The following is a 72,089-nucleotide window of genomic DNA, read 5'->3' on the forward strand; positions in this document are numbered from 1 at the left end:
TATCAATATTCTCCATTAATGTGAATGGCTTAAACTGTCCTATAAAGAGGCATACGCTAGCTGACTGGATACAAAAACTCAGGCCAGTTATTTGTTGCATACAAGAATCGCATCTCAACTTAAAAGACAAATATAGACTCAGGGTGAAAGGATGGTCAGGCAAATGGTAATCAGAAAAAAGCGGGTGTTGCAATGATATTTGCAGATACAATAAGCTTCAAACCAAAAAAAGTAAGGAAGGATAAGAATGGTCACTTCACATTTGTTAAGGGTAATACTCAATATGATGAGATCTCAATTATTAATATCTATGCTGCCAACCAGAATGCACCTCAATATATAAGAGAAACTCTAACAGACATAAGCAACTTGATTTCCTCTAGCTCCATAATAGTCGGAGATTTCAACACTCCTTTGGCAGTGTTGGATCGATCCTGCAATAAGAAGCTGAGCAAAGAAATCTCAGATTTAAACCTAACCATCCAATATTTGGATTTAGCAGACATCTACAGAACATTTCATCCCAAAAAAACTGAATACACATACTTCTCATCAACCCATGGAACATACTCCAAAACTGATCACATCCTAGGTCACAAGTCTAACCTCAGTAAATTTAAAGGAATAGAAATTATTACTTGCATTTTCTTGGACCACCATGGAATAAAAGTTGAGCTCAGTAACAACAGGTATCTGCAAACTCATACAAAAACATGGAAGTTAAATAACCTTATGCTGAATGATACCTGGGTCAAAAATGAAATCAAGAAGGAAATTGTCAAATTTATGGAACAAAATGACAATGAAAACACGAATTATCAGAACCTCTGGGATACTGCACAGGCAGTCCTAAGAGGGAAATTTATGGCACTGCAGGCCTTCCTTAAGAGAACGGAAAGAAAGGAAGTTAACAACTTAATGGGATATCTCAAGCAACTGGAACAGGAAGAATATTCCAACCCCAAACCAAGCAGAAGAAAAAAAAATAACCAAAATTAGAGCAGAATTAAATGAAATTGAAAACAAATAATTATACAACAGATCAATAAATCAAAAAGTTGTTTTTTTGAAAAGGTCAGTAAAATAGATAAACCATTGGCCAACCTAATCAGGAAAAAAAGAGCAAAATCTCTAATCTCATCAATCAGAAACAAGAAAGACAAAATAACAACAGACCCCTCAGAAATTCAAAAAGTCCTGGGGCAGCACCTGTGGCTCAGTCGGTAAGGCGCCGGCCCCATATACTGAGGGTGGCGGGTTCAAACCCGGCCCCGGCCAAAACTGCAACCAAAAAATAGCCGGGCATTGTGGTGGGTGCCTGTAGACCCAGCTACTCGGGAGGCTCGGGCAAGAGAATCACTTAAGCCCAGGAGTTAGAGGTTGCTGTGAGCTGTGTGAGGCCACGGCACTCAACTGAGGGCCATAAAGTGAGACTCTGTCTCTACAAAAAAAAAAAGAAATTCAAAAACTCCTACAAGAAACTTTATTCTCAAAAATATGAAAATCTGAAGGAAATTGACCAATACTTGGAAGCACGTCACCTTCCAACACTTAGTCAGAATCAAGTGGAAATTTTGAACAGGCCCATATCAAGTTCTAAAACAGCATCAACCATACAAAACCTCCCAAAAAAGAAAAGACCGGGACCAGATGGTTTCACGTCAGAATTCTACCAAACCTTGAAAGAGGAATTACTACCTATATTAGTCAACCTGATCCAGAATGTAGAAAAAGAAGGAAGGCTACCCAACACATTCTATGAATCAAACATCACCCTGATCCCCAAACCAGAAAAAGACCCAAAAAGAAAATAAAATTATAGACCTATATCACTAATGAATATAGATGCAAAAATATTCAACAAGATCCTAACAGAATCCAGCAACACATCAAAAAATTATACATCATGACCAAGTCGGTTTTATCCCAGGGACCCAAGGCTGGTTCAATATCCATAAATCTATAAGCATAATTCAGCACATTAACAAATTAAAAAACAAAGACTAGATGATTCTATCGATGCAGAAAAAGCTTTTGATAATATACAGCATCCCTTTATGATCAGAACACTTAAAAAAATTGGTATAGAGGAAACATTTCTCAAACTAATAGAGGCAATCTACAGCAAACCCACAGCCAATATCATATTGTTTTTTTTTTATTAAATCATAGCTGTGTACATTGATATGACCATGGGGCATCATTCACTACCTTCACAGACTGTTTACCAAGTTTCACATATACCCTTGTAAGATGCACCGCTGGTGTAATCCCACCAAGCCCCTTCCCTCTACCCACCTCCCCCCTCCCTCCCCTCCCTTTCCCCCTTCCCCCTATTCTTAGGTTGTAAATGGGTTATAGCTTTCATGTGAAAACCCTAAATTAGTCTCATAGTAGGGCTGAGTACATTGGGTACTTTCTCTTCCATTCTTGAGATACTTTACTAAGAAGAATATGTTCCAGCTCCATCCATATAAACATGAAAGAGGTAAAGTCTCCATCTTTCTTTAAGGCTGCATAATATTCCATAGTGTACATATACCACAATTTATAAATCCATTCGTGGATCGATGGGCACCTGGGCTTCTTCCATGACTTAGCAATTATGAATTGGGCTGCAATAAACATTCTGGTACAAATATCTTTGTTATGATGTGATTTTTGGTCTTCTGCCAACATCATATAGAATGGAGTTAAATCGAAATCATTTACACCCATATCAGGAACCAGACAAGGCTGCCCATTGTCTCCATTACTCTTTAACATTGTAATGGAAGTTTTAGTCACTGCAATTAGGGAAGAAAAGGCGATCAAGGGTATCCATATAGGGTCAGAAGAGATCAAACTTTCCCTCTTCACAGATGATATTATTGTATATCTGGAAAACACTTGTGATTCTACTACAAAACTCTTAGAAGTGATCAAGGAATACAGCAGCATCCCAGGTTACAAAATCAACATTCATAAATTGGTAGCCTTTATATATACCAACAATAGTCAAGTTGAAAAAACAGTTAAGGACTCTATTCCATTCACAGTAGTGATAAAGAAGATGAAATATTTGGGAGTTTATCTAACAAAAGACGTGAAAGATCTCTATAATGAAAACGATGAAACTCTAAGTAAAGAAACAGCTGAAACTGTTAACAAATGGAAAAACATACCATGCTCATGGCTGGGAAGAATCAACATTGTTAAAATGTTTATACTACCCAAAGCAATATATAATTTTAATGCAATCCCTACTAAAGCTCCACTGTCATACTTTAAAGATCTTGAAAAAACAATTCTTTGTTTTATATGGAATCAGAAAAAACCTCGAATAGACAGGACATTAATCAGAAATAAAAACAAAGCCAAAGGAATCACACTACCAGATCTCATGCTATGCTACAAATCGGTAGTGATCAAAACAGCATGGTATTGGCACAAAAACAGAGAAGTAAATGTCTGGAACAGAATAGAGAACCAAGGGATGAATCCAGCTATTAACCGTTATTTAATCTTTGACAAGCCAATTAAAAACATTCAGCGGGGAAAAGATTCCGTATTTAACGAATTGTGCTGGGTGAACTGGCTGGCAACGTGCAGAAGACTGAAACTGGACCCACAACTTTCACCATTAACTAAGATAGACTCTCCCTGGATTAAAGATTTAAACTTAAGACATGAAACTATAAAAATACTTGAAGAGAATGCAGGGAAAACCCTTGAAGAAATCAGTCTGGGAGAGTATTTTATGAGGAGAACCCCCCGGACAATTAAAGCAGCTTCAAAAATACACTATTGGGATCTGATCAAACTAAGAAGCTTCTGCACAGCCTAGAACACAGTAGGCAAAACAAGCAAACAGCCCTCAGAATGGGAGAAGATATTTGCAGGTTATGTCTCCAACAAGGTTTAATAACAAGAATTCACAGAGAACTCAAACGTATAAGCAAAAAAGAACAAGTGATCCCATCACAGGCTGGGCAAGGGATCTGAGGAGAAACTTCTCTGAAGAAGACAGACGCGTGGCCACAGACACATGAAAACATGCTCATCATCTTTAAGCATCAGAGAAATGCAAATCAAAACTACATTGAGATATAATCTAACTCCAGTAAGATTAACTTATATCATAAAATCCAAAGACCAGAGATGTTGGCGTGGATGTGGAGAAAAGGGAACACTTGTACACTGCTAGTGGGATTGCAAATTAATACATTCTTTTTGGAAAGATATATGGAGTACACTTAAAGATCTAAAAATAGACCTGCCATCCAATCCTATAATTCCCCTATTAGGCGTATACCCAGAAGACCAAAAATCACATTATAACAAAAATATTTGTGCCAGAATGTTTATTGCAGCCCTATTCATAATTGCTAAGTCATAGAAAAAGCCCAAGTGCCCATCTATCCACGAATGGATTAGTAAATTGTGGTATACGTACACAGCGGAATATTATGCAGCCTCAAAGAAAGATGGAGACTTTACCTCTTTCATGTTTACATGGATGGAGCTGGAACATATTCTTCGTAGTAAAGTATCTCAAGAATTTAAGAAAAAGTATCCAATGTACTCAGCCCTACTATGAAACTAATGTATGGCTTTCACATGAAAGCTGTAACCCAGTTACAACCTAAGAATAAACAGAAGGGGGAAAGGGAGGGGAGGGAGGGTGGAGGTAGGTGTTGGGATTACACCTGCGGTGCATTTTACAAGGGCATATGTGAAACTTAGTAAATGTGGAAAGTAAATGTCTTAGCACAATAATAAAGAAAATGCCAGGAAGGCTATGCTAACCAGTGTGATGAAAATGTGTCAAACAGTCTATGAAACTAGTGTATGGTGCCATGGTGCCATGGTGCCCCATGACCACATTAATGTACACAGCTATGATTTAATAAAAATTTAAAAAAAATAAAAATAAATAAAAAATAAAAAATTAGCCCTGCCAAGACTTTCAAAGCCTTCCAGGCCCAAGCAACCTAACTATGGTTTCTTTGCTCCTACACCCGCCTCTACCATAGTGGAGATCAAACAACCTTCCTGGGGTTATAGAGACTACCCCCACACCAGGGCATTCAAGTGCTGCATCCAAGAATCTACAGCTTACTAGAGGCACAAAACAACAACATCTTGACAGTTGGTTCTTCCTTGCAAGGATCAACCACTGACAAAAAGAACAACTCCACAGGGGTCATCATAGCATCTACCAATTCAAGCAAATATGGCATGCCGATTCTAACTCACAAGTTCTGTCCACCACTTTGGAGATTAAGCTGGGGATCCAGTGCAATTTATACTGCTGGAAAGAGGTCAAGACACCATGACACAGGCAATCTGAGGAGACACACTTTATTAAGAGAGAAACAAAGGTTACAGGCAGCTCAATCTATAATGGGGTTTCTCCTTCCACTGCAGAACTCTGGGCTCATCAGGAAGCTGCTCAGAGTAAGCGCAGACATTGCAGTTAAGACCAGATGCAGCAGAGATCTTGTGCCTGCCAATCCTAGACCATTGTAACTGATAATATCCTGATCGCACTGGCGCATGAAGTTAGTTCTGTTCAGACTCATCAGCTAACAGTAACCTTAGCATCACCCCTGCCAGGGGGTTGGTTGGGGAAGGAATATATGCTTTATTGTGTTGAGCCCTATGACTGGGGACTGAACATTCCACTTCCCCCAAAGGAGAAGCTTAATAGAAAGGGAACCTCAGATGCTACGATTATCACTTAGGATCCTTGGATAACTGGCTTAGGAAGTCCTACCCAAGCCAATTATCATGGAGATAGAACCACAGCTAACAAACACCTATGGCCCACCTATATGGAAGGTGAGCCACTGAGAAAACCCCCTGCCTGTGTGACTGGGTATTATCAGTCCACAAGATTGTAAAACATCCACCCATGTAGCAGCTCTAGTTCCCAAAATTCCCAGAGCAATACCTGAAAATTTCACAGTGCTCCTGTATGAGATTTTGCTCCTATAACTCAAAGGACATCAACGAGTCTGAAACTCATCTTTGAGGCTCCAGAGTGGTGTCTAGACTCCAGGACCCCACTACTGAGTACCAACCCTATGCATAGGGGCAGCAGAAATTCTCTGAGATCCAATACTTTATTCAGGATCCCCAGAATGTAGAAGCTGTTACTCCTGAACTTGATTCAAGAGAGTCTTCATCAGAGGACAGAAGATGTCTTTCATTTCTATTAACCTAGAACTAAAAAAAGAAAAACAAGAGGAGAAGAAAACAAAAGAGCACTATCAACATTAAAAAAAAAAAAGAGTGTGAGAGCAAGATGGCGGCCGAGTAACAGCTTCCTTTCATCTGGGCACCATGAGTCTGGGGAGATAAGACTCCAGGCATCTCTGGCTGGTGGGATCTGCCTATCTTCACCATTGGGAGGATACAGGGAGTCAGCAAGATACTTCTGGACCCCAAGAGGAGGACTAAAACAGTGGAAAACTGGCAAGTGGTCGCATGTGTTCAATCGGTCTAAATCCGCCCTCAAGTATAAGTTCAGTAGCAGTGAGAATGCGAACCAGAAAGGCCTTACCTGTGAACTGTTTTGGTGTCTTTGGACTTGGCACTCAGTTGAACGGCCTTGTGGAGAGCCTGAGTGGGAGTGCAAAGAACTTTGGCCATTGTCTAAGGCCCCAGTCTGAGCCATTGAAACAGACAGAGCTAATAGTGTTTGGCTGTGGGCCACAGGGAGCCATTGTGAGTGATCTGCCCTGGCAAGCTCCACCCTCAGGGTTGCAGAGCTAGAATCAGGTGGGAGCTGGTAACCTAGTGACTGAGTAGCCTAAGGGTGGGGTCTGAACTGCCTTGAAGTCCTGACCCTCAGGGGCAGAGTGAGACCAGTTTTGGCACTCTGGGTAAGTGGATAGCCACTTAAGCAGTGATTCCAGCGACAAGCACTTTCCTGGGAAAGCTTCTGCTCAGCAAGTTTACAAGTTCAAAGTTCCTTTTAAGTGGGCTGAAGAGAGATTTAGGGTGTCTACCTTCTGGGGTTTGAGAAATCAGCAACCTCCAGTGGTATCAGAACTGTGATAAACATCTCATACCCCAGAAGACCACGTGTTGCCCAGACAATATTCAACAACATATACATACTGCTTTGTTTTTGGTTGTGTTTTATTTATTTATTTATTTATTTTGGTTTCGTTGTTTTTTTTTGTATATTTTGATGTTGTTGATGTTGTGTTTGTATTTTTTTTTTAATTTCAACATTTTCCGTACAGATCTTTTTTCTTTCTCAATTTTTCTAGTTTAATTATAATTTCCCATTGCTGCCTTTTTCAATAGCTAGAACTTCATTTTTGCTAGTGTTTCTACTGCTATTATTTGGTTTTTCACCCAATTTTATCCTGTAAAGTTTTCTGTTTGCTTGTTTGGTTTGATTTATAGCATTTTTGTCTTTCCTCTCTACTTGTTGGAGGTGGGGTACTGTGTCTCATGAGGTTAGCAAAGAGCTGCTGACCTCAAGTGAACCACTCAAATGGGCACCCACAGAAGGTGGGTTTTTTTTAAGGTTGTGTCAAAGTACCCAACTGTACACCTATATTGCTTTGTCTCCCTCTCTCTGTGCTTCTATTCTTTTTGTCAATATTCCTTTTACCCACCCCCTCTAATTTCTCTACTTTTTTTTCTTTTCACTTGGTCCTCCTTTCTTTCATCCCTTTCTTGCTCTTCAACCTTCTCACCCATCTGGTCCTATACTAAAAGGACTCAGCGAACCCTGAGTCCACAGGCACGAGAACTTAAAGAGCAAGAGGAAGTGAAAAAAAAATTAGGGCAAGGAAACAGATAAAAAATATCACTCATGAGGAAGAATCAGCAGAAAACTCCAGGCAACATGAAGAACCAGTCCAGAACAACCCCACCAAGGGACCATGAAGTAGCTACTACAGAGGATTCCACCTATAAAGAAATGTTAGGAATGACAGAAAGGGAATATAGAATACACATGATGAAAAAATGAAAGAAATGACAGAAAAAAATGAAGAAAACTGCTAATAAAGTGGAAATTAAGCAAAAGGAAATCCAAAAACAAAGTCACATAAGAGATGAATGATATGAAGTATATAAAAAGGATATGGCAGAGCTGAAGGAACTGAAACAGTCAATTAAGCAACTTAAAGATGCAATGCAAAGTATCAGCAAAAGGTTAGACCATGCAGAAAAAAGAATTTCAGAGGTACAAGACAAAGTTCTTGAGATACCTCAGATAGTAAAAGAGGCAGAAAAGAAGAGAGAGAAAGCAGAACGTTCACTGTCATAAATATGGGACTTTATGAAGCATTCCAATATACGAGTTATAGGAATACCAGAAGGGGAAGAAGAATGCCCCAAAGGAATGGAAGCCATACTAGAGAATATTATAAAAGAAAATTTCCCAAATTTCACCAAAGATTCTGACACTGTTTTCAGAGGGATATTGGACACCAGGTCACCTCAACTCTAACCGAGCTTCTCCAAAACACATTGTGATGAACCTGTCCAAAGTTAAGACAAAAGAAAAGATTCTGCAAGATGCCAGGAGTAAGCGCCAGTTGACCTACAAGGGCAAATCGATCAGAGAGACTGCAGTCTTCTCTAATGAAACTTTCCAAGCAAGAAGACAATGGTCATCTACCTTTAATCTACTTAAACAGAACAATTTCCAGCCCAGAATTCTGTACTCTGCTAAGCTAAGCTTAAAAATTGATGGAGAAATCAAATCATTTACAGATATACAAACATTGAGGAAATTCTCCACAACAAGACCAGCTCAACAGGAAATACTTCAAACTGTTCTGCACACTGACCACCACAATGGATCAGCAGCAAAGTAAGGACTCAGGAAATAAAGGACACAACCTAACCTCCACACTGATGCAAAAGATAAAACTAAGCAATGGACTCTCACAAAATAAGATGAATAGAATACTACCACACTTATCAATTATCTCAGTAAATGTTAATGGCTTGAGTTCCCTGCTGAAGAGACATACATTGGCTGACTGGATTAAAAAACACAAGCCATCCATTTGCTGTCTGCAAGAAACAAACCTGGCTTCAAAAGGCAAATTAAAGCTCTGAGTCAAGGGTTGGAAGACAATTATTCAGGCAAATGGAATTCAGAAGAAAAGAGAAGTTGCAATCTTATTTTCAGATACATGTAGATTTAAAGCAACTAAAGTCAAAAAAGACAAAGTTGGTCACTTTACATTGGTCAAGGGAAAAATACAAGAAGAAGATGTTTCAATTCTAAATATTTATGTACCCAATTTTAATGCTCCCAGATTCTTGAAACAGACCTTACTCAGTCAGAGCAATATAATATCTGATAATACCATCATAACAGGGGACTTCAACACTCCTCTTACAGAGCTGGACAGATCCTCTAAATAGAAATTAAACAAAGATATAAGAGATTTAAATGAGACACTAGAACAACTGTGCTTGATAGACACATATAGAACACTCCATCCCAAAGATAAAGAATATACATTCTTCTCATCACCCCACAGAATATTCTCCAAAATTGATCATATGCTGGGACACAAAACAAATATCAACAGATCAAAAGAATTGAAATTTTACTTTGTATGTTCTCAGACCATAAGGCAATAAAGGTGGAACTCAACTCTAACAAAAATGCTTGACCCCACACAAAGGCATGGAAATTAAACAATCTTCTGTTGAATAACAGATGGGTGAAGGAAGAAATAAAACAGGAAATAATTAACTTCCTTGAGCATAAAACAGACAAGACACAAGCTACCAAAACCTGTGGGATACTGAAAAAGCAGTTTTGAGAGGAAAAGTCATCGCTTTAGATGCCTACATTCGAAAAACAGAAAGAGAGTGCATCAACAAACTTACAAGCCATCTTATGGAATTGGAAAAAGAAGAACAATCAAAGCCTAAAGTCAATAGAAAAAAAGAAATCCAAAATCAAAGCAGAGACCAATGAAATTGAAAACAAAAGAATCATTCAGAAAATTAATGAAACAAAAACTTGGTTTTTTGAAAAAAAAAAATTGAATAGATAAGCCATTGGCCAGACTAACGAGAAATAGAAAAGTAAAAATCTCTAGTTACCTCAATCAGAAATGATAAAGAGGAAATAACAAGTGATCCCTCAGAGATACAAGAGATCATCTCTGAATACTACCAGAAACTATGCCCAGAAATTTGACAATGTGAAGGAAATGGATCAATATTTGGAATGACACCCTCTCCCTAGACTTAGTCAGGAAGAAATCGAGTTCCCGAACAGATCAATTTCAACCACTGAGATCAAAGAAGCAATAAAAAATCTTCCAACAAAAAAATACCCTAGTCCAAATGGCTTCACACCAGAATTCCAGCAAACCTTCAAGGAAGAGCTTATCCCTGTACTGCAGAAATTATTCAAAAACTTGAGGAAGAAGGAATCGTCCCCAACACATTCTATGAAGCAAACCTCACCCTGATACCAAAACCAGGAAAAGACCCAAACAAAAAGGAGCATTGCAGACCAATCTCACTCATGAATATAGATGTAAAAATTCTCTACAAAATTCTAGCCAACAGATTACAGCTTTTCATTAAAAAAGTCATTTATCATGATCAAGTAGACTTCATCCCAGAGATGCAAGGCTGGTTTAACATACACAAGTCCATAAACATTATCCACCATATTAACAGAGACAAATATAAAAATAATATGATCCTCTCAATAGATGCAGAAAAAGCAGTTGATAAAATCCAGCATCCTTTTCTAATTAGAACACTGAAGAGTACAGGCATAGGTGGCACATTTCTAAAACTGATCGAAACTATCTATGACAAACCCACAGCTAATATTTTACTGAATGGAGTAAAACTGAAAGCTTTTCCTCTTAGAACTGGAACCAGACAAGGTTGTCCTCTGTCACCTTTACTATTCAACATAGTGCTGGAAGTTCTAGCCAATACAATTAGGCAAGACAAGGAAATAAAGGGAATCCAAATGGGAACAGAGGAGGTCAAACTCTCCCTCTTTGCTGATGACCTGATCTTATACTTAGAGAACCTCAAAGACTCAACCACAAGACTCCTAGAAGTCATCAAAAAATGCAGTAATACAGTAATGTTTCAGGATATAAAATCAATGTCCACAAGTCAGTAGCCTTTGTATACACCAATAACAGTCAAGAAGAGAAGCTAATTAAGGACAAAACTCCCTTCACCATAGTTTCAAAGAAATTAGGTGAAATACCTAGGAATATACCTAACGAAGGAGGTGAAGGACCTCTATAAAGAAAATTATGAATTCCTCAGAAAGAAAATAGCAGAGGATATTAACAAATGGAAGAACATTCTATGCTCATGGATGGGAAGAATCAACATTTTTAAAATGTCTATACTTCCCAAAGCAATCTACCTATTCAATGCCATTCCTATCAAAATACCAACATCGTACTTTCAAGATTTGGAGAAAATGATTCTGCGTTTTGTATGGAACTGGAAAAAAACCCATACAAGTAAGGGAGTTCTTAGTAATAAAATTAAAGCAGGGGACATCAGCATACCAGATTTTAGTCTGTACTACAAAGCCATAGTGGTCAAGACAGCATGGTACTGGCACAAAAATAGAGACATAGACACTTAGAATCGAATTGAAAACCAAGAAATGCAACTAACATTTTACAACCACCTAATCTTCAATAAACCAAACAAGAACATACCTTGGGGGAAAGACTCCCTATTCAATAAATGGTGTTGGGAGAACTGGATGTCTACATGTAAAAGACTGAAGCTGGACCCACACCTTTCCCCACCCACAAAAATTGATTCAAGATAGATAAAGGACTTAAATTTAAGGCATGAAACAATAAAAATCCTCCAAGAAAGCATAGGAAAAACACTGGAAGATATTGGCCTGGGGAAAGACTTCATGAAGAAGACTGCCATGGCAATTGCAACAACAACAAAAATAAACAAATGGGACTTCATTAAACTGAAAAGCTTCTGTACAGCTAAGGAGACAATAACCAAAGCAAAGAGACAACCTACACAATGGGAAAGGATATTTGCATATTTTCAATCAGACAAAAGCTTGATAACTAGGATCTATAGAGAACTCAATTTAATCCACATGAAAAAAGCCAACAATCCCTGATATCAATGGGCAAGAGACATGAATAGAACCTTCTCTAAAGAAGACAGACGAATGGCTAACAAACACATGAAAAAATGTTCATCATCTCTATATATTAGAGAAATGCAAATCAAAACAACCCTGAGATATCATCTAACCCCAGTGAGAATGGCCCACATCACAAAATCTCAAAATTGTAGAGGCTGGCCTGGATGTGGAGAGAGGGGAACACTTTTACACTGCTGGTGGGACTGCAAACTAGTACAACCTTTCTGGAAGGAAGTATGGAGAATCCTCAAAGCACTCAAGCTAGACCTCCCATTTGATCCTGCAATCCCATTACTGGGCATCTACCCAGAAGGAAAAAATCCTTTTATCATAAGGACACTTGTACTAGACTGTTTATTGCAGCTCAATTTACAATCGCCAAAATGTGGAAACAGCCTAAATGCCCACTAACCCAGGATAGGGTTAACAAGCTGTGGTATATGTATACCATGGAATACTATTCAGCTATTAAAAAAAATGGAGACTTTACATCCTTTGTATTAACCTGGATGGAAGTGGAAGACATTATTCTTAGTAAAGCATCACAAGAATGGAGAAGCATGAATCCTATGTACTCAATTTTGATATGAGGAAAATTAATGACAATTAAGTTTATGGGGGAGGGAGGAAATGCAGAAAGAGGGATAGAGGGAGGGCGGTGGGGTCTTGGTGTGTGTCACACTTTATGGGTGCAAGACATGATTGCAAGAGGGACTTTATCTAACAATTGCAATCAGTGTAACCTGGCTTTTTGTACCCTCAATGAATCCCCAACAATAAAAAAAAAAATACTTTAACACTCCACAGAGAACACAATGGAGTTACATCAGTGAATGCCACTCACAAAGAAATTGCCAAATCTAAATGCCAGGAGGGCTATATCAACTAATGAGATCAAAATGTGTCAAATATTCTATGAAACAAGTGTATGGTGCCCCACAATCATATTGATGTACACAGCTATGATTTAATGAAAAAAATAAAAAGAATTTGGATTGCAAATACAATTGGAATTAAAGAGAAAATTGTAAAACAACATGTAGAAGCCAAAACACTCATGAAATCTCTAAAAAATAAAAAAGTTTTTAGATAGCTAAACTACATAAGAATGGATGTTATAGAATTTAAGCAAATTAAAGAATTATTCAAGGAAAATAAAAATTCAGTTTAATGATTTAACAACAGTTTGAACCAAGGAAAAGAAAACATTTGAGAGCTTGATGATAAGACTCTTTAGATAACACAGTAATTGAAAGAAGCAGAGAACAGTGTAAATAACACTAAGTAACCATTGATAGAGATGTAAGACTATTTGAAGCAAACTGACATTTGGATTATAGTATCCCTGAAAATGAAGAAGAATTAGTTAAATAATGGAAGACTTATTTGAGAAAATTATTAAGGAAAACATACTGGGATTGCCAGAAATTCAGACATAAGATACAAGATAGACATAGAACATCAGAAAGATGCATAGCAAATAGGTTAACTCTAAGAAACATAGTAATCAACCTGACCAAAGTCAAAATGAAGGAGAAAATTCTGAAAGCAGCAAGATGGAAGCATCAAATAACCTACAAAGGAAAGCTCATCAGGTTAACAACAGACTTCTCAGAAGAAACTTTACAATCCTGAAGGGATAGGATCTGTATCTAAAAATCAACATACACTGAAGAACTGACAGATTTTGTATTCATGTAAATGGAAATGAAAAGAGAACAGGTATATTCATATCAGATAAACTCAACTTTAATTCCACAAAGGAAAAGAAATACAAAGAGGGTCATTATGTAATGATAAAGATAACTCTCCAACAAGAAGACATAAAATTATAAACACATATGCGTTCAAAACAGGAGTCCCAAGATATATGAAGTAAAGATCTTAATAGAGTTAAGAAAACAAATAGTACCATCATAATTTCTGGGGACTTCAACATTCCACCATCAGAGCTCAGTAAATCATGAGTAGAACATAAGGAAGGAAGGAAGGATGGAAGGAAAAAAGGAAGGAAGAAAAAAAGGAAGAAAGGAAAAACAAAGCTTAAACTAAACTCAAAATCAAATGGAGCTAACAGGGTCCATTTGACCTGTTCCCATCAAATGGGAACTTTCTTTCCCACAACTACAAAATACACATTTTTCTCAACAGCACGTGAAGTATGTCTAACATTTATCATATCTTAGGCCATAAAACATGTCTTAACAAATTAAAAATAATCAAAATTATACCATGTATCTGCTCAGACCATTGCTAAATAAAAGAAGAAATTATTCACAAAAGAAAAATCTACTCAAAGTCATAGAAACAACACTCTGCTGAATGATTATTGGATCAAGATAAAATGATTATTGGATCAAGATAAAATTAAGATGGAAATTAAAAAATTCCATGAGGTTAAAGACAAAGGGGATGCAAGCTATCATTAAAAGACTGCAAAAGCAGTCCTGGGTAAATTTTACACTATTAATGCCTACATCAGAAAGGCAGAAGGATCGCAAATTAACAGTCTATTGTCCCAGCTCAAGGAAATAGAAAAGACAGAACAAGGCAAAATCAAAACCAGCAGAAGAAAAACAGTAAAGAATTTTAGACCAGAACTAAATTAATTGGATAGTGTGGCTCCTGTAGCTCAGTGAGTAGGGTGCCAGCCCCATATTCCGAGGGTGGCGGGTTCAAACCGGCCCCAGCCAAACAACAGCAACAACAACAACAAAAAAATTACCAGGCATTGTAATGGGCGCCTGTGGTCCCAGCTAATCGGGAGGCTGAGGCAAGAGAATCGCCCAAGCCCAAGAGCTGGAGGTTGCTGTGAGCTGTGGCACTCTACCAAAGGCAACAAAGTGAGACTCTGTCTCTAAAATAAATAAATAAAATTAATTAATTAATTAATTGGATAAAAAGAGGGGGGCAAAAGACAAAGGATTAGGCAAACAAAAAGTTGCTTATTTGAAAAAAGAAACAAAATTGACAGACTTCTTGCTAGATTACTTTAAGAACAGAAGAAAAATAAACCAAATAAGCTCAATCAGAAAAGAAAAAGGTAACATTGCAGAAATATGCACCGCAGAAATAAACATCATCCATGAAAACTAGATAAATCTCTATGCACATAATCTAGAGAACAGAGAGAAAATGGACAAGTTCCTAGAAATACACAACCTCCAACACTTAACCAGAAAAAAATAGAACTGAGCAGACCAAAAATGAAAAGTGAGATTGTATCAGTAATGAAAAACCCAGTCAAAAAGAGAATACCTGAACTAGGTATGTTCATAACTGAATTCTATGAAACCTACAATGAAGACTGGGCACATATACCATAGAAATTATTTCATAATATTGAGAAACTCATTCGATGAAGCCAATGTTACAGTAATATAAAAGCCAGGAAAAGACACAACAACAACAAAAGAAAAGTAGAATCCATCCCTTATGAATACATGTGCAAAAATCCTCAAAAAAAAAAAAAAAAAACTAGCAACCTGAATACAACAGTACACTAAAAAAAAAAAAGAAAAGAAAAAGAAAGAAAGAAAGAAAGAAAGAAAGAAAGAAAGAAAGAAAGAAAGAAAGAAAGAAAGAAAGAAAGAAAGAAAGAAAGAAAGAAAGAAAGAAAGAATCATCAGGGCCAAGATAACTTCATCCCATATGCAAGGATAGCAAAGAAGGCTTGATATAAACTCTCAACAAACTAGGCATAAAAAGAAACTATCTCAGAATTGTAAAAGTCACATTTGAAAAACCACAACATTAAAAACAAGTTGAGAACATTCCCCATAAGAACTAGAATAAGACAAAGATTTCTACTATCACCCTTCTTTTTTGACATAGTGCTAAAAATCCTAGGAAAGATAAACAAGCGAGAGAACAGTAAGGGTATCCAAACTGGTAGAGGTCAAACATTGCTTTTTCCCTATGATACGACCTTGTACCTGGAAAACCTCAAAGTTTCTACCAAGAGTCTTCTGGAATGGATAAATGAATTAAGCAAAGTCTTAGGATAAGAAGCCAATATGCATAAATTAATACCATTTCCATATACTAATGACAGTTAAGCCAGGAGTCAAATCAAAAACTCAGTGACATTCATAAAAACAAAAACAAAATAAAATAAAATAACTAGGGATATACTTACATGTGAGTAAGAGAGTAAAAGTTCTGTAACATGGAAAACTATAAAACTCTGAGCAAAACAGTTGCAGAGGATATAAACAATTGGAAAAACATATCCTGTTCATGACTTGGTAGAAACAATAATGTTAAAATATCATTATTATCTAAAGTGATTAACAAAGTCAATGCAATTCCCATCAAGTTGCCAAAGTCATACTTCACAGATAAAGAAAAAAATAATTTTATATATATTTTAGGAGCCATAAAAGAGCCTGAATCTTAACCCAAAAAACAAATCTGTAGCACTCACAGTGTTACAGTTGGAAGTATACTATGAAACTATAGCCTCATTGTATAACAAAAACAGGATGATATTTCTACAAAAACATGGAAATACACCAATGAAACAGAGGACCCAGATATAAAACCATCTACCTTTAACCAAGTTATCTTTGACAAAGCAGGCAACAACCTACACTGGGGGAAAGAAGCTCTATTCAATAAATGACTCTGGGAAAATTGGATTGTTACATGCATCAGAATGAAGAGGGAATGCTACTGCTCACCATTCAAAAATTAACTCAGGATATACAAAAGATTTAGATTTATGACAGAAAATCATAAAAATTCTAGAGAAAAATGTAGAAAAAGCTCTTCTAAATATTAGTCTAGACAAAGAGTTTAAGAAAAAGACCCAAAGGTGATCATGGCAAAACCAAAACTGGGATTTGTTTAAGCTAAAAAGCATCTACACTGCCATGAACACAATTAACAGATCAAAATGGACAACCTACAGAATAGAAGAAATATTCACAAATTACACTTCCAATGGAGGGTTAATAACTAGAATTTACAAGTAATTCAAGCAAACCAACAACAACAACAACAACAATACTCACCTTATAAACAAGTGGGCAAAAGACATGAACAATTCTCAAAAGAAAGAAAAATGGTAGTTAACATGTGAAAAATATTCAATTTCATTACTTATTAGGGAAATGCAAATTAAATTCACAATAATCTCACAATGAGATTATCATCTTCCCCCAGTTAGAATGGAATTTATTAAAATTCTAAAATCAATAGGTGCTGACATGGACACAGAGAGAAAGGCATGTTCATATGCTGTTGGTTCAAGTGCAAATTTGTAAAACCTCTATGAAAACCAGAATTTTTCTCAAAGAACTAAAAGTAGACCCTCAATTTGATCCAGCACTCCCTCTATTGCTTCTTTTCCCCCAAAGAAAAGAAATTATTTTATCAAAAACATACCTGCATTTGAATGCTTATTGAAGCACAATTCACTACTGCCAATATGTGGAAGCAATCCAAGTGCTGGCAAATTCATGAGCAGACTAATTAAATGTTGTATAAGTATACCTTGGAGTACTACTCAACCATAAATATTGACAAATTAATACCTTTTGCAACAATCTGTGTGGCACTAGAGACCATTCTTCTAAGTTAAATATCTCAAGAAGAAAAAACAAACACCATGTATCGTCACTATTAAATTGGAGCTAACTGATGAATACACATGAACATAGACAGAAGTAAAAGTGTGTGGAAATCAACCAAAGGAAAGGGGTAGAGGGAAGGAAGCAAAGGGACTAAACCAACCTAATTGGTACTATGAATGCTATTTGAGTGATGGGCATACCTATATCCAGGACTCTAGCATCACAAAAATGACCCATGTAACCTAAAATATTTTTGCACCATTAATATTTTGAAATAAAATAATCCAGTCATTCATTTTTGTGAAAATATAAAAAAACTTCTATTTTCAATCCATAAATATCCAGGTGGATTTTCAAAAGAATTCAGAAAGGAAGGTTCCATGATGACAGAGTAGATATTTCCTCATCAGCTGATCTCAGTAAAATCAATGAGAGGAGTATCTATCTAGCTGCCTCCATCTGGATCATCCTGTTCAGAAACAACATTGCGAAGGCACAGTGAGACAGCATGGGGAACCAGGAGCAAAAGTGTTAAGAAGGGTGGAAGGCATGCATGAAAAGCAGGTACAAAGGACTTCAGCAACCCAGGGACAGAGCCTATATGTGGAATTCATGGGGAAATTTTTTTTTGTTTTGTTTTTTTGTTTTTAGAGACAGAGTCTTGGTATGTCACCCTCTGTAGAGTATGATCATATCACAGCTCACAGCAACCTCAAACTCTTGAGCTTAAGCAATTCTCTTGCCTCAGCCTCCCAAATGGCTGGGACTACAGGTCCCCACTACAATGCCCAGCTATTTTTTTGTTGGTGGTGTAATTGTCATTGTTGTTTCGCAGGCCCTGGCTGGGTTCAAACCAGCCAGCACTGGTGTATGTGGCCAGTACCCTAGCCACTGAGCTATGGTTGTTGAGCCTTGTTTTTTGTTTTAATTTTATTTCATTAGATAACAACTGTGGAAATTACTAGATTTATGGGGTACAGTATCCTGATTTTATATATAATTTTGTATGCTTACGTGAAACTGGTTAATATAGCCTTCACCTCACTTATTTAAGTGTTAAGACATTTATATTCTACTCTTAATATATTTGACATGTACCATTGCAATATGCACAATAGGTGATGTTACACTGATTAAACTCTCTCCACCAGGCCACCCACGTCCCCTCTCATACACCTCCTCTTCTCTACTTCTCTCTGGGCTATAATTGTGTTTTATCATTAATATGAAAGTACAGGTAATTATATATTGGTTTTATAATAGTACTGAGTACACTGGATATTTTTTCTCCCATTCTTGAGATACTTTACTAAGAAGAATATGATCCAGCTCCATCCATGTAAACATAAAAGAGGTAAAGTCTCCATCTTTTATTATGGCTGCATAATATTCCATGGTATACATATACCACAATTTGTTAATCCATTCATGAGTCGATGGGCACTAGGGTTGCTTCCATGACTTGGCAATTATGAATTGGGCTGCAATAAACATTCTTGTGCAAATGTCTTTGTTGTAAAATTATTTTTGGTCATCTAGACATATACCTAGTAGAGGATCAAATGGCAGGTCTACTTTTACTTCCCTAACCAGCAGTGCAGAAGTGTTCCCTTCTTTCCACATCCATGTCAACATCTGTAGTTTTGGGATTTTGTGATGTGGCCTAATCCTACCGGAGTTAGATAATATCTCAAAGTGGTTTTGATTTGCGTTTCTCTGATGATTAAAGATGAGTATTTTTTCATGTATTTGTAGGCCCTGTGCCTGTCTTCTTGAGAGAAGCTTCTGTTCAAGTCTCTTGCCCACACTGAAATGAGATCACTTGTTCTTTTCTTGTTAATTAATTTGAGTTCTCTGTGGATTATAGTTATCAAACTTTTGTCAGAAACATAACCTGCAAATATCTTCTCCCATTCTGAGGACTGTCTGCTTGCTTTACTAACTGTGTTCTTGGCTGTAAAGAAGTTTTTACTTTGATCAGATCCCAGTAATATATTTTTGGTGCTGCTTCAATTGCCTGGGGAGTCCTCCTTATAATTTCTTAAGTGTTTCCCCTGCACTCTTTCCAAGAATCTTTATAGTTTCATGTCTTAAGTTTAAATCTTTCATCCAGTGACAATTAATTTTTTTTTTACTAATAAAGGATGTGGGTCCAGTTTCAGTCTTCTGCAAGTCGCCAGACAGTTCACCCAACACCATTTGTTAAAAATAGCCCAGTGTTTTGGCGGGCTCCTGTAGTCCCAGCTGCTTGGGAGGCTGAGGCAGGAGAATTGTGGAAGCCCAAGAGCTGGAGGTTGCTGTGAGTCCTGTGAAGTCATGGCACTCTTCCAAGGGGGGTAAAATGAGACTCTGTCTCTACAAAAAAAAAAAAAGGGGGGGGAATCTTTCCCCCAATTCATGTTTTCGATAGGCTTATCAAAGATCAAATGACAGTAAGTGTCTGGGTTCATCTCTTCATTCTCTATTCTGTTCCATACATTCTGTTCTGTTCTCTCTGTTTTTGTTCCAGTACCACATTGTTTGGGTCACAATAGATTCATAATATAGCCTGAAATATGGTAGCATGATTCCTCCTGCTTTGTTTTTATTTCCGAGTAATGTCTTGGCTATTTGAGGTTTTTTTCTCATTTAACATAAAATGAAGTACTATTTTTTCTAGATCTTTAATGTATGACAGTGGTGATTTATTAGGGATTGTATTAAATTTGTATATTTCTTTGAGTAGTATGGACATTTTAACAATGTTGATTCTTCCCAGTCATGATATGTTTTTCCATTTGTTAATATCTTTGGCTATTACCTTTCTTAGAGTTTCATAATTCTCTGTAGAGACCTTTCATATTCTTTGTTAGGTAAATTCCCAAATATTTCATCTTCTTTGGCACTACTATAAAATAAATAGAGTCCATCACTGTTTTTTCAGCTTTACTATTAAAAAGCTACTGATGTATAAATATTGATTTTTTTATCCTGAGATGCTGCTGTATTCCTTGATCAATTCTAAGAGATTTGGAGTTGAGTCTTTGGGGTTTTACAAGTATAAGATCACATCATCTGGAAAGAGTGAGCATTTGATCTCCTCTGACCCCATTTTCATATCCTTGACTGCCTTTTCTTGCCTGGTTGCTATGGCTAAGACTTCCATTACCATGTTAAATAGCAGTGGAGACAATGGGCATCCTTGTCTAGTTCCATATCTGAGTGGAAATGTTTTCAATTTTGTTCCATTCAATTTGATATTGGCTGTGGGTTTGCTGTAGATGGCCTCTATCATTTTAAGAAACGACCCATCTAAGCTTATTTTCTGAAGTGTTCTTATTATGAAAGGATGGTAGATATTATTAACAGCTTTTTCTGCATCAACGAGAGAATCATGCAGTCTTTGATTTTTATTTTGTTTATATGATGTATTATATTTATAGATTTATGTATTTTGAACCAACCTTGTAATCCTGGGATAAAACCAACTTGGTCATGGTGTATAATTTTTTTGATGTGCTCTTGAAATCTGTTTGCTAGAATCTTACTGAATATTTTTGCATCAATATTCATTAAGGATATTGGTCTATAATTTTCTTTCTTTGTTGTATCTTTTGCTGGTTTGGGGATCAGGATATTTGCTTCATAGAATGTGCTGGGAAGTATTCCTTCTTTTTCTATGCTTTGAAAGAGGTTGCATAACATAGGTTACGTCTTCCTTAAAGGTTTGGTAGAATTCTGATGTGAAACTATCTGGACCCGGATTTTTATTTTGGGGGAGATTTTGTATGGTTGATGCTATTTCACTGCTTGATATAGGTCTATTCAACATTTCCAATTATTTTGGATGAGTCTATGAAGGTGGCATGCTTCCAGATATCAGTCTATTTCCTCCAGATTTTCATATTTCTGAGAATAGAGTTTTTTGTAGTAATCATTAAGGATTTTTTGAATTTCTAAGATGTCTGTTGTTATTTCTCTGTTATCAATTCTGACTGTTGATTCTAGGGATTTTACTTTTCTGCTTCTCATTAAGTTAGGCAATGCTTTTTTCAATTTTGTTAATCTTTTCAAAAAACCAACTTTTTGATGTATTGACCTTCTGAATGTTTCTTTCATTTTCAGTTTCATTTAATTCTGCTCTAATTTTGGTAGAGACAGGGTCTTGCTTTTGCTCAGGCTGGCCTTGAACTCCTGAGCTCAAGCAATCCATCCACCTTAGCCTCCCAGAGTGATAGGATTACAGGAGTGAGTCACTGAACCTGGCCCTATCTGCTCTAATTTTGGTTATTTCTTTTCTTCTTCTGGGTTTTGGGTTGGAATGTTCTTCCTTTTCAAGTTGGTTGAGATGACCCATTAAGTTGTTGATTTCCTCTCTTTTTGTTCTCTTGAGGAAGGCTTGCAACCCGATAAATTTCCTTCTTAGGATTGCACTTGCAGTGTCCCACAGGTTTTTATCATTCGTATCTTCATTGTCATTTTGTTCCAAAAAATTGTGATTTCCTTCTTAATGTTATCTTTGACCCAGCTATCATTCAGCAGAAGGTTATTTATTTTCCATGAGCTTGTTTGAGTATGAAGAGTCCTGTTGTTGCTGAGTTCAATTTTTATTCCGTAGTGGTCAGAGACAATACACAAAATAATTTCTATTCTTTTCAGCTTGCTGAGGTTAGACTTGTGACTTAAGATGTGATCAGTTTTGAAGGATGTTCTATGGGCTGATGAGAAGAATGTGTATTCAGTTTTGTTAGGATAAAATGTTCTGTATATGTCTGTTAATTCCATTTATTGTAGTGTCAAGTTTAAGTCCAATATTTTTTTTAAGTCCAATATTTCTTTGTTTAGCTTTTTTCCTGGAAAATCTATTCAATGCTGACAAAGTGTTGTTAAAATGTCCAGCGATTATAGTGCAGGAAGATATCATATCGTTCATATTTGTTAGGGTTTCCTTTAAAAATTGAGGAGAATTCTGATAGGGTGCATAAATGTTAATAATTGAAATCTCTTCATGTTGAGTGTTTCCCTTGACAAATTTGAAGTGACCGTTCTTATCTTTTCTTACCTTTGTTGGTTTAAAGTCTATTGTACCTGCAGATAAAGTTGCAACTCCTGCTTTTTTCTGATTTCCATTTGCCTGAATTATAGATGTCCATCCCTTCACCCTCAGTCTAATTTTATCCTTTAAGGTAAAATGCGGTTCTTGTATGCAACAAATATCTGGCTTGAGTTTTTGTATCCACTCAGCCAACCTGTGCCTCTTTAGAGAAAAATTTAAGCCATTCACATTAATTGAGAGTATTGATAAGCGGGGAAGTGTTTTGCTTCTCATGTATTTCAAGTGATCAGTGGATCTTTTTCAATTATTTCACTATTGTGGAAGTTAGGTTTTGTTCAAGGCTTTCTGGTTGAGTTTACTTTGGTGGTGGTCATTTAAGCTGATCATTATCGAGGGTAGGTCTGAGAACATCCTTGAGAGATGGTTTTGTTATGGTAAATTTCTCCAAAGTGTGTAAGTCAGTAAAGTATTTTATTTCTCCATCACAAATGAAACTCAGTTTAGTTGGATACAGGATTCTGGGCTGAAATTTGTTTTGTTTAGGAGATTGAATGTTGATGACCATCCTCTTCCAGCTTGAAAAGCTGAGAGATCTGCATTCATTCTAACATTCTTCCCCTTTTCTTTTATACTTTCTTCCATCTGGCTGCTTGTAGAATTTTCTCCTTCACATTGACTTTGGCAGTTAATTACAATGTGTCTAGGAGATGCTTTATTTGGACTGAGTTGTGCTGGGGTTCTGAAACTATCTGGTATCAGAATTTCTGTATCTCTTGCCATGCTTTGAAAATTCTCCTCCTTTGTATCTTGTAGTAGAGGATCTCTGTTTAGGACCATCCTCTTCTCTTTCAGGAATTCCTATAAGGCAAATGTTTGCTCTTTTGGAGTGGTCCCACAACTCAGGGAATGATCTGTTTTTGCTCTCCACTTCTCTGCCTCTTTGAGCATTTGGGAGCATTAAAAAGCTTTGTCTTCAACTTCAGAGATCCTTTCCTCTGCTTCTCCACTCTATTACTGAGGGATACTACTGTATTATGAAGCTCTTTGAATACTTTTCTCATTTCTTTAAGGTCTGCAATTTCTCTTTGCATCGTGTCCAGATCCTTGCAGATTTTGTCTTTGAATTCATTGATTTCATGAGACAGCTTTTGAACTACTCCTTGAACTAGTCCTTGAATTTTTAATTCAAACTTTACTTCCATTCTATTAATCTTATTTGCCATTAATATGCTGAATTCTATTTCTTATATTTTAATCATTTGTTTATGAATGGAATCTTCTGTTTTATTTCCTTTGTTATTCCTTGGGGAGTTGATCTACTTTGATTATTCCTGTTGCCAGAATTTTTTTTGCTGGTTCTGCCCCATGATTATTTTTTATAGTTTGGCTAGTGAAGCTGGTAAGGTAAGATTGGATTGAGGGCTTCAGGAGTTGTAGCTGACCAGTCTTTTACCAGAGAGCTGGTACTGTGACTGTGGTTTTTCCCCTACAGCTTTGCAAAGGTCCCTTTCAGTCCTTCAGTCTGAGACCCTGAGGACCTGATTGGTGAGATGGGGCTAGGTGGCTCTCTCTTGTATTCAGTCAGCCTCTATCAAACCTAGTGAATTGATGGCTTTGGGCTGAAATCTCAGCTGGGGAGTGGTACAAGCAACTAAAACACCCCACCCCCAACAACAACTGAAAGAGGAAAATCAGTCCCTCCCACTACAACACAACCAGGGCTCAACTTTGGAGGTTCCCCAGGTGGCTGGGCCAGGTCAAGAGTTTCAAACCAATTGTCCCAGGCAGCACAATCACTGCTCAACTGGGAGAGTTCAAAAGGTCTCCAGCAACCAGACTGCAGGGATCCCCTGGCAGCTCAAGTGTGAGTTGCTTCAGTGCTCAGTGGAGTCAGAAATGCCTGCCAAGCAAAGAATTAGTCCAGGGGGTTGGAACCTCCTTCCCCACCTTGAACCTCAGACACACCCAGTCATTGGTAACCCCATGGGACTGTGGCCCCATTCCCTCCAATGTGCAAGTGCACCAGGGATTTGCATCTTTCTGAGTCAAAGGAGAGTCAATGACTCCATGGCCAGGCTGTTGCACTTTGCCACCTGCAGACAGGAGGAGCATCAAGCCTGATTCCCTACAGTGCTCATTGGAAAATGGGAAGTGTTCCACTTGAGTCTGTTCCCAGCAAGGGGTTACCAGTGCAGCATGTGGTTCTCTCACTCATATACCAAGCCTCTGCCCTGGGCCACACTCCTCCTCTGGAACCCCTGAGGGGTGAGGTCCAGCTCCCTCTGGTGATCCACAAAACTGGTGAAGTGTCTCTGTTGTGTGAATGTCTCCCAATTGATCGATGACGCAGAGAAATGAGTCCTGCAGTGAAATAGTTTGAGTAACAAGGAGGACCACTTACACTCTCATGGCAAGTGGCAATTTTTATTTCTTCCACCAAAGCTTATCTAGGCACATAACTTAATCAATAAAACATGACTTAAACCTTGGCCCCAGGCGTTTTACTGCCTGGTACTTATGGGCCTACAGATAAACCAGATTAACTGATAACCATTTTACTAACATTATCTAAAGCTATTCTTATGGGCTATGGTTAACCGGTTTAACTGATAACCACTTCAGTAAAGCTTATTCTTATACTAAGTAATCAAAAACAAAACCGCAAAACAAGATTCTGGGGAAATAAGCTGTTTGAATGCTTGACCATCTGGAGGCTGTTAATCAACTTTAGGGAGTAGTCTGGAAAATCCTGAGATATACAGGTGACTGCCTGCAGCCCTGCCTCCACAAAGCTTTGCCCTAAATCACTTTTACATAATAAGGTTCTAAGCCACATATGGAGTTCTATCCAGGATTTTTTCCTTTCTAACTCACAAAAGACTTTAAACTTGCCTTCACAAAATGGAACAATTTTAAAGGTTTACTAATAGGCTTTTCACCTATATGGCTCTCCCAAATCTAACCCTTGCAGGAATGCACTAACATGTTGGAGGTGCCTCTGTGGGTTGGAGGTGCCACTGCCATGGATTGGAATAGTTGCTGCTGCAGTCAGGAGTGTTGTGGGTCAGAGGTGTGGCTGTAGTGGGTCAGAGGTGTGGCCACCATTGTTAGCGGTGGCATCGAGGGGTCACCATGGGTTGGAGGTGCAGCCACCATAAGTTGGGGGTATGGGTACTGCAGTCAGGGGTGGCACTGCAGTTTGGAGGTGCAGCTGCCATGGGTCAGAAGTGTGTCCACCATGGATCGAAAATTCCACCACACAGGTCCCTGCACTACTCACTTTCATGGCATGGGACCAGTATCCCTCCCCTTGCAACTCCCTAATTCTATTACAGTCAAAATTTCAATGCAGCTGTGCTGCAGCCCATGAGATGCCCAGCCCTAGCAACCCAGAACCACCGGCACTCTGGGTTCTGCAGTGGGTAGGCTTCCAGATCAACAGGAGAGAGGAGAAGGGCGGATTAGGAGTTCAGAAAGGCAGGGAAAATATTTGTTCAACTTTTATTCTGGTCAAGAGACTGCCCCAGCTCGCAGCAGGATCTCCCTGGAAAAGGAGTCCTGACCTTTAGCCACTTTCTCCTATGGGGTGAAACAAGAGGTCTTCTGTTTACTGGTCACTTGCACAAAGCACACAACAGGCCACTGTCTTGGGGAAGGGGGTGGACTCTCATCCTCTTTTGGATGGGTTTTGTACTTGAAATTTGCTTCCTTGGAGTCCCAGCTTGCCTCAGCGGGGATGATGTGAACTTATCAATCTTCTCTCTCAGCTCAGCTCCCTATCTTCAGCTTTATTCAGTTCATTCTGGCCATTATCTCTCCCTCTAGACAGGAGCTTTTGTTGAAAGCTGGTTCCAGTTGGTCACCTTACCTCCTACCTCCCTGGGGGGATTAATTTTGCAGCTTATTTCCTCACACCCCAACATGGCATTCTGTAGGGACTAGGGATTGAAGTTAATTCTGGTAAGGCCTGTCCATCCTTGCCTGAGGAGTGGTATGAAACAAGCAGGAATATTGGTCCCATAGGACTTTCAGGTGCACAGAAGTTGGCCTTTTGTTGAAGGGTTGGAGATATTATATTAAGCCTTTTTGCAACAAAGCCAGAGGCCTGAACCCAGGCTATCATTGTAGTGGCATTGGCTGGGAAGGTATAGACCTGTAGCCTGTTCAGTGGGAGAAGCAGCAGCCAGCACCCCACTTCCTAGGAAGACCCAAAGGTTTGGATAATGCTAAAACCTTGAGCTGGCTGGTACCCATGAGAGCCCAGCTTGGAGCAGCCTCACAGTGTTCCATTATATTAATATTTCTTACTCCACCTGTTGGTGTCAGACAGCCACCCCATGGCTGACATCCTTGGACACAGAGGAAGAGAACTGCCCCATCTGTGGCTGAAGAGAACTGTTTGGATGGCTGAGTCATGTCTCCCACCCAATATTCTGGCATAAGCTTCAGGAATTTGGCTGTAGTACCACTACAGGGATTCATCACTCATACAGTTAGCTACCAAGCCAAGAATAAAATCAATAATTCAGGAAAACAAGACTGGGTCTCTTTGGCAACTAGCTTATAACTTCCCACCTCTACCATATGCAGAATAGAAAGTCAATTTTAATCTCAAAGCACAGAAACAAAGAAGCTTAAGGAGAACTAGGAAGTGAGAGAAGTTAAGTAGTGAAAAGAAATAACAATAAGAAACAACACATGTTGAGGAACAAACAAAGAAAATTTCTATCCACACGAAAAGCTAGAATAGACCAATCCTGCAAGGGATTACATAGCTGCTATCAAAGATGAATAGCCAAAAAAGAATTTAGATTATGGATGTCAAAAGTAATGAAGTGAATTGGAGGGCAAGTGGAAAGTCACCAAAAGGAAATTTAAAAAATGACCCAAGAAACAACTGAAAGAAATAATGACATTAGAAAAAGCTATATCAGAGTTTAAAGTATTAAAGGAAACATTTAGGGAGTATAAAATGCAATAGTGTTTCAATAATAGCATAAACCATGAAGAACAAAGAAAATTAGAATTGAAGACAAGGCTCTTGAGCTAACTCAGTTATTTGATGAGGCAGAAAATAAGAGAGTGAAGACCAGGTGTAGTGGCTCACACTTGTAATCCTAGCACTCTGATAGGTCAAGGCAGGTAGATTGCCTGAAATCATAGGTTTAAAATCAGCCTGAGACAGAGTGAGGCCTCATCTCTAAAAATAATCATGCATTTTGGTGGGCACCTGTAGTCTCAGGTACTTGGGAAGCTGAGGCAAGAGGATTGCTTGAGCAAGCTGAGGCAAGAGGATTGCTTGAGCCCAAGAGTTTGAGGTTGCTATCAGCTATGATGCCATCGCACTTGCCACAGGTGACAAAATAAAACTCTCTCTCAAAATTAAAAAAAAATATAGTAAAAGAAGGACAATCTCTTAGAGAATTATGGGATTTTATAAAGTATATAAACACATGAATTATAGGATACCCAAAAGAAAAAAAAGAGTGACCCAAAGTCACAGAAGACCTATTGGAGCATATCATAACCAAAAAGTTCTCAAGTATTACCAAAGAATCAGAGACACATTTTCCAGATGGATATCAAGACTCAGTTTATCTCAATTCAAACAGAGCATCTCCTAGACACATCATAACATACATGGCCAAAATGAAACAGAAAATTTTGAAGGCCACCAGGAATTAGCTCAGCTGACCTACAAGGGCAAATTCTATCTGAGTGATAGCAGATTTCTCAGCTGAAACATAGCAAGCTAGAATAGATTGGACTCTCACTTTCAATGTACTCAAACAAAGCAACTTTTATCTTAGGATTCTGTATCCTTCTAAACTAACTTTCACATTCAATGGATATATAAAATGTTTTACTGACAAGCAATCATTGAGAAAATTTGCCACTATACGACCGCCAGTATTCCAGAGTAATACTACACATGGAACATAACAATGGTCCACAAATATAGTAAAGATGCATGGAAATTAAAGGTCAAAGCCTAACTTCCTCAATGGCATAAGTGATAAAAGTAGGTGGCAACTTTTATAAAAAAAGACTAACATAAATCCACCATAGTTATCAATTTCTCAATAAATGTGAATGGCTTGAATTTCCCACTAATGAGACACAGATCAGATGACTGGATCAAAAGCACAAACTCTATGGTGTCCTCAGGTAGCATATCTAACATCTAAGGACAAAACAAGACTTAGGGTGACAGATTATAAATCAATATTTCAGGGAAACAGAAATCAAAAGAAAGCAGGGGTCACAATTTACAGATACATTGGGCTTCAAACCAAACAAAGTAAAGAATGACAAAAATGGAGGACACTATATACTGTTCAAGGGAACAATACCAGAAGACATCTCAATTCTAAATATTTATGCACCCAAATTAAATGCTTCCAGATTTACAAAATGAATTCTAAGAAGTCTGAACAATATAGTATCCTATCACAGCATAATTTCTGAGGACTTCATACCCTATTGACAGAACTGGACAAACCCTTCAAACAGAAACCAAGCAAAGAAACAATCGATTTAAACATGACCCTAGAACAATGGGGCTTAACAAACATATACAAAGCATACCACCCCAAAATTACCACATGAACATTCTTCTCATTAGCTCATGCATCATTTTCCAAAACTGACCATATCCTAGAACACAAATTAAACCTTGTCTACTTTAAAAGAATAAACATTCTATCTTCTATCTTACAGACTACTATGGAATCAAGGTAGAAATCATTTCCAACAAAAAACATTCATTCCCAAATCATAAAAAATAAATAATCTTATGTGGAAAGACAACTGTTTCAAGGAGGAGATAAAGAAGAAAATCATTAAATTCCTCCAAAAAATGATGATGAAAATCCTCTGGGATACTGCAAGAGCAGTTCTAAGAGGGAAATTTGTTGCATTACATGTTCACATCCAATAATTATAAAAAGCACATATTAACGATCTAATGCATCATTTCTAGGAACTGGAAAAGAAAGAGCCATCTAATCCCAAACCTAGCAGAAGGAAAGAACCAAAATCAGAGCAGAAGAAAATGAAATTGGGAGAGTGAGAGAAAGATGGAAGCTGAGTAAAAGCTTCCTTACAACTGGGCACCATGAGTCTGGGGAGACAAGATTCCAGTCATCTCTGGCCAGTGGGATCTGCCTATAATCATCCCTTTGAGGACACAGGGAGTCAGCAAGAGACTTCTGAACTCCAAGAGGAGGACAAAGACAGTGGAAAACTGGCAAGTGGTTGCATGTGTTTGATCAGTCTAATCCCACCGGCAGCTGTTAGTTCATAACTAGAAGGCATTTCCTAACTAGAAAGACCTTACCTGTGAACTGTTTTGGTGCTTTTGGAGTTGGCATCCAGTTAAACTGCCTTGGGGAGAGCTTGGGCAGAAATGAAGAGAACTTTGGGCATTTTCTAGGGCCCCAGACTGAGCCACTGAGCCAGAGGGAGCTAATAGTGTTCAGTTGTGGGCCGCAGGGAGCCATTCTTAGAAAACTGCCCCGGCAAGCTCTGCCCTCAGGGTCACAGAGCAAGGATTGAGCTGGAGCTAGTAATCTAGTTACTGAACAGCCTAAAGGCAGGGACTGGGCACCCTTACAGCCTTAATCCTCAGGGGCAGAGTGAGACCAGTTTCGGCACACAGGGTAAGTGGATAGCCACTTCAGCAGTGATCCAAGCAACAAGCACTTTCCTGGGAAAGCTTCTGTTTAGCCAAGTTTAGAAGTTTAAAGTGCCCTTTAAGAGGACTGAAGAGAGATTTTGGGTCTCCACCATGTGGGGTTTGAGAAATCAGTGGAGGCCTCCAGTCGTATCAGCATTGTGATTAACATCTTATACCACAGAAGACTACTGGTTGCCCAGATACTATTCAACAAGATATATATACTGCTTTGTATTGGGGTTTTTGTGTGTGTGTGTTTTGTTTATTCTGTTGTTATTGATGTTTTGTTTTTTAATGTCAACCTTTTACCTACACATTTTTTCTTTTTTTCTTTCCTTTCTTTTTCCATTTTCTAGTTTAAATACAATTTCCCATTGTTGCCTTTTTCAATAATTAGAACTTCATTTTTGCTAGTGTTTCTACCCCTATTTTTTGGTTTTTCACCAAATTTTATAGCATAAAGATTTCTGTTTGCTTTTTTGGTTTGACTTACAGCATTTTTGTCTTTCCTCTCCACTTGGTGGAGGTGGGGTACTGTGTCCAATCAGGCTACCAAAGGCTGAACTCAAAGGAAACACCCAACCCGGCACCCCCAGAAGTTGGTTTTTTTTTTAAGGATGTGTCAAAGTACCCTACACTACACCTATATTGCTCTGTCTTCCTCTTTCTGTGTCTCTCTTCTTTTTGTCAATATTCCCTTTAACCCATCCCCTCTCCTTTCTCTGTTTTATTTTCTTTCTTTCTTTCTTTTTCATTCTTTTATCTCTTCTTGCTCTTCAACATTCTCATCCTTTTGGTCCTGTACCAAAAGGACTCATCGAAATCCTAGTCCACAGACACTGCAACTTAAAGAGTAAGAGGAAGTGAAAGGAAAATTAGGGCAAGGAAATAGACAAAAGAAATCACTCATGAGGAAGAATCAGCAGAAAACTCCAGGCAACATGAAGAATCGGTCCAGAACAACCCCTCCAAGGGACCATGAGGTAGTTACTGCAGAGGATTCCACCTATAAAGAAATGTTAGGAATGACAGAAAGGGAATGTAGAATACACATGATGAAAAAAATGAAGGAAATGATGGCAACAATGAAGGAAACAGCTAATAAAGTGGAAAATAACCAAAAGAAAATTCAAAAACAGAATCAAATAAGACATGAACGATATGATGAATATAGAAAGGATATAGCAGAGCTGACGGAACTGAAGCCGTCAATTAGGGAACTTAAAGATGTAATAGAAAGTATCACCAACAGATTAGACCATGTAGAAGAAAGAATTTTGGACCTAGAAGACAAAATTCTTGAGATAACGCAGATAGTTAAAGAGGAAGAAAAGAAGAGAGAGAAAGCAGAACGTTCACTGACAGAATTATGGGACTTTATGAAACATCCCAACATATGAGTTATAGGAATCCCAGAAGAGGAAGAACACTGCCCCAGAGAAATGGAAGCCGTACTAGAGAATATTATAAATGAAAAATTCCCAAATATCACCAAAGATTCTGACATACTCCTTTCAAAGGGATATCGGACCCCAGGCTGCCTCAACTCTAACTGAGCTTCTTCAAGACACATTATGATGAACCTGTCCAAAGTCAAGACAAAAGAAAAGATTCTCCCAGCTGCCGGGAGTAAATGTCAGTTGACCTACAGGGGTAAATTCATAAGAGTGACTGCAGACTTCTCTAATGAAACTTTCCAAGCAAGAAGACAATGGTCATCTACCTTTAATCTACTTAAACAGAACAATTTCCAGCCCAGAATTTTATACCCTGCTAAACTAAGCTTTAATATTGATGGAGAAATTGAATCATTTACGGATATACAAACATTGAGGAAATTCACCAAAACAAGACAGGCTCTACAGGAAATATTTCAACCTGTTCTACAAACTGACCATCACAATAGATCAGCAACAAAGAACTCAGAAATTAAACGACAGAACATAACTTCCACACTGATGCAAAAGATAAAACTAAGCAATGGACTCTCTCTCACAAAATAAGATGAATAGAATACTACCAAACTTACCAATTATCTCAGTAAATGTTAATGGCTTGAATTCCCCACTGAAGAGACATACATTGGCTGACTGGATTAAAAAACACAAGCCATCCATTTGCTGTCCGCAAGAAACACACCTGGCTTCAAAAGACAAATTAAAACAAGTCAAGGGTTGGAAGACAATTTTTCAGGCAAATGGAATTCAGAAGAAAAGAGAAGTTGCAATCTTATTTTCAGATACATGTGGATTTAAAGAAACTAAAGTCAAAAAAGACAAAGATTGTCATTTTATATTGGTCAAGGGAAAAATACAACAAGAAGATGTTTCAATTCTAAATATTTATGCACCCAATTTTAATGCTCCCAGATTCTTAAAACAGACCCTACTCAGTCTGAGCAATATGATATCTGATAGTATGAAAATAACAGGGGTCTTTAACACTCCTCTTACAGAGCTGGACAGATCTTCTAAACCAAAATTAAACAAAGATATAAGAGATTTAAATGAGACCCTAAAACAACTGTGCTTGATAGATGCATACACAACACTGCATCCCAAAGATAAAGAATACACATTCTTGTCATCACCCCATGGAACATTCTCCAAAACTCATTGTATCCTGGGACACAAAACAAACATCAACAGAATAAAAAGAATTGAAATTTAACCTTGTATTTTCTCAGACCATAAGGCACTAAAGGTGGAACTCAACTCTAACGAAAACATTCAACCCCACACAAAGGCATGGAAATTAAATAGCCTTCTGTTGAATGATAGATGGGTGCAGGAAGAAATAAACAGGAAATCATTAACTTCCTTGAGCATAACAACAATGAAAACACAAGATACAAAAACCTGTGGGATACTGAAAAAGCAATTTTGGGAGGAAAATGTATTGCTTTAGATGCCTACATTCAAAAAACAGAAAGAGAGCGCATCAACAAACTCACAAGCCATCTTATGGAACTGGAAAAAGAAGAACAATCTAAGCCTAAACCCAGTAGAAGAAAAGAAATATCCAAAATCAAATCAGAGATCAATGAAATTGAAAACAAAAGAATCGTGAAACAAGGAGTTGGTTTTTTGAAAAAATAAATAAAACAGATAAACTTTTGGCCATACTAACTTGAAATAAAAAAGTAAAATCTCTATTAACTTCAATCAGAAATGATAAAGGGGAAATAACAACTGATCCCACAGAGATACAAGAGATCATTTCTGAATAATACCAGAAACTCTATGCCCAGAAATTTGACAATGTGAAGGAAATGGATCAATATTTGGAATCACACCCTCTCCCTAGACTTAGCCAGGAAGAAATAGAGCTCCTGAACAGACCAATTTCAAGCACTGAGATCAAAGAAAAAATAATAAATATTCCAACCAAAAAATGCCCTGATCCAGACAGTTTCAAACCAGAATTCCATCAAACCTTCAAGAAAGAGCTTATTCATGTACTGCAGAAATTATTCCATGAAATTGAGGAGGAAGGAATCTTCCCCAACATGTTCTATAAAGCAAACATCACCCTGATACCAAACCAGGAAAAGACCCAACTAAAAAGGAGAATTTCAGGCCAATCTCACTCATGAATATAGATGCAAAAATTCTCAACAAAATCCTAGCCAATAGATTATAGCTTATCATCAAAAAAGTCATACATCATGAGCAAGTAGGTTTCATCCCAGGAATGCAAGGCTGGTTTAACATACACAAGTCCATAAACGTTACCAACCGTATTAACCCAGGCAAAAATAAAGATCACATGATCCTCTCAATAGATGCAGAAAAAGCATTTGATAAAATCCAGCATGGTTTTCTAATTAGAACACTGAAGAGTATAGGCATAGGTGGCACATTTCTAAATGATTGAAGCTATCTATGACAAACCCACAGCCAATATTTTACTGAATGGAGTAAAACTGAAAGCTTTTCCTCCTAGAACTGGAACCAGACAAGGTTGTCCTCTGTCACCTTTACTATTCAACATAGTGCTGGAAGTTCTAGCCAATACAATTAAGCAAGACAAGGAAATAAAGGGAATCCAAATGGGAGCAGAGGAGGTCAAAGTCTCCCTCTTTACTGACGACATGATCTTATACTTAGATAATCCCAAAGACTCAACCACAAGACTCCTGTAAGTCATCAAAAAATACAGTAATGTCTCAGGATATAAAATCAATGTCCACAAGTTAGTAGCCTTTGTATTGCCAGTAACAGTCAAGATGAGAAGCTAATTAAGGTCACAACTCCCTTCACCATAGTTTCAAAGAAAATGAAATACCTAGGAATACACCTAATGAAGGAAGTGAAGAACCTCATAAAGAATTATGGGTGGTGCTTGTGGCTCAGTGAGTAAGGTGCCCGCCCCATACACCGAGGGTGGTGGGTTCAAACCCAGCCCCAGCTGAACTGCAACCAAAAAATAGCCGGGCGTTATGGCAGGCGCCTGTAGTCCCAGCTGCTTGGGAGGCTGAGGCAGGAGAATTGCGGAAGCCCAAGAGCTAGAGTTTGCTGTGAGTCCTGTGTACATCATGGCACTCTCCTGAAGGCTGTAAGGTGAGACTCTGTCTCTACAAAAAAAAAAAAAAAAAAAGAAAAAGAAAATTATGAACTCCTCAGAAAGAAAATAGCAGAGGATATTAACAAATGGAAGAACATATCATGCTCGTGGATGGGAAGAATCAACATTGTTAAAATGTCTATACTTCCCAAAGCAATCTACCTATTCAATGCCATCCCTATTAAAATACCAACATCGTACTTTCAAGATTGGAAAACATGATTCTGCATTTTATATGGAACTAGAAAAAAAAACCATATAGCTAAGGCAGTTCATAAAAATAAAGCTGGGGGCATCACCATACCAGATTTTAGACCACACTACAAAGCCATAGTGGTCAAGACAGCATGATACTGGCACAAAAATAGAGAAATAGACACTTGGAATTGAATAGAAAACCAGAAAATGAAACTAACATTTTACAGCCACCTAATCTTTGATAAACCAAACAAGAACATACCTTGGGAGAAAGACTCCCTATTCAATAAATGGTGTTGGGAGAACTGGATATCCACATGTAAAAGACTGAAACTGGATCCACACCTTTCCCCACTCACAAAAGATTGATTCAAGATGCATAAAGGACTTAAATTTAAGACGTGAAACAATAAAAATCCTCAAAGGATTTTTAGGAAAAACACTGGAAGATATTGGCCTGGGGATAGAGTTCATGAAGAAGACTGCCATGGCAATTGCAACAACAAAAAAAATAAACAAATGGGACTTCATTAAACTGAAAAGCTTCTGTACAGCTAAGCAGACAACCAAAGCAGATAGACAACTTACACTATGGAAAAGGATAGTTTCATATTTTGAATTAGACAAAGGCTTTATAACTAGGATCTATAGATAACTCAAATTAATCCACATGAAAAAAGCCAACAATCCCATATATCAATGGGCAAGAGTCATAAATAGAACCTTCTCTAAAGAAGGCAGACAAATGGCTAACAAACATATGAAAATATGTTCATCATTCTTATCTATTAGAGAAAAGAAAATCAAAACCACCCTGAGATACCATCTAAGCCAAGCAAGAATGGCCCACATCACAAAATCTCAAAATGGCAGATGCTGGCATGGATGTGCAGAGAAGGGACCACTTTTACACTGATGGTGGGACTGCAAACTTGTACAACCTTTTTGGAAGGAAGTATAGATAAACCTCAAAGAACTCAAGCTATACCTCCCATTTGATCCTGCAATCCCATTACTGGGCATCTACCCAGAAGGAAAAAAATCCTTTTATCATAAGGACACTTGCACTAGACTGTTTATTGCAGCTCAATTTACAATTGCCAAAATGTGGAAACAGCCTAAATGCCCACCAACCCAGAAATGGATTAACAAGCTGGGGTATATGTACACCATGGAATACTATTCTGACATTAAAAAAAATGGAGACTTTACATCCTTCGTATTAACCTGGATGGAAGTGGAAGACATTATTCTTAGTAAAGCATCACAAGAATGGAGAAGCATGAATCCTATGTACTCAATTTTGATATTAGGACAATTAATGACAGTTAAGTTCATGGTGGGTGTGGAGGAAGGGGAGAGCAGAGAGAGAAAGAAGGAGGGAGGGATGGAGAAAGAAAGAGCAGAGAGAGAGAGGGAGGGAGGGAGGTGGGTTGGTCTTTTTGTTGCCACACCTTTTGGGGGCAAGACACGATTCCAAGAGGGACTTTACCTAAAAGATGCAATCAGTGTAAACTGGCTTATTGTACCCTCAGTGAATCCCCAACAATAAAAAATAATAATAAAAAGAAAGGAAATGAAATTGAGAACAAAAGAACCATTGAGGAGATTAAGACAACAAAAAGTAGGTTCTTTGAAAAAATGAATTAAATGGATAAACCTTTGGCTAATCTAACTAGAAACAGAAAAGTACGATCTCTAATAACCTCACTCAGTAATAAAAGAGGGAAAACAACAACAGATGTCTCAGAGGTACAAGAGATTATCTCTGAGTACTACAAAAAACTCTATGCCCAGAAATTTGACACAGAAATTTTCCTCTATTTTGAGGACAGATACTAATATCTGGAATCATACTACCTTCCTAGACTTAACCAGGAAGAATTAGAACTTTTGAACAGACCAATACCAAGCACAGAAATTTCAAAAATAAAAAAGCTTCCAAAAACAACAACAACAAAAAAGTAATGGACCAGATGATTTTTCACCAGAATTCAAACAAACATTCATGGAAAGAGCTCATACCTATGTTGCAGAATCCATTCAAAAACATTGAGAAGGAAGGAACACTTCCAAGTCATTCTCAGGAGTAAATATCTTCCTGATAACAAAGCCATAAAAAGGACCCATTAAAAAAAGAAAACACAGACCAATATCACTAATGAATAGAATGCAACAATACTCGATAAAATCCTAGCAAATAGAATAAAGATACACATTAAAATATGTATATATGCATACATACATATATATGTATACACACATATATACACATCCATAAACATACATATATAGTGTATGTATACACACACATATACACATACATTTATACATATATGTGTATATATAATGTGTAATGTGTATAAATGTGCGTGTGTGTATACACACACACACACACACACACACGCACGTAAATGATCAGGTGGGCTTTATTCCAGGGATGCAAAGTTAGTTCAACATATGCAAACCTATAAATAAAATTTGTTACATAAATAGCACCAAAACCAAAGACTATATAATGCCCTCAATAGATGTAGAAAAACCATATGACAAAATGTAGCACTCTGTTCTGAAAAGAACACTTAAGAAAATAGGCATAGATGGAAATTTCTTAAACTGAAAAAAGCCATCTATGACAAACTCATAGTTAACATCGTACTGAAAGGAGTAAAACTGAAAGTATTTTCACTTAGAACTGGAACCAGACAAGGATGCCCACTATTACCACTACTATTTAACATACCCCAGGAAATCCTAGCCAATGAAATCAGGGAAGAGAATGAGAGCAAGCGTATCTAAATTCGGACAGAGGAAGTCAAACGTTTGTTCTTTGCTGGTGATATAATCTCATCATTAGATAACTTTAGGTACTCAACTACAAAATTCCTAGAAGTGATCAAGAAATACAGTAATGTCTCAAGATATAAAAGCAATAGCCAAAGTTCAGTAGCTTCATATACTAGTAACAGTCAAGCTGAGAATCAAATGAAAGACACAATAATTTTCAAAACAGCTTCAAAGAAAATGAAATACTTGGGAATATACCTAACAAAGGATGTGACTTATCTCTGCAGAGATAACAAGAAAATGCTAAGAAAAGAAATAGCAGAAGAGATTGATAAATGGGAGAACAGGGTGGTGCCTGTGGCTCAAAGAAGTAGGGTGCCGGCCCCATATACTGGAAGTGGTGGGTTCAAACCCAGTCCCAGCCAAATACTGCCAAAAAAGGGGGGAGACTATAACATGCTCATGGCTGGGAAGAATTAATTTCGTTAAAATGTCTATACTACCCAAAGTGCTCTACTTATTTAATGCAATCCCCATTAAAACAATAATATCATAGTTTGAAGAACATGAAAACGTAATACTTCATTTCTTATGCAATTAGAAGAATCCCTGAATAGTGAACACAATTCTAAGAAATAAAAACAAATGTGGAGGTATTATTTTACCAGTCTTCAGGTTATACTACAAGTCTGCGATGATCAAAACAACATGACATTGACACAAAAGTGGAGACATAAATCTGTGGAACAGAATAGAACACCTAGAGATGAAACCAGCCTCTTACCACCATCTGCGCTTTAAAAAAACCAAGCAAAAGCATACACTGGGGAAAGGAATCTCTACTTAATAAATGGTGCTAGAAAAACAGGTTAGCCATATGTAAAGACCGAAACAAGACATGCATCTCTCATCAATTATAAAAATCGGCTCACAACAGTTAACAGATTTAAATATAAAATATAAAATGATAAAAACTCGAGAAGAAAATGTGGGAATAATCTAAATAATATTAGCCCATGGAAATATTTTATGAAGATGAACCTGTTAGTAACTGAAGCAACAAAATAAATAAATGGGACCTGATCAAGCCAAAAATATTCTGCACAGTTAAAGATACATTAAAGTAAATTGACAACTATGGAAAAAAGTATGGAGAATGCTCCAAGAACTAAAAGTCGACTGTCCATTTAATCCTGCATTCCCATTATTGGATATCTATCCCAAAGAAAAAGAAATTATTTTACCAATAAAATATTTGCATTAGAATTTTCATTGAATTTCAATTCACAATTGTCAAGATATGGAATCAACCCAAGTGCGCATCAAATCATGAATGGATTAACAAAATGTGACATATGTATACTACGGATTACTATTCAACCATAAAGAAATATGCAAAATTTACATCTTTTATATTTATTGTGGATAGAGTTGGAGAAAACTCTCCTAAGTAAATTATCACAAGAATGGAAAAACAAGCATCTAATATACTTAATACTAATTGGAAATTAGAAGATGAACAACTACATGCTCACATAAGAGGAAAACACAATTGAATTCAAGAAGGGAAGAAGGGAAAGAGGAAGGTGGAAAAGAATAGGAAGAAAGCTTGCTAAGCTCTAACCTAATGGGCACAATCTAGGGGTACATGGCATACCTCCCAGGTGTTCAACTACAACTTGAATTTTACCTAACAAATGCAAACAATGTAATCTAATTATGTTTATGCTTATATTAATCTAAAATTAAAAAAAGGAACAAAGAGGCATTACTCTTCCTCATACAAATCAAATACAAAAATGCAAACAAATGCATTCTACTCCACAAAAAAAGATTTAAAAAATATAATGAAACAGAACAGAGAGCCCAGAAATAAACCCTAGTATATATTACATCACCACAAAATAGCCATGAACACAAATGGAAAAATTAGAAATGAAAATGAAAACTCATTTCAATAAATGTTTATGAATTTTGAATATCTATATGAGAGAAAAATGAAATTAGATCCCTCTTTTGCTCTATGTACAGAATATATCTTAAATGCACTAAATACTGAGACAAAAGAAATACAAGAAAACAAATTTTTTTTTTTTAGAAGAAAATACAAGGGAAATATCCTGATATGGCCCCTGGAACATTTTTCCTGGAAGTGACAACAAATACATAAGCAAAAATATAAAGAAGAGAAAACTGAGATTACATTAAGCTTTGAAATTTCTGCACATCACCAAAAACATTGAGTAGAATGAAAATTCCTCCTAATAATGGGTAAAAAGAGATGTAATTCACATATTTGATAAGCGTTAACATCCAAATGATATAAACAATGACTAAAATTTATCAACAGAATGCTAATAACGATTAAAAAATGGACAATAAATTGATCAGGCATTTCTGCCAAGAACATAGATAAATGCAAGAAGCACATAGAAAGATTCTCAAAAATTACTAATCTTTGGAGAAATGCAAACCAAATCAATGTGAGATATACTTTCACACCCATTAGAATGACAAATAAGAAATAAATTTTAAAGTCCTGTAAGAATGTAGAAAAATTTAAACTCTTGGGCGGCCCCTGTGGCTCAAGGAGTAGGGCGCCGGTCCCATATGCCGGAGGTGGTGGGTTCAAACCCAGCCCCGGCCAAATTAAAAAAAAAAAAAAAAAAAAAAAAAAAAGAAAAATTTAAACTCTTGTGTTCTTTTGGGGAAAAAATGAGGTACCCACTTTAAAAAAATAGGATAGAGGATTGTAGAAGTTAAAAATGGACTGAATATATGACCAGCAATTTTATTTCTGAATATTTATCCAAAGTATGCAAAGCAAGAGTTAGAAAAGATATTTGTATACTCATGTTCATTGCACCATTACTCAAAAAAGTTAAAAAGTAGAAGCAACCTAGATGTCCTGCAACTGATAAAAACATTATTATGGCATATTACTCAGCATTTAAAATGGAAATCGTGTCCCCTGCTATCATAAAAATAAACCTTGAAATATGTTATGTTAATTGACATAAGGTAGTAAGAAAGCAAAGGATAGTGTATGATTCCAAATGTATGAGATATCTTAAGTAGCCAAATTCATAGAAAAAGAAAGTAGAATGGTGTTTGTCAAGGACTTGAGAAAGGGTAAATTGGCAGATGTTATTTAACAGACAGTGAGTTTTGCAATATGTAAAAATTCTAGAATTATTTTGTAAATCAAAGTGAATATATTCAACATTAGTAAACCGTATAATTAAAAAATTTACAATGTCAAATTTTATATTATATGTCCCTGCCACAAAGATTTTTTAAAATGAAAACCAAAAGGGATACAGATTTATAAAATTTTCTAAAAATTACCTTTAAATTACAAGTGTTACTCTTACACAAACATTATACAGATGAATCAATACAAACCAGGTGAAATATTCAGACTCCAGGACAAAGTCCTGATTTATTTCTATGCTTACTCACTTAGACAGAATAAAACAACCTTTTGAAAAAGCCAAAAAATAATAATAATAATAAATTTTTGAGGTAAGCCAGAAACCAAGTTTCCTGGGGTCCCACCCCAGGGTCAGGGTCTGTTAAGACCTGTGGGTCTGCCAATGACTGACTGAAGAAATAAAAAGGTAGAAATAATGAGAAAGAAAGACACAAGAGACACAGAATAGAATTTTAAAAGGTAAGAACTCATGGGACCACCACCCACATGTGTAATTCTGATGGTGGCCCTGAGTGTCAGTTCCACTTAGCTTTTATTGAAGGCTATTTGCTTATTAGCCCAAGGGTAAGCTGAGGAAGGGAACAGAGATGCCAGCAGTTTCTCTGAGTGAGCATGTGGTTTCTGTAATCATGAACTTTAATGATCTGAGCAGCCTTGAGAAATATGGAACCTGAGCCTTGTGTTGGGGCAGGCTTCTGTCCTGAGGTCACACACATAGATTCTCAGGGGGCTGTTAATCATACTAGTTAACTGTGGAGTAAAACATCACTGATGTCAATCTCCTCTGAAGAATCAGTGGAAGAGAGGAATTTTTGTCTCATCACCGCCACAGAGGGTGTTCCTCTGTGATAAGGAATATAAGCCCTCCTACCCATATTTCAGGTCTTGAGCTATTCCCTGGATCTCTGCCCCAGGCAAATACAAATCTCTACAACGGGTATTTGTTTTGACTGTTTACTGGGCAAAAAATGGCCTACTTAATGTATCTTGCCAGGCCTGGCCATAGCATCTTCTGTAGCTGTTATTCCTTCAGAGTGTTTACAGACCCAACAGGGGTATTAGAAAGCTATATCTCCAATAGGCCAGAGTTCTAGGAAAAGAAGGAAACTTGCACAGATAAGAAATTTAGCAGTGGCTGGTTTAAAGGTAAACTAGCTCAGTTTCCTTTGTTCCAACTCACTCAGCTTACTTTTTAAATTTTCCCTTTTTCTGGGGGTGTTTTCCCTGTGAAGAATGGGCTCTTTGGTCCCCACAGAAACACACACAGACACACAGACTAACCCTCATAATTTTACTGGTGATAAGCATATGGCTGATTTATGTTTTAATCAAACCCCACATGTAGTTAAATTATATATAAAGTTTCAAATTCTTATTCAAAATAATAATACCCAGAAGAACATAAAATAAGAATAATAAATTGATTCAAGGAATCTATTCTAAAAAAGAAATACAATATAAAGTTGCAAGAATAGATGACTACAATATTTGTCACTGTGGACCCATGCAGAGCAAGCATTTTGAAAATTGGTAAGTAGCCTATTCCACAAGTTTTATAGAAAATGCATTATCATCATGAATAAAGAACTCTAATTAGAAAATTTTAATAAGTATTTTTAATCACTAAATATTATGTTATTAACATACAGATGCTATTAGCAAAATAAAAAGGCCATATTCCAGCATTTAAAGAAAAAATCTTACATTTGAAAATAAAGATAAAAATATAATTTTTCTACTAGATAGTGAGAGTAACTGATATATGAAATAAACATTTGGAAGCACTGAACAAGAGAAATGGACACAACCTTCTCCCAAGAAGACAGAAGAATGGCCAAGAAACACATGAAAACATGCTCATTGTTCCTAATCTCAGAGAAAAGCAAATCAAAACTGTTGAGATAGCACCTAATCCAGTGAGAATAGCCCATATCACAGAATCCCAAAGCTTCAGAAGTTGGCAAGTGTGCACAGAGAAAAGAAAACTATACACTGTCCATGGAATTTCAAACTAATACAGCATTTTTGAAAAGAAGCATGGATTCTCAAAGAGCTGAAAATAGACTTTTCTTTGGTCCCACAATCCCATAACTAGGTATTTACCAAGAAGGAAAGAAAAAAATTTTTTTTCCATAAGGGCATTTGCACTTGAATGGTTTCTAGTAGCTCAGTTCACAATCACAAAGATGTGTGGAAACAGCCCAAGAGCCCATCAACCCATGAATACATTCATAAACTGTGGTATATGTGCATCTTGAAATACTATTCAGCCATAAAAAGCTGGAGACTAGGTAAGTGCCAGTAGCACAGTGTTTACAGTGCCAGTCACGTACACCCAGCCTGGTGGGTTCAAACCTGGCTGGGCCTGCTAAACAACAGTGGCAACTGCAACAAAAAATATCCGGGCATTATGGCAAGTGCCTATCGTCCCAGCTCCTTGGGAGGCTCAGGCAAGAGAATCTTTTAAGTCCAAAAGTTGGAGGTTACTTGAGCTGCAATGCCAAGCCAGGCACTCTACCATGGGGGACAAGGTGAGACTCTGTCTCAAAAAAATGTTGGAGACTTTATATCTTTTATATTTACCTAAATGGAGCTGAGGAACATTCTCCATAGAAAAGTATCTCAAGAATGGAAAAAGAGCATCTCATGTACTCTATAATAATTTGAAACTAGCAGATGAACAACTACAGGTTCACAGAATAGGAAAACCATAATTTAATTCAAGAAGAGGGAAGGGGGAAGGTTGAGGGGCAGAGTAAGCCCACCCCCCACCCAATAGATACAAGGTAGAAGTATACAGCACCCTCCTGGGTAAATAAATCAAATCCAACTTTGAGTTTTCCTAGCAAATGCAAAAACTGTACTCTAAGTATAAATACTATTCTGTTAAACTGAAATAAAAAAGATAAGATGAAATAAATATTTGGGAATAAAGTATATTATCATTTATACATAGGTAAAGGAAAGTAGATGAAAATTCTACCAATTCTTCTCTTCCCTGAAGTAAATGTAAATATTTACATTAAATAAAATTAATATTTTATTAAATAAGAGGTTCCTATTATCTAATTCACCTCATAGAATGTGAAAACTATAGTATATTATTCTTAACTTTTGAAAACAATTATAGAAAATTTTGAAATGAAACAAATCAGAAATTAAAAATATAGTGAAAGGAAATTTGCCAAGTTAGTGTATTGGGAGAATCCACTCATATATTTCCACACAAGAAAAATAATTTGGCATCCATCCATGGAAGAAATACATTTATGTAAATTTTGAGAGGTAAATATAAGATTGTAAAACCCTAGTGGAACTCAGGACCCAGGAGGGCCAGGTTGAGAAAGCAGGGTCTCATCCAGGTGGCAAAGTTAAAGACTCATTGTCCTAATTACAGACTAGAAAATGTCTCATCTAACTTGGTTCCACTGAGTCTCCAACTCTTTTCAGCCACAGTCTGTGAGTGGTCCTGCTCATTCAGAGATGTGGGTGGAAACACACCTATCTGCACTCATGGAGGCAGATTGAAAATTTATCATGATGAATTTATATTATATGTTTAAATCACTAAAAGAGACACAAGTATAACTCTTTAAAAATGACCTTCAAATGACAAGTGTTATTTTCACACAATGATAACCCTGATTCATCCCTAAACACAAGGTGAAATTAAGATTTGTTCTTGGCTATGTTCCTGAAAGCACTCCTGTGATTCAGTTGCAGCTTTTTTAGCTACAGTTCACGTCCAGTCCTTCCTGTGCATAGATCCACACAGTGACCTGAAGGGAAACTTCTCAGGCACTCAATGGGAACCAGTCCCATTCCCAACTCTGGTATCACACCTACCATGTGCAAACCCAACCTCAGAAGCCTATCCTAGTTGCCTACCCTATAGATCAAAATTCTGAAGGCAGTCCACTTTTCCTAGAAACAAGAGAAGATTTAAAACCACACAATCCCTTCATGACAGGCCAAAGACACACTCCTCTGCAGAGCAAGGGGCAGCCTTGTGAACTTGCTACAACAATTATTCACTGAAAACACAAAGCAGAATCCTTTACACCAAATACCTAACAAGAAAATATCTTTCCCTGAAAAAAAATTATAAAAACTGGAAGAAGGGCGGTGCCTGTGGCTCAAAGGAGTAGGGCGCTGGCCCCATATGCCGGAGGTGGCAGGTTCAAACCCCACCCCGGCCAAAAACTGCAAACAAACAAACTGGAAGAAGTGTTTGAGCCTTTAAATGCACAGAGACCAATGAAGATTATAGTGTTTCTATGCTTAATCCTTCGATTTTATCCCATACTACAAGTCCTAATATTAAAATTTGGCAAGAATATGATGAAAACATTCAAATTCAAGAGGAAAAAGTAAAGTTTTCACTGTTTGCTAGGCTGAGCAAGAATGGGATTCTGTTTCTACTAAAAATATAAAAAATTAGTTGGGCATTGTGGCTGGCATGTGTAGTCCCAGCCATTTTGAAAGCTGAGGCAGGAGGATCACTTGAACCCAGATGTTTGAGGTTGCTGTAAGCTAGGACAAGACTATGGAACTCTAACCTAGGCAAGAGTGAGATTCTGTTTCAAACAAAATAAAATTTGCTGTTTTGGGATGACATAATCATATATAGAAACTTGAAGACAACACGAAAAAAACTATTTGAATTAACAACAACTCTCAGTTAATGCTCAAAATAGGAAATTTACATACAAATATCAGCTATGTTTCCATATGCTAAAAAACTGTCCTAAAAATAAGGAAGAAAACAATCTCAATAGCATCAAAATAATAAATTTTTAAGTAATACATTTAATCAAGGAGGTAAAAGACCTTTATACCGAAAACTATAATATATTAATGAAAGGAATTGAAGACGACATGAATAACTGAAAAGATACTTCATGTTTATGGATTGAAGGAATAAATATTGTTAAAGTTCCATATTATCCCAAACAGTCTATGGAATCAATGCTGTCCCTATAAAAATGTCAGGACATTTTTCACAGTATTAAAAAGTTAATGAAGAAGTTCTTAACATTACCAATAATCATTATTTAAAAAATGGCTAGTATTTGAGGAGCCAAAGCAATCTTGAGGAAGAATAAAGTATCTTTCTAAGTTCAAACTATATTTCAAGGTCCAGTAATAAAAACAACATGGTATGTACATAAATAACACAAGAAACAATGGGACAGAATAAAGAGCCCAGGAATAAACTGATGTATGTAACATCAGCTAATCTATGATAGGATCACCAAGAATACATGATGAATAAACTATGGTCTCTGCAATACTTGGTACTGGGAAAACTGAATACTCATAAGGAAAAGAATGAAGTTAGACCATTTTTTCATGCCATGCCCCCCCAAATTACAGGTTTATAAAGAGGTGTTCATCTTCAACGATCATCAGGCAAATGCAAATCAAAACCATGATGAGATCTCACCTCATACCTACTAGGATAACTATTATCAAAAAGGAAACAGATAACAAGTGTTGATGTGAAATTAAACATTTTTAAACTAAATGTATAGAAAAACTTTCTTGACATAAATCTTGCAATGATTTTTTTTGTTTTCAATATGACATAAGAAGTGGAACAAAAGAAACATATCAGCAAGTTGAACTGCATCAAACTAAAAATCTTCTGCAAAAAATAAGAAAAATATATGCAATCTGAAGAGAAACAAATCTATCAAGTATAGAACATAAATGTCTTAAAACATTGATTAAGTAAATGAGGTGAAAGCTATGTTAATTAGTTAGATGTAAGCAATCCATTTTGTACAAAACATCAACACATTGAACCCACAAAGACATAAATGTATTAATGATCTATGTGTATATGACTTAATAAAAAGGAAAAAAATCCACTGGAAGAGAAAAAATATTGTGAATTACATATATTATAAGATGTTAATATCCATAAATATATAAGAAATTCATATAATTCAAAGGCAAGCATATCAATCATCACCATACAATTGAAAAATAGGCAAGAAATAGAAAAGATTTTTTTAAAGGAAAACACACAAGTAGACAACAGGTGCGTGAAGTTCTTAACATTACCAATAATCAGGCAAAATCAAATCAAAACCATGATGAAATATTGCTTAGTATCTACTATGATACCTAATATCAAAAAGAAAAGAGATATTAAGTATTGGCAGGTGTGTGGAGAATAAAAGACCCTATAAAATGTTGCTGTTCATAAATTGATAGAGTTATCACGCAGATCTGTTTAAAAAGTTAAAAATATATCACTACTATATAGCCCAGGAATCTCACTTATGGATATTTCATGAAATAAAATAAAAATAAGTATCTCAAAAAAATATTTGCATCTCATTTTTATTCCACCATTATGTACAATTGCCAAGATAATGGAAACTATTGAAATGGCTGTTCAAGATGAACAAGTAAAAATGTATGAGTGCACACTCACCATAGACTATTGTTCAGGCATAAAAATGATGAATATTTTGCAATGTCAACACCATAGATGGATCTGGTGGACCTTTAGCAAAGTAACATATGGCTGGCACAGAAAGAGAAATACTGCTATGGGCAACTTTAAAAAGCTGAACTCATAGAAGCAAAGACTACAACAGCAGTTGCCAGGGCCAGGAGGCAGAAAAGTGTGGTATTGACGATCAAGGGTAGCAACTTTTACTTGTAAGATGAATAAGTCTTGGAAAATTAATGTACAGCACCATGTTTCCAGTTAATAATATAAAAAGGTAAAAAAATAATAATTATAATAGTATTTTGTAGGCTTAAAATTTGCCAAGACAGTAGACCTTAAGTGTTCTCACTATAAATAAATAGTTAACATGTAAGATGATGGATGTATTTATTACCTTGAGTATATTATATCATAACGAACATACATGTCAAATTATTACATTATATGTAATATATATAATTGTATCTGTGAAAAAATTCTCATATTACACACATGCACACACATTTATACATATATACATTTTAATGACACATTTATGATAATTTACTACACAGCAGAAAATTATGAAATAAAAGTTATCAAAATATTAGGTATCAGTTGGGAGTATAATAATATCCTTGGCAATTCTAATCTCCTCAATGACACAGTATATTTTAGAATTATAAGAGGTAAGTAGACAACATTAACTACATTACAGTTGAAAAATTGGGGCATAGAGGATCTACATTTCTAAGATTATTTTATATTACAAAAAAGAACATTTAGCAGTAAAATAACTTCAGATATTTTTTGACACAGAGTTTCATTCTGTCACCCCAGGTAGAGTACAGTGGCATTATCATAGATTGCAGTAACCTCAAATTCTTGGGTTCCAGTGATTCACCTGCCTCAACCTCCCAAATATTTGAAATTGCTGGCACATTAAATTTTATTACATTTTTTAAAAATTATGTGTTTTTATAAAATTAGTGAGTCTGAATTTCTGTAAAATCACCTCTGAATCCTCCTTGGAATTAAAAATCATAAAAAACCTGGATTTATGAACTCTCAATATTTCTTCCATTCCCTTCACACATCAGACATGAAGAAAAAAAAAAAAAAAGACTTTAGAAATGGAGCTGGGTATGGTGGCTCAGTCTATAATCCCAGAAATTTGTAGGTCAAGGCAGGAGGATCAGTTGAGATGAGGATTTTGAAATCAGTCTCAGCAATGTAATGAAAGCGCATCCCCAAAATGATAATAATAATGATAATTCCTATTATTATTAGCTGGCCACTGTCATGCATGCCTGTAGTTGTAGGTATTAAGGAGGCTGAGGTGAGAGAATCACTTGAACCTAGGAGTTTGAGATTGCAGTGAGCCATGATCAGCCATTAGCCTCCAGCTGGGGCAACAGACCAAGACCTTGTCTCAATATATATATGTATATATAGTTTAACCTAGAGCTCTTCAAAAGATGTACAGGTATTCCCATATCCTCCTAAACAATGAAAATGCTGTCAGATATTTTAGTCCTTTCTAACTCAGGAAAATACGTTTGGTTCTCAGCTAAGTTCTAAGGAAGATGACTGCAGGGGTAGTAGAGTTCTTAGAGAATTTAAAAGCATGGGACAGAAGATGCTACTATGGGAGAGAAAGAGACACACTCAGCCCTCTCTAAATAATTTCTAATGAATCAGAGCTTCCCAAATCACTTTTTGAAGTCTGGCTTTCTTCTCAACCTTTGCCCCTCTCAGCTGTGCTATCTGCCTCATTCCCTCTCACCTACCTGGGTGTTTAGCTGTTGTCTCCTCTCTCTTCACATTCCAGGGCTCTTTTCTTTGCTCCAGACATGTGATCAGGTCTGGCATAGAGGCAGCAAGTCCTGTTTTATTAGAAAGAATTTGTATGAATTTTGCTGTGGATTATCCAATTACCAATCTAGTATTGTCCTGAGTAAAGAAGAGAGAAGATTAATTTCTACAAAATTGTTTCTCAAAATATTATTTACTGATAGACTCTTTAGAATAATAACAAAATATTTCTTTTTTTTATTAAATCATAGCTGTGTACATTGATATGATCATGGGGCATCATACACTCGATTCATAGACCTGAGCTCCTCTTTCCACTACCACTGACTCAATAATTAGTGATGGAAACTGGATTCTAAGGTGCAGACCGTTTCTAGAATTTCTAGAGTTATCACTAGAGTGAAAGATACAGAATCAGCTCCAGAAAGGGGAAGATTTATTTCAAGACAGAATCTAATTTTTTTTTGTTTTACATCAACAAACCTCCAAATTTCTTCCAAAGCATGGATATAAAACATTTTCATGTGAAGCAGAAATTTTCAAGAAGCAATCTACGGAAAAAGAAAATGAAGCCCTTAGTGTGGAATAGCAATAGTGTATTGATGCTATCCTCACCCAAGGAGACCAGGTTTCTGTAGTTCTCTATCATCACATCCCTGTAAAAATTCCGCTGAGCATTGTCCAGGCAGGCCCACTCCTCTGGAGAGAAGTCTATGGCCACATCCCTGTATATCAACAGTTTCTGAAAAAGACACATATTGACCAACTGGTCCGAAAAAGAGTTCTTAATTTCAGAGGGAATATGAAAGTTATAAAAACTATTTCTGACATGTGAGTGACTAGGATTATCCACAATATTAAAAAAAAAAGGTGATTTTTATTCAAGAAAATATTCTCATCACTTCAGCCCAAGTGTTTGAGGTTGCTGTGAACTGTGACAGCATGGCATTCTACTGAGGGTGACAAAAAAAAAAAAATTAAAGTTTACAAAGTAACAATAAAAAATAGTCTTGAAAGTATTTTCTAATTCTGAGGAATAAGGATGGCATGAGATTCATTAAACCAGTGTGTATATAATATCTTTCTGGATGATAATATTAGGAGCTCCAGGCATATAAATTTTGAATAATGTCTTTATAGCATATAGAACAAGGTATGAGCATTTCTTTCTTATATAGATAAATATAGTGAATTAAAAGTATCTCCCAATGAACAATCTGGTGCATATATCTTTGTTGCCAATTGATTTTTAGTCTTTTGGATATACACCTAGTAGAGGAATTGCAGAATCAAATGGCAGGTCTACATTTAAATCCCTAAGTGTTTGCCAAACTTCTTTCCAAAAGGAATGTACTAGCTTGATTTCCACCAGCAGTGCAGAAGTGTTCCATTTTCTCCACATCCATGCCAACATCTGTAGTTTTCGGATTTTGTGATGTGGGCTACTCTTACTGGAGTTAGATGATATCTCAAAGTGGTTTTGGTTTGCATTTCTTTGATGATTAAATATATACATAAATCATGAATACATTTATGCCTTTTTGGGATTCAATGTGTTAATTATTTGTACAAATTGGAGTGCTTACATCTACTAATTAATATAGCTTTCACCTCATTTACTTAATCACAGTGTTAAGACATTTTTGTTCTATACATGCTAGATTTCACTTGTACCCTTGCAATATGATCTATAGGTGAGGTCCCACCATTAACCCTCCCTCTATCAAACCACCCTCCCACCGTTCTCATTCCCCTTCCCTCCCCTTCTTTATCCTGTGCTATAGTTGTGATTCATCTCTCATATGAAAGTGTGAGTGATTATAAAGTGATTTGATAGTAGTACTGAGAACATTGAATATTTTGTTTTTCATTCCTGAGACTTAATTTAAAAAAAAGTATCTCTCAAATTTTAATGTGTACAATAATTAACTGGAGATTTTTTTTTTTTACACATATACATGTGTTTATTAGGTTTCTACTTTTTGCCTTCACAAAATTAAAAACACTTAAAATTTAACAACAATAACAATGTTTAAGAGATCTTTTTAAAATGTAGGTTCTGACTTAGCAGATCTGGGGTACGGTTAAGTTTTCTACATTTCAAAAAACTTCACCAGTAAAGTCAAGCTTTCCGGCCCATAGAGAATATTATGTCAAGGATTCAGAAAGTGGCAAACTTTGGTTTTGTCTGACCAGTGAATAAAAATGATAGAATTCAGTTTTTAAAGCAATCTGTAAGCAAAGAAGAAATGAGAAGTGAAGCTTCTAAATTAAATGTGATAGTTTGAGAACATCAGTCAGCAAATCTGCCCCAAGACATTTATTAATGACAAAGAGAAAAAATAATTTACTTTATAGTGAAGTAATCAGAGAGCAACTTAACCAAGTGAATGAAATTAACATCTACTGTCACGGGCCAATTTGTATTAGGTACTACTAAACACAGGAGAATACAACATCACTGCCATGATAGTAGTAACCAAAAACAGTAATAATAAAAAACACTAGTTTTATGCAAAATTCATGCTACAGATAGCTCCCATTTTCTGTAATCTCTTATAGTTTATTTAAATGGTTTTTCTTCAGTATCCCACAGAGAAAGTCTATTCTTATTTTTCTTCTTTTCAGAACTTTCTGAGTTATCTTGGGCAATTAATGCCATTCACTTTCCGCATTTTCTTAATCCTGTTCTACATAGATTCTAAAGGAGCATCTAGATGGAACCTAAACACAACATGTTCCCCTTATTAATTCATATCACAGGGGATCAGACACAATCCCCAGTAGGAGTCCTGGACATCCACACTTCTCACTATTCTATGTCATCCTGTAACAAAGAGAAAATCTTCAATATTCCAGGTTGTACATTTACTGGGAAACTTGCCCATGGCATGTATGGGACTGGGACATAGAGCATGCTCTGATACATGGAGGAGAAAAATTTTACAGGGCTCCTTGATTATTATAATAAAAAACAAAAAGGGAGTAAAAACAAACTCATTAGTAAAAATATCAAAAGTAAAGAAGGAAGAATTTGCAAATTCTAACCTTTAAGTTTCACATGACATTGCAGGTGGAATAGTAAACACAGCCCCTCACCTTTGATATATTTACCTGAGAACCAGCCATGACTTCCTCTCCTTTTCCTAGTCTGGAATTTCTTTTCAGGTGAGATTGTCTAGAAAAATTAGAATTATATTTAGAGAATAACCCAGAAAGGAGTCAGAACAATCTTTTTACTTGCTTTCATAACATTCACAGGCAGGATGGCCTTCAAGAGAAGAAAAGACTACACTCCCCTCTCCTTTTTAATAGAAAGCATAAAGTATGATGAACTCCTCGTGGAGACCAAAATGTGAGTTTCTGCTTTCCTACCCTCAGGTGCCCTCCATTGCTACACATACCAGCACTTTCTGCTACAGCAATGGGCATATGGACCACACTGACAGGCTCTCACTACACCAAGCGGAGCAGATCCTGGTACCTCCCTCTGGAACAAAGGCTGAATTCAACTCTCATTAATGTACCTCAGAGCACTTGTGCTTGACCTTGGCTCCGCTTAGTAATATGTGGGGCAGGCACTTAATTAAAGCCATATAGATACTTCCACCAGCTTAATAGACAGAAACTGTGGGGAGGGCACAGGTGATGGTGTTTTTACAAAATGGCCATGTGATTCTAATTGGAAGCCTGGGCTGAGAGCCACTTAGCTGAAACACACCTCTTAAGCTTCAATGAGCATAGAGATGTTGTGGTATTCTGGGCTCTATTCAGGAAATGTGGTCTGCAGGTGTGGGAGGGGTCCATAACTTGTCCTCTTTAACAAGTCCCCTGTCAGTGCTGATGTTTCCCGCAGGCTCATTATCAGCAGCACACAGCTGGAGACAGCAGACATAGCACATGGAGTCCCTTAGGCAAACATTTGTCACAATAACATATTTATGTTCCACAGGGAAGACCATCAATCACCATTCTGTAATGTGACATTCTCTGCTGGCACATTAAGGTTTACTGTGGCTAGAGAAGGTGTCAATATCTGAATACATCTGCATTGGAAAACCCATGTACCCATGCATTAATGCAATGTTTACTGAGTAGGTACTAAGTGCTCACAAGCATGGTACAGTGCACTGTGCTAGGAACCTCACATTGTGTGAGTTACTCCTTACAATGCCCTAAGGTTGGTACAAAGTATCCAATAATTCCCAACATAGTTGAAATATGATGTCTAGCCTTTCTATTTTTTATCTCACACAGTTATAATAGGTCACTGGGCAAGATCTATAACATTCTGGGTTCCCACTCCAAAAGGTCCTTTATGTTTACAAAGTCTATCATGATCTCTAGACTGCAGAATAGTTCTCCCCTGGGGATTTATACATATTCGCCCCAAAGTCTGGCCTTATCTTCTGAATTTCAGGTGGAGGCCAGGTCATGTGTGCAGATTCTATATGAGATCCAGCTTGCTCTGTATTTCTGGGTGTTGTACTGAGGAAAGAAAAACAAGATTTCCCTGTGGAGCCTGCCCTAAAGCATTCTGATGAGCCTCAGGCCTTGGATTCAGACTCAGAGCTGTAGATTTAGGTCGCTAGAAAGACATGAATTTGGTAGCACCCGCTGTATATTCCTTTGCATTTGGACAAGAGGAGGAGACAGAAATGGAGTTTTTCAATCAACTCAGTGCACATTCTCTCATCTGCCTTGGGGTCAAAGATCCCAAATCTCAGGATCATCCAAGTTTGAAGATTCCAGGTGCATTGAGAGAAAGACTGGAACTGCCAATTGCCACATTATGAGAATGTTTCTATAGGAAAGTGATCTGAGTATGTTCTACAGGGAACAACAGACCTCAAACAGGCACAGAGACCTTCCTGTGTACTGATGTTGGGACAGCCAAGTTCTATATTGCAAAATTGTGAACAAACACCTGTAGTGAGAAGTGTGGTGGAAAACTTTTAATTTCTTTTAATTCTAAAAATGTTTTAGGAAATGTGATTAAAATAAATATTTTCCCAACACAGAAACTCTAACCACAATACAAAAAGCAGATGAAAAACCTTCTACCATATCATCAATCAGGCAGACAAAGGTGAAATAACAATAGACACCTCAGAAATTCAAAGACTCCTTAGTGAATACTACAAAAAACTTATTTTCAGAAATATGAAAATCTCAAAGAAATTGACACGCCAACTTCCTAGACTTAATCAGAAAGAATTGGAAATGCTGAATAGAATTATATCAAGTACTGAAATAGAATCAACTATACGAAATCTCCCAAAAAAGAAGAGTCTGGACCAGATGGCTTCACATCAGAATTCTACCAAACCTTTAAAGAGGAACTATTACCTATATTACTTAATCTTTTCCAAAACATTGAAAAAGAAGGAATACTACCCAACACATTCTATGAAGCAAATATCACCCTGATCCCCAAATCAAGAAAAGACGCAACAAGTAAAGAAAATTATAGACTAATATCTTTAATGAACATAGATGCAAAAGTATTCAATAAGATCCTAGCAAACAAAATCCAGCAACATATCAAATAAATTATGCACCATGACCAAGTGAATTTTATCCCAGGGTCTCAAGGTTGGTTCAATATACACAAATCTAGAAATATAATACATCACATAAACAAACTAAAAAACAAAGATTCTCTCAATAGATGCAGAAAAAGCTTTTAACAATATCAAGCATCCTTTCATGATCAGATGGCTTAAGAAAAGAGGTATAGAAGGGACTTTTCTTAAAATGGTGGAGGCCAGCTACAGCAAACCCACAGCCAATATCTTTTTGAATGGAGTTAAATTGAAATCATTTCCACTCAGATCAGGAACCAGGCAAGGTTGCCCATTGTCTCCACTGCATTTTAACATTGAAATGGAAGTCTTATCCATCAAAATCAGGCAAGAGAAGGCAATCAAGGGTATACAAATAGGGTCAGAGAAGATCAAACTTTCACTATTTGCAGATGATATGATTTTATACCTGGAAAACCCCAGGGACTCAACTACAAAACTCTTAGAAGTGATCAAGGAATATAGTAGTGTCTCAGGATGCAAAATGAATACTCACAAAATCAGTAGCTTTTTTATATATCAATAATAGTCAATCCAAAAAAATAGTCAAGGACTCTATTCCCTTTACAGTTGTGCCAAAGAAGATGAAATATTTGTGAATTTACCTAACAAAGGATGTGAAAGATCTCTATAAAGAGAATTATGAAACTCTGAGAAAAGAAATAGCTGAAGATGTTAACAAATGGAAAAACATGCCATGCTCATGGCTGGGAAGAATCAACATTGTTAAAATGTCCATACTACCCAAAGCAATATATAATTTTAATGCAATCCCTATTTAAGCACCACCATCATTCTTTAAAAATCTGGAAAAATTAGTACATTTATTTATTTATTTATTTATTTTTGCAGTTTTTGGCCGGGGCTGGTTTTCAACTTGCCACCTCTGGCATATGGGGCCTGAGTCCTACTGCCTTGAGCCACAGGTGCTGCCAGTACTTTTTTTTATATGGAACCAGAAAAAAATCTTGAATAGCAAAGACATTACTCAGAAACAAAAATGAATCAGGAGAAATCATGCTACCGGACTTCAAAATATACTATATATCTATAATGATCAAAACAGCATGGTACTGGCACAAAAATACAGTGATAGAAGTATGGAACAGAATAGACAACCAAGAGATGAACCCAGACACTTATCATCATTTGATCTTTGGTAAGCCCATCAAAAATGTAAATTGGGGGAAAGATTCCCTACTTAACAAATAGTGCTGGGATATCAACCATGGAGTCAGGTAATTTTGTTGCCTCCTTTTTTGGGTAAGGAATCTGAAGCTCAGAGAAATGAAGTAACTGGCCTAAAATCACCCAGACCATGAAAGCAGAGCTTCATGCAGTGTGGCCTTTACAGGACACCCAATGCCAGGACTCCAGGTTCCTAATACAGTCCTTCCACCCAAGGTCAGGGCTATTACAGTTTACAGGTACATGTGTCATATGATCGCCTTCACAGCTGTGGAAAAAAAATGGAAAAAAAATGGAAAAAAAATGCTATTAGTACTTTTAAAGCAGTTTTATCACAGATTAAAGAAGCCTAGGAAAAAATATTGGCTATGGGTGGCGCCTATGGCTTAAAGGAGTAGGGCGCCAGCCCCATATACCAAAGGTGGTGGGTTCAAACCTAGCCCAGGCCAAAAAAACTGCAAAATAAATAAATAAATAAATAAATAAAAATAAAATAAAATTGGCCACCAGAGACAGCCAAATTCCAACTTAAATCTGTTGTTCATTCCAGAGAGGGGATTACTACATTACTTTTAGTAAACTGCTTTTCATATGGAAATTTCTTTTCATCATGATGATTTGTCTTTAATAGCATCATCCTAAAAACACATCTATTTTTTTCCCTGATTATGGAAATATAGATTTTTATAATGTCTGCAAGCATACAATTAATAATGTTAATTTCATCATTCTCCTTTGTATTTTGTTAATGTTACAATCTGCTGTAAAACCTTGCCAAGTTTCTTAACTGCCATGTTAATTCCAAGACCTATGTGGCACCCTTTGAAATTTCAGTATAGAACAGTGGTTCTCAACCTTCCTAATGCAGCGGCTGTTTAATACATTTCCTGTGGGTCGTGACCCACAGGTTGAGAACTGCTGGTGCAGAACAAGGCAGTAAAAATAGATTAGAAACAGCTTATAAGTATTATAAAATCTAGAACTTGACAGATGGCAGAATTAGGTCTGCTGAATGGAAATGTAGCAACCCTGAACACAGTATCAGAAAAGCCTATTCATTTCTAAGATACATATTTGGAAGGGGTTATATAGTAAAGGCCAGAGAAGTGTGGGGAAACTTATAAAATGCAACAGAGTTATATTATTTTCATCAAATTACTGGAGATATACATATATAGAGAGAGATATAGATACATAAATACACACACATATATACCACATCCGAAAGAGTTTCGGGTTTCAAAAGTTTTCTCTACCGTGTAAATAAAAGGCACATAGAAAAATCTTGAATTGATTCACACTCATTTCAAAGATCACACAAATTATTTCACTTAGGAGACTTGTCTGCCTTTTCCTAAATTAAAGCAGCATATTTCTGTACTTACATATTAAATGACACTACCATATGCTAAGAAATTTGTGTGAAGGTATAGGCACATATAGTGAGGATAAGATAGAGTCAGTCAGGCTAGGACCAACATGACAAAGCTGGTCTGGTCAGTTTAGGTTCTAAGTGACCTTTACCTTCTGTCTCCCATTCTTACTGTTTTATAAATTTAGCTTCCAAGACGCCTATCTTGAGTAGTTTATGTGAATTGATTTAGGAGATTAACTTTGAATTGGCGTGTTATAATAGGTCACTGAGTTATGCTGATTATTTAAAATAAGGGTTAATGTGGTCTTTACTTTGAACTTTTATGTATAAAATTGTGATTTTGAAAAAGGAAGAAGAGAGAATAGGCTACTCTCACTGTTCTTCAGAATCTCCAGGCTTCTGATGAAGTTTGGTGGACCTATCCCGGTCTCTGCATATTGGCTGACAGTGACAGGTGGCTGGACCCTCTTCCTCTGGGAATAAAGAGACAGTAAATTAGACGCTTTAAAAAAACTGACTGCTAAAGAATGCACACTGTTTAAAATGGGCACTACCCATTTCAAAGGGAAGCATTGATTGATTTCAAGAAGTTTAAAATCATCTCATGGAGTAGCATGACAAAGTTAGGGTAAACTATGTTTTTATCCTTCCCCTAAAGGAAATTATCACAAATTTATAAGAACTTCATTAATATTAAGATGCTGCTTTTTTAAAAAAAGATTTAATACAATGTGACAATATTCCTGACTTAATTCCCTCTTTCTGTTATAACAAATTACCACACACTTAAAAGTATAAAAAGTTTTGAAAAGATGTGACAATATTCTTGAGTTAGTTCTCTCTTCTATTATAACAAATTATCACAAACAAGAAGTAAAATGTATTTATTACATTGCATTTCTAAAAGTCAAAAATACCAAAGTGGGTCTTATTAGGCTAAAGTAAGGTGTCAGGAGGGTGAGGTTTGCCTGCACAGGCTCTAGATGAGAATTCATTTTTTTGTTCTTTCCCCAAAGTTTCTAGAGGAAACCTGAAGTCTTTGGCTTCTGTCTGCCTACCACTTACACAGACAACAATGGGTAGTCACGTTGTTCTCATAGTCATGATTCTAACAATGAGTCTCTTGCCTCCTAATTACTCATTAAAAGACCCTGGTGATTACATTGGCACATCTGGATCACCTAGAGTAATCTTACTATTTTAAAGTTAGGTCATTTGAACCTTAATTCTATCTGAAATTTTAATTTTCCTCTGTCCAATAGCCTCATATATTCATAGAAGCCAGAGATTAGATTGTAATATCTTCATGAGGCCATTCCACTGCCAATCAAAACTCACTTTAACCATATTTCCTCAATATCGTGTTGATTTTTCCCAGTTTATATTCTAGATATTCCTTACATAAGCTTTCTAGACCCAGGAGGAAATAACTGACTTCTTACTCTGAAAATACTTAAATACATGGAGAATAATGCACACAATTATTCACTTTATAAAATCTAGGAAACAGAACCAAAAGGTTTTCTTCCTTGAAAATTACTACAAACATTTTGTCATTACATTTTCAGGTCATTTTCTATATCCATAAATAATCTAAGTTTTGGAAATTTCATTTTTATGAATCCAAATATTGGAAAATCCACACTTATCTCTGTTTATCTTCTTGGGGTAATGTTGGCTTATATTTAAATGTAACTGACAGTTCTGCCTGCCCACAATATAAATTTGGAAAACAAGGTAGAAAACAAGGCAAAAATCTTTTTTTTTGTTTGTTTGTTTGCTTTTTTTAGAGACAGAGTTTTACTATGTCACCCTCGATAGAGTACTGTGGCCTCACAGCTCACAGCAACCTCAAACTCTTGGGTTTAAACAATTATCTTGCCTCTGCCTCCCAAGTAACTGGGACTACAGGCACCTGCCACAATGCCCAGCTTTTTTTTTGTTGTCGTTGCAGTTATTTAGCTCGCCCAGGCCAGGTTTAAACCCACCACCCTTGTTTTATGTGGCTGGCAACATAACCACTGTGCTACAGGCACCAAGTCAAGGCAGAAATCTTGACAATTGTTGTTCTTGGATCATATTAAGAAATTTATACCTGAAATAGAACCTGGCTCTTAAATGACTGGATATATAGAGAGAATTTGCACAATTGATTGATTCTTTCTATTCATACCTCATATACTAAAGGGAAGTATTTATCTTAGCTGCCAGAAACAAAAATCTAACACTTCCCAAAAATATATATCAGCACCCTCATCACACTTGTATTCTATAGATATGTTGGGCCCAAAAGAAGCAACAGAATAATATTGTTGTAAATATATTTAAGCATGTTAATTAAAAGTAAAAAATGGATAGTAGACTTAAATAGACATTTGTCAAAAGAAGATCTACAAATAGCCATTGTGCACATGAAAACATGCTCAAAGTCAGTCATTATCAGGGAAAGGGAAATCAAATCTGCTATAAGACCTCAACTCAGTCCTATTAAAAAACTACCATTTAAAAAAGAGTCTGGGGCAACGCCTATGGCTCAAAGAATTGGGGCGCCAGCTCCATATGCCGGAGGTAGCAGGTTCAAGCCCAGCCCCGGCCAAAAACTGCAAAAAAGAAAAAAAAGAGTCTGCAACAAGTATTGGCAAATGTGAAAATGAAGGAATTTTTTCACACAGTTCTTGTGAATGTAAACCAATAGATTGTGAAAAACAATATAAAGATGTCTTTCAGAATTAAAACTAGAACTACCATATGATGCAGAAACCACAATATTATAGATGTATTTCCTACAAATTGGAATTACTATGTTTAAAAGACATCTTGACTTCCATGTTTATTGTGGCACTATTCACAATAGCCAAGGTAGAGTATCAACCTTCATGTCCCTAACTGAAAGATGAATAAAAAATGGGATATGTGTGAAAATTAAATATTATTCATCCACAAAAAGAAAAATTCTATCTTTTTAAATAACATGGGATAATTTGGAGAACATGGTAATTGAAATAAGACACACACCTCCTAATCTGACTCATATGTGGAATCCAAACAATTTGCTCTTATTGAAGTAGAGAAAAGAATGGTGGCATCAGAGGGTATTTTAGGAAAGAATGGGCTTGAGGACATGTTTTTCAAAGAATATATAATTTCAGTTAGATAATTTAAGAGATTTATTGTATGGCATGATGATTATAGTTAATGATAATGTACATATTTTCAAAATATGGGAAGACAGTGTTAAGTGTTCTTCATGTAAAATGTTATAACTATGTAAAAGCTTTTGTTAATTAGCTAGGAATAAGGATTAGACAATGTGTATTTGTGCCAAAACATTGTATTTTACAAATTAGATGCATATGTTAGATGGGAATTTAAATAAATAAATAAAAATAATTGAAGTATATAGCAATGTTTCAAATACTAAGCCTTAGTCTTTCTCATAAGCTTAGCTGAGCAGTATCACAAATATACAATTTTAATGCTGATTTTTGTCATTTCATTTGTCAGTCATAAGCAAAGGAACTCTGATATTTAGGATCCAGCAAAAAAACACAAGAGTAGCCAATGTGTTTTAAAGCTTTTATTTTAGCCTCAGGTTATCTGACATTCCTGATGCTTATGGTTATGGTATGGAAGACACTAAAGAGGTATGTAGTGCTTTCCATCATATGTCTGGTCACTGCAAACACAAAAACAGTATATCTTCAAAAAGTACTGATAAATTTTCCATCAAAAACATACCATGATCCCTGACATTCCTCTACAGAGAATGACCAAAACCTTAGCCACAGTTAGATGAGCTAAGCATGGCCCAGGGGTCCTCAAACTTTTTAAACAGGGGGCCAATTCACTGTCCCTCAGACCATTGGAGGGCCGGACTATAGTTAAAAAACAACAACAACAAAAAAAAAAAACTATGAACAAATTCCTATGCACACTGCACATATCTTATTTTGAAGTAAAAAAACAAAACAGGAACAAATACAATCACACCACCTCATGTGGCCCGTGGCCATAGTTTGAGGACCCCTGCATGGATTGTGTGCTGCACCCACTGAAATAAAGGAAGATAAAATAATGTAATATAATTTGCTAAGATTGCAGTAGAAAGAGATTGAATAATATATTTCACAGACATTGTATTGTTTTCTAACACTAAAAATATACACTCACAAACAGATTCTGTGTTAAATTACATTTTGTATTACATATTTCATGAAAATTAAATTAAAACTTCTTCACTTACCAAACTTTCTTCCCAAACTTCTTCACTTACCATAAATTACCTTTCAAAATTCTAATTATTTCCAAATGTGGTTTTTCATGTAGTGCTTAACATAAGCATCCCATGATTATAAATGTTTTACTTTTTTATTTTCATATTTAATGACACTATGTATTAGGATCAAATACATACGGTAGCTGAATTCCTGATTTAATTCTATGGCAATCAGACTCATTTATCTTTGTACTTTCTTTAATACTTTAATTATAAAGGACACTGTTTCACACTGACTTCTATTAAATAATCAGAATGGTGTATTTATGACATATAAATGGCCTCAAATTCTCCCAAGAAATGTTAGACTATTGTGACAAATTGCATGTAGGGTGTGGAACAGTGAGCAAGTTATAGGCATATCACTGCCAAAAAGAAGCATGGTTATGTTACATTTGTGGATGGTAATTAAGAAAAAGAGATACACATAATTATAAAATTTAAGAAACAGAATTTTCCTTTATACATTCCGAGAGTTTGTTGAAGGAAAGGTGTCCTCTCTCCACATGCATAATCAATGTTATTTACTCACGTTGGATATTGTTAATCTCTTACCTACAGGTACAAACTCCTCCAGAAATATTTATAATGCTAATTATAAGGCATATATTACATACCTATCACTATCCTATGCTTGTTCCCTCCACTGAGTTTTTTATTTTTATTTTTATTTTTATTTTTATTTTATTTTATTTTATATTTTTAGAGACAGAGTCTCACTTTGTCACCCTCAGGTAGAGTGTGTGGTGTCACACCTCACAGCAACCTCCAGCTCTTGGTCTTAAGTGATTCTCTTGCATCAGCCTCCTAAGTAGCTGGGACTACAGGTGCCTGCCACAACGCCCAGCTATTGTTTGTTGCAGTTTGGCTGGGGCTGGCTTTGAACTCACCACCCTCAGTATATGGGGTCAGTGCCCTACTCACTGAGCCACAGGCACTGCCCTTCTACACTCAAATTTTAAAACAACCTTATGATTAATGAAGACTTTCCTGTGTTTACCTGGACAAAATGGCCGAATGAAGTCAATATACTTAACTATGTCAATGACAAAAACTGAAAGAAACAATAATCAAAGCAAAAGTGGCTTAAATAGGATTCTCTGATTTCGAAGAAAAATATATAATTACTGAGGAACTAAAATGTAAGTTAATACACTCTGAAGTTACTTTCATTTTCAGATTATTTCATAATCACCCTTAAATTTTATAAAATCATTCTTCTAGTCCTTGAGCATGTCATATAAAGAACACTTCATAAACTTTGAAATAAGAAAGCTGTATGTTAGATCATACATGAATAATAAGTAAAAATAGAGGACTTGTATGGGTGAGATTCTGAACCAGTCTTAGGATTTTAGCAGAAATTATTGAATGTAAGGCATAAAAGAAATATTTACTTTCAGAAACTTCAGTGTTTCTAGTTCATCAGTAAATTATCAAAACTTTTTTAAAATATCTTTTTTTCTCAATATTTTTTTCTTTTGTTTAAAAGTTGCTCTACAACCACATTCACAGAAATGTAATTCCTTGCTCTGTAGTTTTATTATAGCTAAAGATTTCTGTAGAGGGATATATTTGTATATTTACTTACATGTAAATGAAAAATGTGTGTTCACAAAACAGTGAGGTTGCATGTTCAAGAAAAATGTAGGATAGAATATTATAAATAGTCATTCGGGGTTCAGAAATGTATGGCTTTTTATTATACTAGACCATTTTCATTATAACCACTATGGCAACAATGTAACTGAAAAAGATAAGAAAACTTTAACCAATAGGAACATTATTCTTCAAATTATTTGAAATTGAAAGCAGCTAGGAAAATGAATCACAAGAGATGTTATTTTACTATGTAACTCAATAGCATATTGCTACTATTCATTACCTACAATACTGGGTAATATAAGATAGGTTAATGTTGATGGCAAAATAATACTTCATTCAATCTATACCACTCAACATATTAAAAACATTTCTTTAATTTAATAAAACTAATTGAGTTCACGTATAATCTCAAAAGAACATTTCAAAATCCAGTGTATTTTATTAAATAATGTGCAATTGGTAAAATAATTTAATTCTAAAACTGTAGTTGTTTTTCTTTCTTACTACAATGAAGAATAAAATATTGGCCTTATGACTACTTCATGCATCACTTAGAATACTTAACCACAAGGCACATCTCTGCTTCATACATTTTACATTTCAGTGTTTTTAATTTTCTGTAAAAAAGTACATGAATATTGCCAAGCTGTCATACAAAGACCTCTAATAGTTCTGAGGTAGCAAGAATTAACCCCATATTTTCACATAAACACTAGGAATAAAAGCATAGCATTACTACATTATCAGTTAAATTATATCAATATCTGCTTGTGCAAAATGCAAAAAATATTACATGTTTAGCTTAACCATGACCCAAAAAAGCATACTTCAGATTTTTTTTGACAGTCAGCAAATCTATCTCTGTCTTTTGAACTTAGAATTAATTAACAACCTATTCTAATTAGATTATACACTGTAATTGATCTTGTTTAACGTCATGTGTGAACATCTTAGTGTTTCTGTCCTGTGTTAACGTTTTTATGTTCCGAAAGAGTTGACCTGTCATTAAAGGCTTTGCCACATTTGTTACATTTGAAAGTTTTTTTTTTTTCTGGTATGTCTTACCTTATGCCTACTTGGATTTGCAGAGTTACTAAGGATCTCCGTATATTTATTACCTTGAATGATTATCCTATGTGTAGTTCACAAACAGTGAGCTAGTCCATGATAACACACTTTCTGCCTTTTACACTCACAAATCTTTCCCAGTCTTTCCTTCCTAAATTTTGAAGGCCACAGCTTCTATGCTTTGTCATTATCTATTTTGGGAATGCATTCTTTATACTCTGCTATGGCAAAAAGTCCTGGGTGTATTGAGAAAACAATTCTAAAGAAAATAAAAATAACAATTTATCTCACTTTTGAAATTCAGATGAATATACTTCACAAACAAATATATAAAATTATGCCAAGCACAATAGAATACCAAAAATTGTAATACCTTTATAGATACATAAACTTTAAAATATCTTGACAAACTTGTCTTTTGAGAACTCTTATAACTGTTTAATAGTTTATAGCATATCAAATGTACACAATACTAAAAATTACACAAAACTCAAGGAAAGTTTGTTACATTTCCCATGAAATCCTTCCTTCCTCCCTAACACATAAGAATGGCTTGAGTAGTAAAATCTCATCTCCTGGATTCTCCTTCAAAACAGAATAAAATTAGTGGTACATATTTTCATACATCTGGCCTTCTGTGGCCTTTCAAAAGACTGGTTTCTGTCTTCCATGAAAAGTATCTAGTGTGAGGTTTTAGATATGCAAATACCAAAAACTGTGGTATTATAATAATAGTGCATAAAACATTTTAAAATTGTGTTATCAAATTTGAAAGACAAAAAACTTTAAATGGAACTGAAGGGAAGTTTTACCATGTTAACATATGTTATAAATGCAAAAGATTTCAGGAAATTCTCATGATAAATATAAAGAATATTGATAGAAATACCAAGAAGAAAATGTGAAAAGATGGTATGTCTTCAAAAGTCAATGAGACAAAAAGGACATCAAGAAAGGAAAAGAGAAAGCAGTAACAACTATAGAAAACAATCATAGGGAAAGAGTAAGTTCTCTACTTTTTAAAAAAATATAAAATTGATACATTAGATGTTCCACTTAAAAGGCATACATTGAATGAAGGTATTAAAAATCCAACTATGTTGTGTACAAGAGTCTTCACTTCATATCTAATAAAAACAATATATGAAAAGTCATAGGATATAAAAAAGTACCAAAAAAGATGTTAAGAATATGAGAGCAGAGGAGGTCACAATTATATTAGGCATATTACATTTTATGTCAAAAATACTATATTTTTTAAAATATATTTAAAGACTGTCACAAGAGACAAAGGACATTGAATATTAAAAAGCTCATTCACTTGGAACTAAAAATGATATGTATACATATATAATATTCCTATACCTTTTTCTTGAATGAAAAGTCACAAACATGTAAAGGAAACATTGACACAATTGCAGCAAGAAATAAGAAGCTATATAAGAATGGGATATTTCAACATTCTACTTTCAGTAATAAATAATACGTTCAGTCAGATTATTAACAATAAAACAGAAGATTTGAAAATACTATAAAGAAATTAGGCCTAACAGGGTCATAGAGATACAGAAAACAATATACAGTCTCCTCATTAACTTATAAAACATTTTTCTGGTAAGACCACCTATTCTGTCATAAATAATATACGTTGTAATTAACAAGTCTTAAGCAATTTTAAAAATTGAAATTCTATACACTTTCATATCTGACAAAAATTGGTAGAATTATAAATCAATAACTGAAGAACAGAAAAATATTTACAAATATATGGAAATAAACAATGGAGTCTTAGCCTTGGTGCCCATAGGTCATTGGTTAGGGCACCAGCTACATGCACCGGGGCTGGTGGGTTCAAACATGGCCCAAGCCTGATAAACAACAAGAACAAGAAAAAATAGCCAGGTGTTGTGGTGGGCTCCTGTAGTCCCAGCTACTTGGGGGGCTGAGGCAAGAGAATCGCTAACCCAAAAATTTGAGGTTACTATGAGCTGCGATGCCACAGCACTCTACTGAGGGTAGCATAGTGAGACTCTGTCTCAAACAAACAAACAAAACAATCCCCCCCTAAAAAAAACCAGTCTTGAACGTACTCTTGTTCAAGCATTAGAATACTTAATGCTGAGAAGTTGCCCATACTGCTGAAAATGATTTTATGATTTAAAGCAATGTTTTTCAAACTCCCAATTTCTTTTCTTTTTTTTTTCTTTTCTTTTCCCTTCCCTTCCCTTCCCTTTCCTTCCCTTCCCTTTTTTGCAAAAATAAAAACAGCCACTCCCCCAATCTTGTAGACTCCCAAGGCACCACAAAGATCTCAATGATAATTCAAAGGAGAAACAATGTTACAGACACCACACTTTCTGATTTCAAAACATTAAAAAGCTATAGTAATCAAAGTAGTTTTATACCAGCAAAAAGGCAGACAACTAGACTAATAAATAAGAAGAAACAAAGGTATGAATTCTTGCATATATTTTCTAATAGACACCACACTTTCTGATTTCAAAACATTAAAAATCTAGAGTAATCAAAGTGTTTTTCACTAGCAAAAAAGCAGGCAACTAGACCTATAAATCAGAAGAAACAAAGGTATGAATTCTTGCATATATTTTCTAATTTTTCTCTGCAGTCCTGAGCCCACAACCCATCCTCCCCCTCTCTGGTTGTCTAAAGGACTACACATTGCAAAGGTCAGTGTGTTTGACAAGACCTCTAAGAGACCTTTATATTGCATGGGCCACTGAGTTGAGTGCCACCCGTCCCCAGTTGTGAGAGGCAATTATGGCTCTGTAGCACTAGCTTTGGCATGGCATGAATTCCCCTGACTCTCCCTTGGTTGAAGGTGTCCTTTTCCTGCCCTTTGAAGAGGCCTGCTTGGTGTCTGTGTTCAATGACTCCTAGCTACCCTCCTGTCAGCTAGGAGACAGTTCTAGTCTCAGGCGACTTGCCCTGGAAATGTCCAGGAACCAGATCTTCCTCCCCAGTCACAGGTGACAGCTGCATTGTACCAAGTCTACAAAGAGGACTCCAAGGGAAAGACTGCAGCTTCTTTGAACTTGTTTGCACAAGGAGTGCTTGCATCACTGGAAGAGAAATGGTTGGAGCTTCAGGCAGATTTCTCTCCTCCAGCTGGTGCTCATGGGAGACCACAGGTTTGTGCTGATTTGAATTTGTCAGAATCAGTGGTCTGTTCTTGGATTTCTCTCCTCCAGCAAGAGTAGGGTTCACCATGGTTCAAAACATTTGCAGCAGGGAATCCAGTGAAATACGGTCACTTTTTTAAACTGGGTAGAGAATGGGCTGACACCAGAACAGAATCAGTTTGCACCATCTTGTCATCTCCCACAACTTAGGACGCTCACCTGGTAGCTGGTCCCTCAGTGCTACCCACTGAAACTGAAGAGAGTAAGGCCTTCCCTCAGAGATGCTCACACTGCAGCCCCCAAAAGGAGATTCATGAGGCTGTGGGGATAGGGCCACCAGCACAGGCTCCAGGTCACTGGTAAAGGGGTGGTAATCTCCATTTTCTGGGACCTCCAGATCTGATCTCACATACCCAATTTTAATTTCCAAATAGGTTTCTGGGGTTCTGCCTAATGGTCCCCAAATAGATTATCTCTCAATAACTATTTAGGAACAACCTAACATTTCAGCCAAGAAAATGTATGATTAATATGAAAAATAAGCTGAAAATATACCTAGGGAGGAACCAGCAGAAGTATCTTAATATCAAAAATCAAACCAGATCAACACTCTTAGAGATTATAAGGGATCAGACCAGATCAACACTCTTAAGAGATTACAAGGGAAATCTTATATTTCAGGCAAGAGGATACCTTGAGCCCAGGAGTTCAATATCAGCCTGAACAACATACTGAGACTCCATATCTATAAAGAATTTATAAATCAACCAAGCATGGTGGCACACGACTACAGTCCCAGCTACTTGAGAGGCTGAGGCAGGATGATTGCTTGAGACCAGGAGTTCCAGACGCAGTAATCTATGATGACATCACTGCACTCCTGCCAGGGCAACAGAGTGAGACCCTGTCACAATAATAATTAATTAGTTAATTAAGTAAGATAAATAAAAATCAAGTTCAAAGGTACTACTCTGCCCTTTCTCTTTCTGCTAAAGAGAAAGTTAGCAAACTCAGCTATAAAAAAATTTATCACCAAAAAATGAATAGCAATAGCACCTCTAACTTGGGTCAACCAGACTGTGCATCTTCTGTTGCAATGTGGAATCATACATCACACTCATCATTTTTTTTTCCTCTGAGATCAAGTCTTACTCTGTTGCCCTGGGGGGAGTGCTGTGACATCACAGCTCACAGCAACCTCAAACTCATGGGCTCAAGAGATCCTCTTGCCTCAACCTCATGGACATGGTCCATAACCCAAGTATAAAAAAATAAAATAAAAGCAGAAAATACCATCCATAGAGAAATGTTTAAAATGTCAGAAATAGAATTCAGAATATGGATGGCAAATCCATGAATGGAATCAAGGAGAAGGTGGAAAAAGAAATCCAAAAACTTGTCAAAAATGTGGTCTCAAGAAATTAGTAAAACTAAAGAGAAAGTCACCATGGCATGGATGTGGAGAACACTTCTACACTGATGGTGGGAAGGCAAGCTAATATGACCTTTTCAGAAAGAAGTTTGGAGAATACTCAAGGAACTAAAAGTATACCTACCATTCAATCCTGCAATTCCTCTACTAGGTACATACCCAGAATCATTTTATAACAGACTTTTGCACCAGAATATTTATTGGAGTCCAATTCATAATTGCCATGACATGGAAATAGCCCAAGTGTCCACCAACCCATGAATGGTGTATGTATACCATGGAATTCTGTGTACCCGCAAAAAAGATGGAGTCTTCACATCTTTTATGTTTACCTAGATAGAGCTGGAACATATTCTTCTTAGTAAAGTATGTCAAGAATGGAAAATCTTATTTGCAGATACAATTTGATTTAAACTAAGAAAAATAATGAAAGACAAAAATGGAACTTAGGGAAATATACAACATGAAGAGATTACAATCGTTAACATCTGTCCACTCAATCTAAATGCACCTAGATATAAAAAAATTAACCCTAAATAATCAGAATGATATGATATCTTCCAGATCCATTATAGTGGGAGATTTCAACACCCTCTTGACAGTACTGGACAGATCTTTTAAGCAGAAACTCAACAAAGAAGTAATGGACTTAAACACGACCCTAGAACAAAAGGAATTAACATGTACAGAACTTTTTATGCTAAAAAAACTATTTATTCATTTTTCCTCATCAGCCCATGGATCATCCTCCAAAACTGATCATATATTAGGACACAAATCAAACTTCAACAAATTAAAAAGAATAAAAATTATACCTTGTATCTTCTCAGACCATCACAGAATGAAAATCAAACTCAACATCAACAGAAATATTCATTCCCACTAAAGTCATGGAAACAAAACAACCTTTTGCTGAATGACAGCTGGGTTAAGGGTGAGATTAAGAAGGAAATAATTAGATTTCTTAAAAAAATGATAATGAAGCCACAAGCTATCAAAACCTTTGGTACACCGCAAAGACAATTCTAGAAGGGAAATTTTTAGAATTAGATGCCTTCATCTAGAAAACAAAAAGAGAGCAAGTCAGCAACCTAGTGGGCCATCACAAGCAACTGGATAAAGAAAAACAATCCAAGCCCAAACCAAGCAAAAGAAAAGAAATAACCAAAATTAGAGCAGAATGAAATGAAATTAGAAAGAAAAGAATCATTCAGAAGATCAGTGAAACAAAAGACTGTACTTTGAAAAGATTAATGAAACTGACTAATGATTGGCCTGAGTAACCATAAACAGAAAAGTAAGATATCTAACAACTTCAATAAGAAACAAAACAGGGATAATAACAGATGCCATAGAAATGTAGAAGATCCTCAACAATTATTACAAAAAATTCTATGCCAGAAATCTGAATATATAGAGGAAATAGACCAATACCTGAAATGACACACCTTCCTAAACTCAATCAGAAAGATTAGAAATTTTCAATACATTTTTATCAAGCATTGACATTATATCAAAAATATAAAATCTTTCAAAAATGGAAAGCCCTGGACCAGATGGTTTCATACCAGAATTCTACCAAACATTCAAAGAGGAACTAGTACCTATATTAAATAATCTAACCAAAACAAAGAGAGGAAAGGAATCCTTCCTCACACATTCTACAAAGAAAATATCACCTTAATTCCAAAAGTAGGACAGCATCCAATAAGGAAAACTTTAGTCCAATATCATCAATGAATATTGACACAAAAATATTCAGTAAGATCTTAGCAAAAAGGATACAACTACACATTAAAAAAAATATGTGTCATGATCAAGTAGGCTTTATCTCAGGGATGCAAGGTTGGTTCAACATAGGTAAATTCATAAATGTACTTCACTACATAAAGAATATCAAAAGTAAAAACCATACAATTCTCTCAATTGATGCAGAAAAAGCATTTGACAAAATCTAGCATCCATTTCTGATGAGAACACTTCAGAAAATAGGCATAGATGGGACATTTCCTACCCTGATTGATAGAGTCTGTCTACAACTAACCTACAACCAATATCATATTGAATGGAGCAAAACTGAAGGTATGTCCACTTAGAACTGAAACCAGACATGGATGCCTACTGTCACCACTGCTATTCAGTATAATGCTGGTATTCCTAGCCAATTCAATCAACGAAGAGAAGATCAAGAGAATTCAAATAGGGACAATGAAGGGCACATCTTGCTTTTTGTTAAGACAAAAGCAAAAATTCTGCAAACAGCCAGGAATAAGCACCAACTGACCTACAGGGGCACACCCATTAGGATGACAGAAGACTTTTCAACTGAAACTTTCCAAGCCAGAAGAGAATGGTCATCCACCTTCAACATTCTTTTTTTTTTTTTTAAGACAAAGTCTCACTATAGTGCCATTAATAGAGTGCTGTGGCATTACAGCTCAGCAACCTCAAACTTTTGGGCTTAAGTGATTCTCCTGCCTCAATCTCCCAAGTAGCTGGGACCACAGGCACCTGCCACAATGCTCAGCTATTTTTTTTAGAAATGAAGTCTCACTCTGGCTCAGGCTGGTTTTGAACCTGTGACCACAGGCAGTCCACCCGCCTCAGCCTCCCAGAGTGCTAGGATTATAGGCATGATCCATCGCGCCTGGCCCTGAGACAGTAATATTATACAAATTCTCAGCTTGTAAAAGAAAGCTAGATCCAATCTTATGACAAAACTGGAACTTGCTCACATGTATAAACTTCAGTTGTCCTCATAGGTAACCTAATCATGCTGGTGGATCCTAGATTTGAGTAAAGCAGTTTTCATGGCAGTTTGATGTTTAAAAACTTTTTGCTCCTTTTAACTTCAATTTAAAGTAATTCTTCAGTTTTTCCAATTAATTCAATTTTATTTTCTTAAATGACTTAATGGCAGTGACCATCAATTGGGTTTCAGTGCTCCTAAGAATT

General features: G+C 36.3%; 1 protein-coding gene across 1 annotated transcript; it reads right to left on the minus strand.

Annotated features, from left to right (window-relative positions):
- Nucleotides 1-49,432: 49,432 nt before the first annotated feature.
- LOC128572489 (zinc finger protein 679-like) lies at nucleotides 49,433-52,594 on the minus strand. Its single transcript, XM_053572534.1, has 3 exons — nucleotides 52,580-52,594; nucleotides 50,081-50,207; nucleotides 49,433-49,536 (listed from the first exon to the last, which is right to left on the minus strand). The coding sequence occupies exons 1-3, from the start codon at nucleotides 52,592-52,594 to the stop codon at nucleotides 49,433-49,435; spliced, it is 246 nt and encodes an 81-aa protein (XP_053428509.1).
- Between the last annotated feature and the right edge of the window lie 19,495 nt (nucleotides 52,595-72,089).

Source organism: Nycticebus coucang, chromosome 20 (assembly GCF_027406575.1).
Source record: "Nycticebus coucang isolate mNycCou1 chromosome 20, mNycCou1.pri, whole genome shotgun sequence".
Lineage (NCBI taxonomy): Eukaryota > Metazoa > Chordata > Mammalia > Primates > Lorisidae > Nycticebus > Nycticebus coucang.

Bases quoted from the DNA above. Each gene is read 5' to 3' on its own strand.
- LOC128572489 (XM_053572534.1), bottom strand. The intron at 49,537-50,080 runs GTGAGGATAGCA...CTAATAAAACAG, and splicing joins CAGAAACCTGGTCTCCTTGG to GACTTGCTGCCTCTATGCCA.